The 72,089-nt window shown below is 34.2% G+C and overlaps 1 long non-coding RNA gene and 1 pseudogene across 2 annotated transcripts; one reads left to right on the top strand and one right to left on the bottom strand.

The window, feature by feature from the left end:
• Positions 1–2,721: 2,721 nt before the first annotated feature.
• Positions 2,722–3,172, bottom strand: LOC145801568 (uncharacterized). The gene is made up of 2 exons (XR_014343181.1): positions 3,035–3,172; positions 2,722–2,925 (listed from the first exon to the last, which is right to left on the bottom strand). It is a non-coding gene; the product is annotated as an uncharacterized LOC145801568 (long non-coding RNA).
• Positions 3,173–37,707: 34,535 nt separating this feature from the next.
• LOC114306215 (prohibitin-3, mitochondrial-like) lies at positions 37,708–46,683 on the top strand (annotated as a pseudogene). Its single transcript, XR_014341728.1, has 4 exons — positions 37,708–38,556; positions 39,335–39,431; positions 42,997–43,078; positions 44,687–46,683. The product of XR_014341728.1 is annotated as a prohibitin-3, mitochondrial-like (transcript).
• Positions 46,684–72,089: the final 25,406 nt, after the last annotated feature.

Raw genomic sequence — 72,089 nt, 5'->3', positions numbered from 1 at the left:
AGAACAACTTTGCTCCACCTTACCAACACTCTGTTAAGTTTTGCATCAGTGGCCAGCCGGCCAAAGATGAAGGTTACCGGCCATGGAGGTGGTCTGCCGGCCATGGAAAGTGGCCTGCCAGCCACTGATGCACAGATTCATCTTGTTGCAACAGAGAACAAATAGAGTACATACAGGGTATTTTCAAGGATTATCTGTACAACTCACCCCTCCTTTTCATGAACAAACCCAATGAGTGGTGAACCTAAGCCACAAACCACCAATCCAAGTAATTTCATGGCATGATGGCTTGTGAACAATGAATGCAATAAAAAAAAAGACACAAACCTCCTCTATTTCATGAGAGATCAAGGGAAGTGGTTGACCTTAGAGACTTGGATCATTTCATTACTAGCAAATATGAAATGGTTCGAGTTCTATGTGTTCAATTAATGTCCGATTGAACACAACAATACACAATCAAATTCTTATCTTTGCACAATTTTAGTTTCATTTTTTAGTTACTCCATTTAATTACCCTTCCATTGTTTAACTAATTACGTCCATTGGTGAGTTAAGTCCTCTAAAAGAGAAGGAAGTGCCAAACAAGGGGTAGTTTAAGGCAAGAGAGAGATGTCATGCTGTTGATAATGAACCCCCAAAAGAGGACTAAACCATTAAGCATGGACCTTAATCTCAAACTTAAACAATCCTAAGGTTGAAACAACCCTCAAAGCAAACAAAGAGTGAAGAAATGAGAGAGGTTGCAGAGATTATGCTTGCTGAAATTAAGTGAGAAAAACGCTAGAATAATGCAATCAACTCAAACAAGTGGTGTCTAAAGGCCTAAAACACCAAGCTTGTGAGGACACTTACAAGAGAAGCATGCAAAACAAGACTCAAATGACTTAACCAACCCAAAACTGAGTTAAAACAGTCCAAATCAGAGGTCAAAATATGCTGGAATTAAGCTATAAATGGCTAGAAAATTAAGCTAACGCATAGCATAAACTAGGCTAGTAAACAAGACACAGCCTCCCCTCCAAATTTGGAGTTCAAAACATGATTTTGGCCACTGAAAAAGTTCTAAAAATCAATGTTTAAAAGCTTGGAAAAAGATAGTTTGAAAGTGGGAAACAAAGGTGGAAAAGGCCTTACAAACAAGGAATAAAGAAGGTTGAGCTACCCTCTAACCTTAAATGGCCTAAAATCACCAATTTCAGCCCACAAAAACAGAGTTTTTTATAGCCCAAAATCAATGAGAAAAGATAGAAAAACAAGTATGCAAAGCAAGGTAAAAGAGCAAGTGTTATACCTCTTGAAGAGAAGAGTAATTCCGAGCAACAAAACCAAGTATGTACACCCTCTAAAGCTCAAACCAAGCTCAAGAACTCCTTAGCTCAAAGATGAGAAGATTTGGTTAAGAGTGTATAGGCAAAGGTTAAGGAATTTGAGGCTAAAGTGTAAAGAAATGCTAGAAATAGAAAGAATTATAGAGAGAGAAAAATTTTTGAGTTCAAAATTTTCTAACCCTAAAACATGAGAGAGGGGCCTCCTATATATAGAAAACATGAAATCTTTACAAGGGGATCTAGCCCTCCACGTGTGGACAGATGCATGCATCTGTGCAAACAGCTGGCACAACTGCCATAAAATATATGCAGAAAACACTAGTGGCCGGCCGGCCATCACTGGTGACCGGCAAGCCACATCAGTGGTCAGTAGCCCAAAAGTGATAGCCGGCAGCCTCAAAGGGTGGCCGGCAGGCCACCAAAAGCTGCAGGCTTGAAGGTCCAAAGCTTGGTCCAGAACAAGGAAACAAAGGTGCAGGGTTTGAAAAGCTCAAAGTTTTGGCATTCCGCTGAGGACTTCGAGCACTTGGCGAGCAAACAGACTCATCATCGGGTGTGCATGCAAGGACGTCCAATTCGTAAGGGCCGTCAAAAATAGAGTGTCTACCCTAGGCACCATAGTTTTCATAGCCCCCTGCATTCTCGTTTTAGCCTAACTTTCCATATGATCATTCCTATTGTTTGTGCAATGGTAAATGCCCAAACAATTATGCATAAGAACATAGACTCAAGTCCAAAAACAACTACTTTCCGCGGATAAGCCAAAGGTTATATTCATGCCTAGCTTGTCTCTCTCAAAATTCTCATTAAAAGTGACCAAAACTCCACAATTGCTTTTTTTTTTTTCATCATATCAAGCAATATCAATATATCTTACTTTTGAGACTTATTATCCATTACATTATATTAATAAATTTATCAAATTTATTAAGAAAACAAGAGAACTGATAAATTTATCAATAAGGCTTAATGAATAATAAATCCCAAAAATAGGACTTGCTAGTAATTTACCCTCTAAAGAACACCGAAATTTGTGGCAAGCAAGGAAGTAGACTGTCAACAACCTAATTACTAAACCTGAGTAACTAATAGCAAATTAAACTTGCTTATTTTTTCGTCCCACTCGATTTATACCTCCAAGCACGTTACATGGCTCTGAATGCACGGAATCCACTCCCATATTGACGAAGTTTTCACTCCAACTTCCATCATGCAACTTGCCTGCATAACATATATATATATATATATACGCGCGCGCGCACACACAAAATTATTTTCCATAAACCTATATATAATGATTAAAATATTATTTTTTCATTAATTTTATTTAATGAAGATAGACAAATGGCTTAAAATCTAAATTAAAAACAAAACAAAACAAAATATTAAGGAATAAATTGATGAAATTAAAAACTCCAAAATTGGGGGGTTTTTTTTTTTAATGTAATTTCCATTTAAATAAATACATATTAATGCTAAACTAACTCGTTTAACCAAGAACGAACGAACGTGTAATTTTAGCTTTCAGCTTTTGAAGATTTGTTTCCTCGGCTTCTTCTTTGTTTATCATACTCATCTTCTAGCTATCAGTTTTCTGCATTTCAGATTTTCAAATCAATAGTCATATACAAAACATGACAACTTCAAATTAAATAACAACAAATGTAATTTCACCAAAAATGATAAGATGTTCTGTTCTATACCGGCGTCGGAAGAAGGCAGGGAATCGGCAACACATTCGAGCTCCCTGAAGCCCAAGACAAAGTTAACGGTGAGATTTCACCCAAAGCTCTGCGGAATGATCTGTCTTCCCCCTTTTTATTCTTTTTTTGTCCTTTCTTTCGGTTTTATTTTTTTTATTTTGATTATTCTATTGCATACAAGCGGAAGGTTTCATCAGTAAGATTCTGAAAGCCTTTCTAATGTATATCTTTACAAAGAGTTCATCTTAAATTTATGACTAAAAAAGGTATGACTGAAAAAGAAAATATTACACCACAATCTTTTCTAATGTCTAATTTTTATTTACATCCCAATCTTTTCTAATACCTAGTTCCTAATATACACAATTTCTATTTACACTTCAATCTTTCTTAACACCTAATTCCTAACATACACAATCATGCCATATATATACCATGAATATTTGGGAAGTTACTATTTTAATAAGCTATTTTAATTTTTGAGTATTTTAATAGGTTAAAATTTTTATATTTGAAAAGATGATTAGATTTTCTTATAATTAGATGTAATGTTTGTGAGAGAAAAAATGAAATGATTATGACTTTGATGTAATATTTTACGTTATTGACTATTTTAACCTATTTTATATTTTAATACTATTTTAACCAAAAAAAACTAAAAACAATTTCTTCCCAAACAACCCCACAATCATGCCATATATACAATAGAAAAATGATGCAAACCACTAATTAGTGGTTGCACTAGGGATGTGGCAGTGGGTCACCCACTGTCACATGTGTTTTGTGTCTTAGTTTTTTGTTTTTATTTTTTTTTTTGGCTTGCCACATCATTAGTGGTGATGTTAGTGGTGATGTTTTAGTGGTCTGTATCATTATTGTATGCAATAAATTCCCACTGCTCGATCCAACGGCTACGTAGAGCAATGGGCGTGCTTTTGGTTTTCTATGCGCAAGTCATGTATGTATTTGAGATAGGTAGAGCCATGCAGCATGGTTTTATGTTGACTGCATCGACCACATAATTAAGTTGAGATTTGGAGTTGTTAAATGAAATTTTGAAGAACTATTAAATTTCAATAATTCAAATCATAGAGTTTGTTGAGTATTTTATTTTTGTAAGACATCATGTTGATCGGACATTGATTGCTACTTGATCGGATTTGATTTCTATCAACAATTTATTTTAAAATCATATTTATTGTTAACAAAAATATGATTTGATTAAGTAGCTATCGATATCTGATTAGCATGATTTTTTTTGCAGGAATGAAGTATTCAGCAAATTCTGCATATTGAACTGTTCGAATTATCGAAACAAGATCCGTGATGGACTCCACAGATCTAGCAGCACACTTCAAACCAATCTCAAAATGGGGAGAAGCTTGACCCTAAATTTAAAAGTTCTGACCAAAAACTTCCAAACTCAAAAAAAGAAGGGAAAAAAATCAAAAATATTTTTTGTCTGAAAATCAAGTTGTGCACCGCTGTGACTAATGGTGCTCATGCCCAACTTTTACAATCAGTACAATTGCTCCATTTTTTGGTAATTTTTTTTCTTATTTTATTTGTATTTTTATATACGATTTTATTAAAAGTATATTTCTATTCATCAGTTTTCTAATTATTGTAACCTCTCAAAATCCTACTTGAGTTAGCTAGATATAGAGAGTTTTTAACTCATTATAATTTTCTTTGCGGGTTAATTTCACTTTTATTCCCTAAAGTTTCACAATATTATTTATTTTCATTCTTCAACTTTTAATTTATTCTATTCAATCCCTAAGCTATTGAATTTGGATCTACTCATCAAAATTGCAACTGATCTATTTATTCACAAAAGCAGATAAACAAGTGAGTAGCAGAAGCATTCAACACATCAACTTTCATAGGCAAAGTAGTCATTTAAGATTAGTTGTTGAAAAAAAAAAAGAAAAGAAAAGAAAAGAAAGAAAATGCAAGAAAGAGGAAAGAAGGAAGTGGTGGGAACTAGGGGTGGGCGCGGGTCGGTTGCGGTCACGGAACCTCTAATCCGCCATCCGTTCCCCAAATTGGTAGATTCGAGAAAATCAATCCGCATCCGTCCGCTAATCCGGTGGATGTGGATTGAGTGTAACACCCTCAAAATAAACCGCAAGTTGTAACGCCCTAAAAATAAACTCATAATTCATACATTCATGAGTTTCACTTCAATTTCACATTTTTCCAAATTAATTATTCAAATTAATTATTCAACATGATTAGGGCATTAATCCCTCTATTTTCAAATGTTGCCCCCAAGGCCAAACTTCACTCATACTTCATAAACAACCCCAATTTCAAGTCTCTAATACATATTTGCCTCAAAACATTGAAAACCCCTCTTTCATAAATTACACAACAAACCCTAACTTTTTCCAAAATTACCCAACAATACCAACTAATCAAAATGACTAAAATTTATGTTAAAACTGATAGAATAAAGTAGGTATCCCTACCTTAATTTTCGAAGCTCAAAGGAGAAGAGAGGCGAAACTCAAAGTGCTCCAAACCCACAACTTTTTAGATTAAAGCGAAGCCCTCGCGAAGCTCTACCTTTCTTCTAAAGGGACTAGGATAGAAGACCACTAGAACTAGATAAAACCCTAGAGAGAATATATATAGAGAGAGAAAGAGCAGCTAGTCTAGGGTTTGTATAAAAGAAGATGATGAAAAAGTGAAGTGTGACCCGCTGCTGCCAACTAATATATTCGAGGCTCGCTTGAGCGAAGGAGTGGTCGCTCAAGCGACCAGACACAAAGAAATCTCGCTCGAGCGTAGAAAGCCTCGCTCGAGCCAACAAATCGAAGCTTCAGGTGTGCAACCCAGAAGCATGCTTGAGCGAAGAAAAGCTCGCTCAAGCGAAGAAACCCAAAAACATAGACCTTGCTTGCTCGAGCGAAGGAAAGCTCGCTCGAGCGAAGAATTGCAACCTTCAGGTCCAGAACCAGACGCAGATGGAAGCTCGAGCGCAAGACTTCTTGCTCAAGCCACCAGACACATCACCCAACTCTCGCTCGAGCGAAGGAACCCTAGCTTGAGCGAAGGATTTAAAACACAGAGCTCGCTCAAGCGACAAAAGTCTCGCTCGAGCGAAGACACCAAAATCTGAGCAGCAACCATTTGTTTCAAAACACTCCCAACCTGATACAAACCTGCCCAACACATCCTAAAATTCAAATATAAGGAATTAAAGGACGGAAATGAAACAAATGCAACAATACTCAACCGCGGAACCTAAGTCCAGAATACTGTACATAAAAAGGAAAACCCGAGATCGCTATATTGAGTGGATTGGCAGTTTGGCGGATGGATGCGAATTGGTTTAGCGGTTTAAAATTTTATAAATTTTCAACATAATTCAACTTGTGCACTTCTCAAAAAAAAAATATTACAGTCAATGACTTAAAAAAATATTAAAATCACTGCATGCCTCATCCAAAGTAAGAAAATTTGAAACTTTAGAATATCACAATCACTGCATGCCTCATCCACATACTACAATCACAGCATGTCTCATCCATATAAAGTATTACAATCTGTGGTTCTTAAAATATAAAAACAATTCAAACCACCAAAACCATGAACAGAGCAGTAGTAGAGATTGTATATCTCTGTATTGTTACATCTATATCTGTTTTTGAAAACAAAAACCAACCAGCATATATCATATTTTCTATTTATTATTTTTAGAGATAGATTTAAAAACCAAAAAATGTAGATAAATAATACGTTTATTTTTTTCAATTCAAAAAAGATATTCAAGTTAAAAACTTTTTTTCAACAGAATATTTAAACTCTTTTTTAATTGAAAACACAATCAAAATATTTAAACAAATTGAAAACACAAAGTCTTATAAATTACTAGGGGTGCTCGCGGTTTGGCGGTTCGGTTGCGGCCAAACGAATCTCAAATCCGCCATCCGTCCGCCAGATTGGCGGATTGGAGAAAATCAATCCGCAACAGTCCGCTCGTCATCACGCATCCGTCCAAAATGCGGTGGATCGGTTTGGTTTGGTCGGTTTTGACAGATCGGTATATTCGATGCTCACCCCTAATGGGAACATTAATTATCCTATGCTTAAGTTAAATTAAATCGATGTATGCTTAAGTTGTCATTTGGTAACAATTTTTTTTGCTTAAATAAGCACCAAAAAAAAAAACAAAATAGCATAAATAAGTTAATAAAATAAATGTCACATCCAAATCATATTCATTTCATTTTTTTTCTTCATAATCATCACATCCAAATAAAAAAAAAAATCAAAAATTATACTAAAAAGTCAGGCTTAATTAGCTCTTTCTAAATGAAACCTAAATTTTGTTAGGGAGTGCCTTTAAGCACAGCTTATCCCTAGCATATGCATATACCTGACTAACACTCAACACAATTATTCTCTCTCTCTCCAGTGTGCACCCAATATTTGACCTCTCTGCCATGTCTCATGGTGATTACATATATATGGCCACACATTCTCTCCCGTCATTAATTAGACTGAACAATATTATTGAGCTGTGGTAGGGCTCAAGTCTATCTTGATTATTCAAATCATTTAATGTGTAAAGCTCGTCGCACATTATTTTTATAAAAAATCATATTAATCAAAAATTAGCTATTTGATCAGATTACATTTGTTTGAATGATAATTATAATTTAAAAAATAAATCGTAGATACAAATGCAAGTTGATTAAGTGACTTTCGATATCTGATTAATATGATTTTTTTACAAAAATAATAAATTTAATAAGTTCTACATATTAAACAATTTAAATTATCAAAATGAGCCTAAAATCAAACCCACAATAGTCTGACAGTATCGTCCAATTCGTTTCTAAACGAGAAAAGTGCAGAACCCAATACGGCTTCGTTTGGGAAGCCAAAAACCAGGCTTTTTTTTGGCTATTTTAACCACAAAGCACAAAATAAGCTTTTTAGACCAATAAGGCAAAATATCACATCCAACCCATAATCATTATATTTTTTCTCTCATAAAAAAGTTAAAAAAGCCAAAAATCCTTCCCAAACTAGACTTTTTAACCCCAGACTAAAATAGTCAAAAACTAAAAAATCAACCCTCTACCCAAACCAACCCTACATATTTTACATGGAGAGAGAGAAGAGAAAGATAAGATGGACAAATTGTTGGCGCTACCTGTTTATTGAATCAGACTGCTAGTGTACTCAAACAGCTCTCCTCCAGCAGCCTCTTTTATCTTTGTCTTTTATGATTCTAATTTCTATCTATTATATTATTGTATTTATTAATTGCTATAAATAAGGATAAATTATAAATATATCCCTTGAAGTTTGTTAAAAATACGAATAATTCTTGTGGTTTGAAAAATTATAAATACTTCACTGTCAAAATTTTTTATTTAACAAAATTAACTGAAAAAATAAAATTTCTAATTGTTCTCTTATACAATAATAAAATTATCTAAATTATTAATTGAAATAAAATTTTAATTTAATTAAAAACTGTTAATTAACTTGATGATTTATTAATAAAATGACTTATTTGTTATGAAATTATAAACTTTAAGGGTCATATTATAATTTTCAAAACTACAAGAGGTGATTCGTAATTTAAATAAACCTCATGAGGTGTGTTTGTAATTTACCCTATAAATAATTAATCTCAATTACCAAAACAACAATTTTATGAACCCTAATTATTTTGAAAGAAATGATAACTAGAAATAAGGAAAAGAATAATTTTAATTTTGTAATACTACTAGTTATTAACATTAGGTAGCATTTGGTTTTGTTTTAAAATTGTGATTTGGATAATAATTCATAACCAAACACATGACTAAAAAATAAATTCAAATACTCTTTTCAAAATTTATAACTAAACTTTTTTCAAAACTCTATTTAAAAAAAAATTAATTTTTTATTTTAAAAATTATTTTATTATTTTTTTAAGTATTGACAAAATAATTTGTTATTATTTAAATATATATGAGTGATCCAAATTTTTTAAAATTTAAAAAAAAATTAAAAAATATTTAAAATATTAAATAAAATAAAATAAAATATATAAAATAAAAAATAAAATTATTTAAAGTAAAATTATATATTGAAAATATAAAATATTTTTTAAAAATTTTAAATATTTAAAAAAAAATACAACTCACAATTGTAGTAAATACAACACACATTAAAAATAAATAAATATTTATCCTAAAAAATAAAATTAAGAAAATATTTAAATATTTAAACAAAAATAAACTCAAAAAATTTTAAAACGCAACTGAAAACTTAAAATATAATTCAAATTTTTTTTTTAAATTCATAACCAAACAAATTTACTCTTTTTAAAACTCATTTTAAAAATTCAAAACTCAAAATATAACTTAACACTGAAATCATGATTTTAAAATTAAATCAAAGGAAGCCTTAAAATATTGATGCAACTTTTTTCTCTAATTTGAGTGCCAGGAGTCGTTTGGAAAGTTAACTATTTTAGTAGGTTAAAATATTTGTATTTAGAAAAATGATTAAATTTTTTTTAATAATTAGATATAATATTTGTAAGAGAAAAATTAAAACGAATTTGATATAATATTTTATCTATTAATTATTTTAATTTTTTTTTTCCGTTTAAAATTTAGTCCAAAAGACAAGAAACACTTTTCCAAACAAGGCCAATGATATACTGACGTGCCGCTTCTCCCTCTAGTGCGTTGATTCTCACGTCTACAGTGCAGACAAATCTCTCTCTCTCTCTCTCCAATACAAGGAATAAAAATGTTAAAAAATTTATTAAAAATTTTACCAAATGTCTCATATAGTGGAACTCACATGATATTCACATTGTGTGAGTCTCATGCTTATATAAGATATTTGGTAAAAATTTTAATACTCCATTCGTCCCAAAATATTAGTCCCTTATTTCATTTTTCATTGTCACAAAATATTAATCCCTTTTCAAAAATAAAGTACAAAAATTGTTCAATATTTATTTTGATGATTTATTTAATTATGTTTTACTTTATTTGGTAGAGAAAAATAGAATCAAAATTTATTTTGATAATTTATTTGAAAGAGAAAAATAGAATCAAAATTTATTTTGATAATTTATTTGAAAGAAAAAAATATAATCAACATTTATTTTGATGATTTTATGTTTTAATAAAATCAAAATTTATTTTGTCTCATTATTTCCCACCTAAACCTTTATCCTAAATGTTGTTAGAATGTATTTAATATTTGATTAAATCAAGAGTTCAAACAGCTCAAAAACAAAGGTTCAAGCAGCCCAGCACAGCAGCAGTTCAAAATGTTCAAAAGGTTCAAGTGAAAGATATTCAAATTTGTAATAATGGAGTGAAAGATATTCAAATTAGTAATGATGGAGTACAACGACTATAAACAGCTATAAATTCAAATGATTACAACGGTTATATACGGCTATACATTCAAATTAATACAACGGCTTTAATTTTTATTATATATACAACGGCTATAATTTTCATTATATATACCAAAGCCTCTAATGTAAATAAGTTACAAAAACCTAAAAATATTCTTTGACCTATAATCACTCACATCTATTCTCAGAAATTATACGCTGAGCCTTATAGCTTTAAGCCCATTTTTCCTGTGTGAGGTTTACAAAAAAATCAGAGTTTCATTTTTATATCTATCTTTGAGATATAATTCTTATAGCTTTCTGTGAAAGCAAAAACACATTCTTTTCAAACCTTGTAAGAGTGTAGTACACTCAGTGTTCTTGTCTTAGAAAGTTAGTGTAAAATCTGTGGAGGATTGCTCCATCTATGAAAAGGTTGCTAGCACCCTGTGAACCTAAAGTATAGTGGAAAATATCAAGTGAATCTTGAGGAGTGGATGTAAGCCGAGTTGAAACCGAACTACTGTAAATTTGTTTACCTCTCTCTCCCTTATCTCTTTATTTTATTTTAAATTTCCATAACTATATTTCACATTTTTACTGTGCTAAAATCATTAACTAACATAGTTGTTAAGACACTTGTTTTAATTATTTTTATTTCATTAATTATATTTATCTATTGTGCTTGTCATAATTTTTATTAGGGTATTATTAATTTTAATTATAAAAACTTGATTCACCTCCCCTCTTAGGTTATCTTTTGGATAACAATTGGTATTAGAGCCTAGACTCTTGCTTTAGATTTAACCATCTAAGAGTTTCGATCCATGGCAACCTTAGCTAGCACTAGCACTAGCACTACTGAAGGACAAGCCACCAATAGGCCAGCATTATTTGACGGAAACAACTATAGTCATTGGAAAGATAAGATGACTCTATACCTACAAGCCACTGATTATGTTATGTGGATTATTGTCACCAAAGGTTCAAAAATTCCTATTAAATTAGTAGACAATATTAGTGTACCTAAAACTAAAGATGAATGTGATGAGAGGGATCACAAATTATTGCAAGCCAATGCTAAAGTCAAACTTACCCTTGTTTGTGGATTAGATTCTAAGGAATATAATAGAATTTCAAGTTGTGATTCGGCAAAAGAAATTTGAGACAAACTTGAAGTAACTTATGAAGGTACAAACCAAGTAAATGAATCTCGTATTGATACGCTTGTTCATAGTTATGAATTGTTTAAAATGAACTCTGATGAATCTATTTCAAGTATGTTTACTAGATTTACTGAAATTATAAATTCTTTGAAATCTCTTGGCAAAACTTATACTAACAGTGAGTTGGTAAGAAAAATTCTGAGGTGTTTACCAAAGAATTGGGAAGCAAAAGTCACCGCCATTATAGAAGCCAAAGATCTCTCCACACTTAGATTGGATGAGCTTATGGGTTCCTTTATGACTCATGAGATCACCATAAAACGACATGAGGATGTTGAAAACAAAAAGAAAAGTGGAATTGCATTCAAAGCCTCATCAAATGAAGAAAAACATGAAAATTCCAGTGAGGATGAAAGGTATGCCATGTTTAGTAGAAATCTCAAAAACACTTCAAGAAAAACAATTATGAAGGAAGAAGACCTTTCAAGAAAAAGTACAACAAAGATAACAAAAAAGAGCCTATTATTTGCTATGAGTGCAAAAATCCTGGACATATGAAGATGGATTGTCCAAAATTGAAGAATCATAGAAAAGACTACAAAAGAAACAAAAAGGCCATGGTAGCAGCTTGGGAAGAAAGTGAAAATAAAAGTTCAAGTGATGAAATTAAAAATGAAGTAGCCAACTTATGTCTCATGGCTCTTGAAGATGAAGACTCTACTCAAGATGAGGTAACTACTCTTTATGAAGAACTTGAAAGTGCATTCCATGAACTATCAAATGAATTTAGAAAAGTTTGTGCCAAAAATAATGTGTTGAAGAAATCTGTTGCATCTTTATCTATTAATGTAGAAGAATTAAAGAAAGAAAAAATTGTTTTGAAAAATGATTTTGACAACATCTCTAATGAGAAAACTGCTTTACAAAACAATGTTGATGATTTAACAAATACACTTGAAAATTTTGTAAAAGGTAGAGATAATCTCTACATGTTTCTTGGAAATCAAAAATGTGTTTTTTTATAAAGCGGATATTGGATATGACCCTATTAAGAAATAAAAGAATCTCAATACAATTTTTGAAAAGGCACCTCTCATGACACACCCTCATATTACTTGTCATTATTGTAGAAAGAAAGATTTGCCATTATATATCTTATTGTCTATTCAAAAAGAATATGAACATGGGAATTAAAAAGATTTGGATTATTAAGGGATCTAACAAAACTAACCAAGAAGGACCCAAGAAACTATGGATACCAAAAACCAACACTTGATTGTCATCTTGTAGGTTTGTTTTAAGTCCAAAGCTAAAGAAGGTAAGTGGTATCTTGATAATGGATGTTCCAGACACATGACCGGAGATAAATCATTCTTTACTAAACTATCATCGAAAGATGGAGGATTTGTTACTTTTGGAGACAGCAAGAAAGGAAAAATCATCGGTACTGGTAGCATCGGTATTTCTCCTAACCCTTCTATTGAAAATATTTTACTTATTGATGGACTTAAGCATAACCTACTTAGTATTAGTCAATTATGTGATAAAGGTAATCGAGTTGTTTTTGATAAATCACATTGCACAATTGAAAGCACAAATGATCATAAAATTTTATTTGTTGGTAATCGCCATGATAATGTTTATGTTTTTCATCTTAATGATCTCTATGCCAGTAATGTTAAATGTTTATATGTTAATAATGAAAATAGTTGATTATGGCATAGAAGACTTGGTCATGCTCATATGGATTTAATTGTTCAACTTTTGAGAAAGGATTTAGTCATTGGACTTCCAAAAATTAAATTTGAAAAAGATCATCTTTGTAGTGCTTGTCAACAAGGAAAACAAACTAAAACATCATTTAAATCAAAATCTCATATTTCCACAACTAGACCTTTACAACTATTGTATATGGATTTATTTGGTCCATCAAGGACATCTAGTCTAGGTGGTAAACATTATTGTCTTGTTATTGTTGATGATTTTTCAAGATTTACATGGGTTATGTTTTTAGCACACAAAGATGAAACATTTTCTTCTTTCACAAATCTCTATCGTAGAATTCAAAGTGAAAAAGGCTTTCTTATTTCTAATATTCAAACCGACCATGGTAGAGAACTTGAAAATGAGAAATTTGAATTGTTTTGTGATGAGCACGGTATTGGACATAATTTTTCAGCACCTAGAACCCCTCAACAAAATGGTGTAGTAGAAAGGAAGAATAGAACTTTAGAAGAGATGAGTAGAACAATACTTTGCGAAAATAATCTTCCTAAATATTTTTGGGCCGAAGTCGTTCACACTGCATGCTATATTTTAAATCGTGCATTAATTAGACCTATTCTCAAAAATACTCCTTATGAACTTTGGCATGATAGAAAGCCCAACATTAGTCACTTGCATGTTTTTGGTTGTAAATATTTTGTGCATAATAATGGTAAGGATAACTTAGGTAAATTTGATTCAAAATCTGATAAAGCAATTTTTCTTGGCTATTCCTTAACTAGGAAAGCTTAACGTGTTTTTAATAAAAGAACTCTTGTTGTGGAAGAATCAATACATGTGGCATTTGATGAAACTAACATCTCTGCTCAAAAGTAAATTGTTAGTGATAATCTATACTATATATATATAAACAAATGTAGTGGAGTATGAGAATTCTCCAAACTCTTAATACTAAATTCTTATGGATTCTCTCTCCTACGTGTCACTTCTCAAGTCTCCCCTCCCACTTTTCCTAATTTTTAATCATTTGTCAATTATCTAAACCTCAAAAGCCAAAGGGATTATATATATTTAAATAAAATGATAAATATTTAAATATGAACAACAAAAAAATAGAGATAAAAATACAAAATAAATAAAATAAAAAGATAACTATTCAAATTTCAACTACAAAATAATATAAAGAGTCAAATAAAAGATAAAAAAAATAACTAAATAAAAAATATTACGAGTCGATTAATTATAAAAATAAAAAGTTAACTATTTATATATGAACAATTACAAAAAAAAAAATTTAAATAAAAAAATATTACGAGTCAAATGATTTTTAAAATAAAAAGGTAATTATGTATATATGAATAACAAATAAATATAGATGAAAAAATATACAAAAATAAAAATATAACTATTTAATGAAAATTCAAATAAAAGATAAAAAAATATTTAAATAAAAAAAAGAATAAGATTGGGATATAATCTCCCAAAAAGATGATAATTTTTTTAACGATCTATATTTATCTTTTGTTAGTTTGTTATAGAATTTCTATATATTTCAACTTAATCTTTTTAAAATTTATCTTTAAGTGGAGCTTAATATTTTATCTTTTAAAATCATCAATTATTTATCCATACAAATTTTAAACATGATAGAATTCCATATATATCTGTTGTTTAAGCATAATTTTTTTAATATAAAAACAAGTTCCTGCAAAAGAAACCATGAATAGAAAATTGAGGGGAAAACAATCAACATTGAGCCATTTCTGATCCCTTTTCGGTGCCTAAAAATCTTAAATATTTGCTTTAATTTGAAATGTGTACTTGCATGAGTTTTTACATTTGTAAGAAAGTGAGTTAATATAAATGAATATTATTATTATTTTTAATTTTTTTTTGGTTACAATCTGTATTTTTTCTTATTTCTTTCTTTTTGTTAATAATGTGTCATTTAATTGAGATTTTATTCATTTTTTTTATTTATAAAAGCACTGCAATTATCAATTTGTAACTCTCTCACTTATTGATTATTTGTGTTTAATTTTTTTTTTTTTGTGTAGATGTTAGATTGAAAATGAAGAACACATCAAAATTTATTGGATATGGGTTATACTTTAAATGTATTCATCAGTTGATTTTTTATTGTTGATTATCCTATTGAAATAATTCATGATTAAATTTATTTTTAGCAACTCATTTCTTTTGAGAACTAAACCACAAATTTCTTCTTTGTTAAAATTTTTTATTTATTTATTTAGATTCAGAGTTTGAGCAAATGGAAGATATCTCATATTTAAAATGTTAATTTTTTTTTTGAATAATTTAAATATTTATATTCTTTATGTTTGTCAATTCAAGTATAATGCATTTTCAAACATTTTTTTTAAAATTTTTTTTATAATCATTCCAAACCTATTTGTGTTTACTGAATCAATATAACGAAAAAACAAATAGCATGTAAAAATTTTTAACTACTAATTAAATATAGTCGGAATTAAAATTAATTTTATTTTAATTTATTATATTATATGAGATGATTAATGTAATATCTACTACTGATTAAGCAAAATTAGTGTTACTTAAATTTAATATATTAGTTATTTTGATTAATTATAATATGCCTTTATTACTCTATTTTTGGTTGTCTGAAGTAATTCTTAGATAAATTAACTATTACATATGTGATGATTTACTAATGTATGATAGTTTTTTAAAATTTTCAATAATGTGAAATATTAAATATTTTTAATGATGTGAAATAAAATTTATATACACAAACCAAATAAAAATGTTAAGAAATATAAAAAAATAACAAATTTTTTTTTAGTAATTATTGACTTTCTAAAAACCTGTGCATCGCACGGGTGACCACTGGTATAGATTTGGAACGAAATGTGGAAGATTCAAGTATCTACAAAGAAGAGAACCAACCATGTAGGTTAAACAAAGAGATTGAACAACATATTCTCCCACTTCAAGAAGAAGGAGGAAACAATGATGATTTGCCAAGAGAATGGAAGTTTGTTCATAATCACCCTAAGGATTTAATCCTAGGTAACCCTACAAAAAGTATTGAAACTCGCTCTTCATTTAGAAATATTTGTAGTAACTTGGGTTTTCTTTCACAGATTGAGCCTAAAAACTTTCAAGAAGCTGAATTCGATGAACATTGGATGATAGCTATGCATGAAGAGCTTAACCAATTTGAGAGAAACAAAGTGTGGGAATTTGTGCCAAAACCTAAAGATCATACCATTATCGGTACCAAATGGATCTTTCGAAACAAGCTTGATGAATCTGGCACAATTATAAGAAACAAGGCTAGACTTGTTGCACAAGGATACAATCAAGAAGAAGGTATTGATTTCGATGTAACCTTTGCTCCGGTTGCTAAATTAGAAGCCATTCGCATGTTACTTGCATTTGCATGTTTTAGAGATTTTAAATTTTATCAAATAGATGCAAAAAGCGCCTTTCTTAATGGTTTTATAAATGAGAAAGTTTATGTTAAACAACCCCCAGGTTTTGAAGATCATGCTTTTTCAAATCATGTTTTTGAACTATCAAAAGCTTTATATGGTTTGAAATAAGCACCTCGTGCATAGTATGAACGATTAAGTAAATTTTTGATTAAAAATAACTTTTCTAGAGGAATGATTGACACAACACTTTTTGTTAAAACTAAAAATGATGATTTACTTATTGTGCAAATATATGTGGATGACATTATATTTGGTGCTACTAATGAAACCTTGTGTAAAGAATTTGTTAAGTGTATGCAAGGTGAGTTTGCGATGAGCATGATGGGGGAGCTAAATTATTTCATTGGGCTTCAAATCAAACAATGTAAGGAGGGAATTTTTATCAACCAAGCTGTACACAAAAGAATTACTCAAAAAGTTTGGTATGTATGACTTAAAAATAGCTGGAACACCTATGAGCACATCCATTAAGTTAGACAATGATGAAAAAGGTAAATCCATTGATCAAACAAAATATCGAGGTATGATCGGCTCACTTCTTTATTTAACTGCAAGTAGACCCGATATTATGTTTAGTGTTTGTATGTGTACTAGATATCAATCAAATCCTAAGGAATTACATCTCAGTGTTGCTAAAAGAATTTTTAGATATCTTGTTGGCACTCAAAATTTGGGACTGTTTTATCCTAGTGATGTTACATTTGATTTAATTAGTTACTCGGATGCCGACTTTTCCGGATGCAAACTTGATAGAAAAAGTACCAGTGGTACTTATCACTTTCTTGGTAACTCATTAGTATCTTGGTTTAGCAAAAAGTAAAATTCTGTTGCTTTATCAACGGCCGAAGCTGAATATATAGTTTCTGAAAGTTGTTCTATCCAAATATTTTGGATGAAACAACAATTGGAGGACTTTGATTTGCATTATGATCATATCCCTATTAAATGTGATGATACTAGTGCCATCAATTTAAGCAAAAATTTGGTTCAACACTCACGAACAAAATATATTGAAATTCGACATCATTTTTTAAGAGATCATGTTCAAAAATGGGATATTGTACTTAAATTTGTAAACACCGACAAGTAATTGGCGGATATTTTCACAAAACCCCTAAGCGAGGATCGCTTCAATTTTATTTGTGGCAAGCTTGGAATGTCGATTTCTACTTAAATAGTTTTGTTCTGACTGCGAAAGTTGAAATTTTGTTAAAATGATATATGTATATTGCTACATTGATATGGAAACATTTATATCAGTTGAATGTTCTCAAGTCTTTCATACATTTATCTTTAACAGTTTGCTATTCTCAACTCTGTAATTTTTTTTTTTTTTAGTTCTGCATCTTGAGGTAAAGTTAACTTTGCATACATTAATTTTTTTTTTAAACCCTCATGGTATTTTTTTTGCATTACCATTCCAACAACACCAACATTTCATTAAGTTTAATTTCTGCTGGTATTATTTTATTTTAATTTAATTTTTTATTTTTTATTTTGCTATTAGGCTTAATTTCCTTTATTTTTATTTTTTTTCTCATTCTGTTTTTTAATTTCATTTTTCAATACTTAAACATAAAAACAAAAACAAATCAAAATACAAATATTTATATACAAAAAAAAAACACCCTTCATTTTTTTTTACGGCTACACGCCGATCAAAATAAACAAACAAAAAAAAACCCTTCATTTTTTTGGGCCATACGCCAATCTTACTTACTCACCTCTTCCATCGTTTTCTTCTTCTTTTTATCACCTTGGGCGACTCTTGAAGCCCCTGCTGCCGTGCTTTCGTCGAGAATGACGACTCTCTACTGACTATCAAAAGCGAAGAACGACGTTGCTCCAAATCGGGCCATGGAGGTGGTCTTCCGTTTAAGCTCTTTATTTTCGGCCTTTAGTGCGCCTATTTCTGCTCGCGCATCCTTGTACATGCGCTGAAGTAGAGAGAGTTGGGCGTTGACCTAATGGAGCTCACTCGTCCTGTTCTGGAATCGGTGAGCTAATTTTATGACTGCCATCATCGTCTCCATACAAGACGTCAATGCAAAATGATTGGCTTCTATGTCAGATTGAGCTGCCATGATTTGCTCAATCGACATCATAGGAAAGTTAGGAAGATGAATGACAGGAAGAGTAGGAGTAGAGGCACTTGGTCCAGCAGAGCTTATGAGATTGTTCAGGTCCGGAAATAAAGTGAGGGGACGGGATGAGGAAGCCATGGTTTAGAGGTGAGAGGTGTCAAAGAAATGAGTTACAGAGAAATAGAAGAGAACAGACTGAGGTTTGGCCTCCTCCGTTCAGTTTTTTTTTTTTTGTCGCTTGATGAGGAAGAAGAACAAAAGAGAGTGGTGAAGAAGAGATAAAAGAAAGTGAGGTGAAGAAGACGAAGCAGACAAGGGTGATTAAGAAGCAGGCTGAAGAGAAGAGGCTGAAGAGAAGAAGACAAAGAGGGAGAGATAACCGAGGCGAGCGGCAATCGAGGAGAGTTGCTTTTGTCGGTCAGCTGACGCAAAAGCGAGGCCGCGTGTTCGACGCGATTTTCAACGAAAAAGAGAGGCGCGGGCGATTCATATATATATATATATATATATATATATATATATATGTATATATATGTTTTGATTATCTATTTTTTTGATGCCATTTATCACTATCATTTTCCTCCTCCTCCTCCTGATTCTGACCCGTGATTTCCTTTTGATAAAGTCACATGGGGAGAAATTATATGATGTTATGTATTATGGTATTATTTTGTTATGATGTTATGTATTATGGTATTATTTGAAAACTAATCTGATGATTATGTATTTATAGTTTGATAACTTAGTCTCATATCATGTCTCTAATTAAAACTTATTTATTATACATGTACTAACCTATATATTTATAAATGAATTCAGGGAGCATGACTTGAGGGGGAGCCTTTCTTACTCCTAAATCAAATCAAAATATCATTGTGTGCCATCATCAAGAAAGGGGAGATTGTTCAACATTTATTTTGATGATTTATTTAATTATGTTTTAATTTATTTGAAAGAGAAAAATAAAATCAAAATTTATTTTGATGATTTATTTGAAAGAGACAAATATAATCAAAATTTATTTTGATGATTTATTTGAAAGAGAAAAATATAATCAATATTTATTTTGATGATTTTATGTTTTAATAAAATCAAAATTTATTTTGTCCCATTATTTCTCACCTAAACCTTTATCCTAAATGTTGTTAGAATGTATTTAATATTTGGTTAAATCAGGAGTTCTAATAGCCCAAAAACAGAGATTCAAACAGCCCAGCACAACAGCAGTTCAAAAGGTTCAAAAGGTTTAAGTGAAAGATATTCAAATTTGTAATAATGGAGTGGAAGATATTTAAATTAGTAATGATAGAGTACAACGGCGATAAATTCAAATGATTACAACGGTTGTAAACGGATATAAATTCAAATGAATACAACGGCTATAAACGGCTATAATTTTCATTATATATATCAAAGCCTCTAACGTAAATAAGTTACAAAAACCTGAAAATATTCTTTGATCTATAATCACTCACATTTATTCTCAGAAATTATACACTGAGCCTTATAGCTTTAAGCCCATCTTTCCTGTGTGAGGTTTATAGAAAAACCAGAACTCCATTTTTATATCTATCTTTGAGAGATAATTCTTGTAGCTTTCTGTGAAAGCAAAAACACATTCTTTTCAAACTTGGTAAGAGTGTTGTATACTCAGTGTTCTTGACTTAGAAAGTCAGTGTAAAATCTGTGGAGGATTGCCCTATCTATGGAAAGGTTGTTAGCACCCTGTGAAGTTAGAGTATAGTGGAAAATCTCAAGTGAAGCTTGAGGAGTGGACTTAGGCCGAGTTGTAACCGAACCACTATAAATTTGTTTGTCTCTCTCTCCCTATCTCTTTATTTTATTTTAAATTGCCATAACTATATTTGTGACAACCCTCACCACTGTTTACTGATAATACCACTGATTAGTGCTAATCTATGATTAAGCATATTAACTGACTGATTGACTAACTGAAATTCTGAAATGATTGATTGAATATATTAGTTTAAATGCAAATCTATCTGTTTGACTGTTAAATGATCTGTTCATGTTTTATATTTTAAACTGCAAATTGAAGGCCTTATCGGCGGCCGAATCTGAAATTGATTAGTGTTTTGTACTAATTAGAATTTATGTGATTTTATGGCATGTTTAATTGAAATGTGATTTGGTATGATTAAATTGGTTTAAATAATGTTAAATTGCATAAGTTGGACTTATCTACAAGTTTGCCATCTAGTGGAATAATCTAGGCCAACCTCTCTTCACTTCATACACTTGACCATACAACTTTTCCTCAGCCATTTTGCTTTACAGAACCGACTAGAGAGAGAGTGTGAGAGGAAAAACTTGATTGCAACAAATTAACTTGGAGACTTGGAGAAATTGAAGGTTGATTGCATAATTGAGCTCTCATTCTTGTAATTGAGGAACCTAGGTATGGAATTTATCCTTTTAATTGTTAAATTAAGTCATATATTGCATGGTTCATAGAAACTTAGTGATTGAAGTCAAGTTTTGGTTTAGATTGTTGACTTGAAGCTTAATTCATACATGCATGTGCATATCTTGTAGTTTGAAGTTGTTTTCATGGAATTCTTGCATGCATGTTCACATTTTGGTTGAAGTCCATGAATTCATCTTGTTTTTGAAAGAATTGGCTCTTAGGAGCATGAATTAGAAGCTTTGAAGTTGGTTAAATTCTTGCATGTTGCATGTACATCATGTTCTTGAAATTATTGTTGAAATTGTGCTTAATTGTCTTACCTTTGGGCTTGATTTTACGAAATTGATCTTTGAAACATGTCATACTATAAGTTTACAAGTGTTTTCCAGAAAATTAGCCCAAAAGGATCGAATTTAATGCATTGGAATTGAGTTTTGAGCTTGAGGTTCAAATCTGAAATTTCCAGATTTTGGACTCACGCTCGAGCGGGGATTTCTACGCTCGAGCATACCTACTGAATTCATGCATTCTGCTCGAGCGGGGAAAGTAACGCTTGAGCGTGAAATGCGTGTATCCAGTACTTTGCATGTGTTTACAGTCCGCTCGAGCGGGGGAATGCACGCTCGAGCGAGGACTTGTGTCTCACGCTCGAGCGGAGGTCGAGTGCCCATCGAATGTGAATTTCGTGCATCCAGTACTTTTACCATGTTTTACAGTCCGCTCGAGCGGGTAAATTTACGCTTGAGCGTGAACCCTGTTTTCTGAAAACTCTGAGAAGTGTTTTAAAGTGCATCTTTGCATCCTCATTCCATCCTAGGCATTCCTAGGCCTAGTTTAAGGCATCTTAATGAGGATATTGATGTAGAACCACACCGAGGCAAATTAGGGATTAAGTTATTATTTCCCAACTGTGTAGCTCAGTGTGTGTTCGATCTGTAACTGTGTAGGGTTGGCATCCGAGGACGCTCTAGTTTATCTGTAGCCCAGAACTCTGTGAGTAACAATGTTGTAAAGATATGTTCAATCATGAATATTTCACCGAATGAACAACTGTACTACTTTCTAAAATGATATTTCTTACTGAATGAATGCTTGTCCTATTTGTGAACTGTACTCGTGGCATCCATAGCAATTTACTGTTACCGTACTGTACTACTACCGTCACAGAGATATCTGTCGGTTCCCATGTTTGGAACCACTACTGTTTACTGATATGATGGCCATCAATTGACTATTCGGTCTGATGAGACCAACTGTACTGTTTGCTATTAGATGTACCACTTATGACTGTTATGATCATATAACTGATATACTGTTCAAATGACTGTTTTAAATACTAAAAGGACATTCATTCTTAACCTCTTTACGCATATGTTATTCACTGGACTTTAGCTCACTGCTCATATATATATGTAGGTGTACAGGCACCAGACCGTTGCTAGGAGCGTCAGGCTAAGCTCCTGTTTTGTCAAGCCAACTACCGTGCCTCACTGCGAGGTTCCAAGTCCTTCAAGCTAGGGCTTTTGGGGTGTTTTAGATTTCCTCCTTTTGTATCTGGTTCTGTAACACTGTATAGACTGACTGTAATCGTACTGTACTGTTCTAATAGGGATTAGGTCCTTGTCCTGGATGATTGTAATGTATGTATATACTGTTTTGTTCTGAATGTGAATATGTTTGAAAAGTCTGTTTGCATACAGACTGTCACAGCTCATTGGACATCTTTTATTTACTGTTTTGGCTTCCGCCAGCCCCTGTACTCTGTATTACTGTTATTACTGTTAAGCAGGCCTTCGGTAATCACGGATTACTGGCCGGTTACGGTGCTAAACCCATAAGGGCGGGTTTGGGTCATGACAATATTTCACATTTTTACTGTGCTAAAATCATTAACTAACATAGTTGTTAAGACACTTGTTTTAATTATTTTTATTTAATTAATTATATTTATCTATTGTGCTAGTCATAATTTTTATTAGGGTATTATTAATTTTAATTATAAAAACCTAATTCACCTCCCCTCTTAGGTTGTCTTTTGGGTAACAATAATAATACAAGTTTCCTATTTGGCCCTTCTTTTAAATTTATTAACAACATAAAAAATACAATTAGGACATTAATATTTCCCAAAAAATATATCATCAAAGGATAATTTTAGAAAATTAATTTTTTTAAAGTGTAAACTATTAAAAAAAGTTGAATTTCTCAAAAGGAACCATTATTGTAAGATGAAAAGAGTAGAATTTTTAGAATCTATAACATTACTCTACAAGGAAAGTAAAGGGAACAAATAGCAGGCAAACGGACCTTTCTCCCTCTACAGAGCGAGTTCGGATCTTCTGCCATGGTTTCCTGCCATTGTTCCTGCAGTGCCCCAAAACGATGTCATTTTTGGGAGAGAGAAGAAAAAAAAAATAAAGAAAGAAAGAAGGAAGAACCAGAGAGAACCACCTTTGCTTCCATCACAAACCCTTCTTCTTCCTCTGGCGCCACCAACCCTCTTCTCTCTCTCTCTCTCTCTCACTCGCACGCTCGCGCACGCGATCTTGATTTTGCCACCAACACCCAACCACCATCATCGGTCACATTTCATCACCGCCCAGCTACTGCCACCACAAGACTCTTCTCTCTTAATTCCTCTTCGCCGCTGCACACACACACAAAAAAAAAAACCTCATTGTTAAAGTAATGCACCTTTGTGTTAACGAAGCCAATCCCTATCGCAAAGTGAAGTCGTCGTCCCTCTCGACACTGGCGACTTTGAATGTAGCTCCGGCACCGCTGGTTTCTCATCTTTTCGTCATCAATGCAATACACCGACAACACATACAGAGATTTACAAGAATACAGAGGCATAAAGTGTTAGCAAGAAGCCCACAACTTAAAGTTAATTGTTTATATATGAAGAAGCTTCCCAGATTAAACAACATCTCCAAATTCGATTTGTATAGGGTTTTTATTATTATAAAAGTCTAGAATTTTAAAACAAATGGGTTCATTGAAATTAAATAGGAACAATACAAGTAGCAGAACTATAGATTTTTTTAGGGTATTCTACAGAACCCCTAAATTGTTTTACAAATTTCAAACAAATTCAAATTCAAATTTTTAGAGCATTACACCATACACAATTAAAACCTAATCTAAGTAAAAACAAAACAATGGAAGCTAATATTATGACCCAATTTTTGCAACAAACACTAGATCTGGGTTGTGTTTCATGGCTCAATATTATGACCTAATTTTTGTTCGTGACAGTAAGTTGAAGCTGTAGGCAATGAAGCTTACCATGGCTTTGTGTTATGTTTCTTTGTCTAGCTCTCTTTGAAAATCCTAGATCTGGGTTTGCATGCTCCTCCTCCCTCGCCTTGCCCCGTCGTCACAGTTTCGCCTCACCTCGCTGTTGACTCACCGCCGTTTTGCCTCATCGACTCTACTCCTTCAGCTTTGTCTCTCTCATTTCCTCTGTTTTGGTTCTCTCATTTCCTCTGGTTTGATTCTGTCTGTTGGGTTTATGTTCAAATGGATGTGTGTGTGAGAGAGAGAGGAAAGGGAAAAAAAAAAAACTTAACAAAACGACGTTGTTTCGTATACCACTGCAAGAATCATTGCAGGCTACTACAGCAGAGGATTTGGACTCCTACAGAGCAGTATAGAGAGAGAAAATGTTGAGAGAGGAAAGGGAACAAATTGCTGGTAATCTACCCAGGAAAGTAAAGTAGAGTATTGAGTGGTTACTATCTTATTTTACCATTCTACCCTTTCATTTATTATGGTTGTCTTCTTGTTTATGTAGTTGTGGTTTGACCCAAACAATATATATATATATATATATATATTTACTAAATAATTTGTTTGGGTTAATTTTTTTTTTAAATTTTTTTAAAATTTATAATAAAAATAAAATAATTATAATTTAAATGTGATATTTTATTTTATTAAATTTTTAATTTATTTTGCGGTGTTTGAAAAGATAAAAATTAGTGTTTTTTTTTTTACTAAAATTCATAAAAGATAAAATATGTTAAAATAGTCTACAAAATAAAATATCACATCAAATCTATAATTATTTTATTTTTTTCTCACAAATATCACATCTAACTATAAAAAAAAATTCAATCCTATTTTCAAACACAAATATTTCAAACCTATTAAAATAGTCAAAAATTAAAATAACTTACTAAAATAATGAACTTTTCAAATAAAACCTTAATTTTTTAATAACCAATTTAATCCAAATTCAATCCAACCCAATCCAACCCGACCCAACTCACTCCCTAGCCAAACGAAGCGGTATAGGGCATTGATCAGCGAAGGCAATTCAGCTGGTTGTCTAATCATCTTATCAAAGTTACATGACTATACTTGGTTTTGTTGACTACAAGTTTATTTTTTAGATTTGACTTGTTAAAGTTGGGATAGAAGTCTTTCTTAAAAATTAATTGATTAAACTTTTACATCAATTTAACCATAACTTAATTATTAAAATTATCTTAATTTATACCTAATTTATGAATTACTTAATCTATTTATTTATTAAATTGATAAATAGTAAGTATTTTTATAATTAAAATAAAAAATATGCATATGTTTATACATATTTATTAAAAAATTTAAACTTGGACAAATTTTTTTAGGTGAACGGCCAATAAATCTTAAAATATGATCTTGTAAACTGTTTAATTCTCTATTTTTTCTTATGAACTTAAAAGTCTCATTAAAGTGAAAATTATACAAAAAGGTAGTCACTTACACTTTTAGGTTTAATTTTTTGAGAAATAAAAGTGAATTTCTCCAAATGTAAAATTACATATTTGGGTAATCCACACTATAGAAGTTTTGGATTTTCCCCTCTTTTGGAACAAATCTCATATTACGAACAAGAACGTAACACTCCAATGTAATATTTCAATAATGTAACACTCCAATGTAACACACTAAAAGATTTCTTAGTGTGCTTTTTTCAAACGTAACAATGTATCCACGTAATACTCTAAAAAAATTTATTAGTGTACTTTTTCCAAACGTAACATTCCAATGTAAAACACAAAAAAATTTCTTAATATACTTTTTTCAAACATAACACTCCAATCAATGTAATCCCAAATGTAACACTCCAATATAACACACAAAAATATTAAAAAATTCCTTATTGTACTTTTTCAAACGTAATACTCACGGTTTCAAATTATACATTACCTAAAACTTACTAAAGAATTTTTGCACTTCTTTTGGAACAGTTTGAAGAATCCCACATCGTTTTGAAATGGTGTGAATAATCCCACATTTTTTTAGAGTGTTACATTTAGGAAAAATACACTAAAGAGTTTTTTTGTGTGTTACATTGGAGTGTCACACACTAAGGAGTTTTTTCGGAGTGTTACATTTGAAAAAAACATTGTTTGAGTATTATATTGGAGTGTTACGTTTGAATGTTACATTGGAGTGTTACAGTTTGAAATTACCCATTTACCCAAATCTTACTATAGAGTTTTTGTATTTATTTTGAAATGTTTGAATAATCTTATATTTCGAGTCATTTTTATACTCGCTTTGAAATGTTTGAAGAATCTCACATTTTCAATCATTCCAAATAAAAAAGATTCTCATATAAAAATTTATTCCAAATTTGATTCCCATAGGTGTTATATCTTACCTTTTTAACACAAAAGGAAAAGAAAAAGATAAAGAAAAAAAACATAATTGAAATAAAGGTATAACCATAAATCTAATTTCTAAATAATATATTAAATCTATATTGTCAAAATCAACGAGACTAATTGGCCTATAAAAAATCTTTGGAACTAAACAGATTACCATTACTCAAGATGAGATTTATAGGTAAATTTTTAATTTTTTTAATATATTTATGTTTTTATTTGGATCGAGTCATCCAAAATTATGAGCCATATTCTAGCCTTAGGCTTAGGCTTACATCTAATTTAAAATTTTGGTTGGTTCATTAGTATAAATATTTGATAATAATAAATTTAAATTTCATGTCCAAATTATATTATTGTTTCTTAGATTGTGATGGATATAAATTAGTGTATATATAAATATATAACTTTGGGTGTAGTTATGTTAATTAATCTATTTAGACTAGATTCTATTAATATTTTAATAATGCTTGATAATCTGGATTTTTATGACTTAAAGGATTTGAATATCTCAAAACGACGTCGTTTTGATATATTTGAATTATTCAAACTAAATATTTTGTGAATATTTTTTTATAAAATTATTAATAATATTAAAATAAATCAATCCTATATAAAGCCAGAATGTCTCGGCCTTGATGAAATTACAAAATTAACCCTCTTTTCTAGATATTTTGTTTCACTTTTTATGTGTACCCAAGGATTTAATGGTATTTTTCTCTCTCCTCTTCTCCCTCCCTCTTTTCCTACGTCTGCCACACCACACCTATGCCTATTTTGCAAAGTTGCTTTTTTAGCACCAAAAAAATAAAATAAAAACTATAAAAAGCAACTTTATTGAGTAGTTTTTGAGATAAAAAGTATGAAAACTTGTTTGATTTGTGTTTGTAGAGTAGTTTTTAAGATAAAAAGTACGAAAACTTGTTTAGTTTGCCTTTTTTTAGAAATGGTTTTAGAAAATTATTTTGGAGAGAGAGTTTTAAAAAAAGTGATTGATTTGATATATATGAGAGAGTGAGTGATTTTAGAAAGTAGGTAACTAAACAAAATTTTGAGATTTTTTTTGAAAAAATTTGTATAGTTTGATTATTCTTGTAAATTTGTTTGCAGAGAATTTTTCTCAAAATTTTTTCTGAAAAACAAACCAAACAAGGCTTATAAAAAGCAACTTTTGTTTTATTTTTTTAAACATATTTTTATAAAAAGACAAAAATATTTTTAAAAAAAGGCAATTCTCAAAAGCAACTAGGAAGTGAGGCTAATCACAAGTAGCCACATCACCAAATAGAGTCCTTATTTGCGCTCCAAGTAAACATGACCATGCATGGCTGTGCAAGACTGAGTCTGTCACCTTCACTAGGTTCCCTAGAAGCATCTCCAATAGGAATGGCAACAGGGCGGGGCGGGGATCACACTCTCCGTTCCCGATCCCTGATGGTGAAAATTTTTCTGACCTCGGCCCTGATTCCCGACAGAGAATCTATCACCGTCCCCACCCCCGCGTCCTAACGGGGATCGGGTTTCCCCGACCCCGAATATTCCCTGACCAAAAAAACAAAAACAAAAAAAACAAAACAGCAGCTGCTGTAGCTCATCATCATCAACATCAACAACAACAATTAGAGTATCATCATCATCAACATTAACAACAGCAAAATGTATATATATATATATGTATTTATATATTATCTCGGATCAAAAGATGTGAGAGGCCAGTGTATATATATACATAGTGAAGATCTAGATATGTATATCAATGATGTTGATATAGGTGAGAACCAGTGTCTACATATAGTTGAGAACCAGTGGTGCGAAGAAATGTTCATCGCGGCTCGGATTTAGAAGGAACTCTCCGTCGCCGATTTGTCTCTAGGCTTTTTCTCCGTTGCGGCTTAGATCTGGTGGAAGGTGCTTCTTCTCCGTTGTGACTTAGATCTGGTGGTAGAAGAAACTCTCCGTCGCCGATCTGTCTCTAGGCTTCTTATCCGTCGCGACTTAGATCTAGTGAAAGGTGTTCATTTATCTCTCTTACAGAGAGTAGAGGGAGAAGAACGAGAGAGAGAGAGAGAGAGAGAGAGAGAGAGAGTTGAGAAGAACCAGAGAGAGAGAATGAGATCTCAGAGATAGATATTAGATAATAATATAATAAAGCCTATATATAATAAAGCCTTAACATATATATATATATATATATAGGGGACTAATTGGGGGCTATTCGGGGCCGGGGCTGAGGTATCTATCACCGTCCCCGGCCCGAAAATTATCGGGGATTTAATTTTTAATACCATCCCCAGCCCTATAGGGATAATTTTCGGGAAAAACCCGTTCTAATCGGGGTCGGAGGGTTGGGTCCCCGTCGGACCGGGTTCAAATTGCCATCTCTAATCTCCAATGCTATAAGTTTATGGGTCTGTACTATCTTCAGTTTAGATTTGCCACAATTCGAGATAGTGCGGTTAATTGGGACTATTTTTTTATTATTTATTTTTGATAATTTGAATAGTTTATATTTTATTGTTAAAAAAAAAATTTACATTTTAAAATTTATTGAGTATATTATTCTTATAAAAAATCACGTCGATTGGATAACAGATACTATATATTCGGATCATTTTTTTATGAACTGTTAATTTTCTAATCGTCCATTTTTTTCAGACAAAAGTGATCCGAATATATAATATTCGTTATTTAATCGGCGTGATTTTTTACAAGGATGATGTACTCAATAAACCCTAAAATGTGAACAATTTGGATTATCGCAAAGGGGTCCAAAAGTAGGCCCAATGGGCCAAACTGTCCCAGATCTGGACTGGAGGCAGTCCAGACCCTTAACCTATCTAAACATTAATAAAGTATACATTTTACTTTACCTATCAACTGTTTCATATTTCTACTCCAACCACGCTCTTTATTTTAACTATTCCTCCAAATACTATTAATTTTATAGAATGCCACATCCACAATAAAGATAGAAGGAAATAATCCTAATAATTAAATACATTTTGCCTAACGTTTGAAGAAGCTACAACGGTTTTTACACTTTTTTAGTGAGAAAATAAAATAATAAAATTTTGGGTTTGATTACTTGTGTATATAAGATGTATATCTATTGAATATGATCTAACTATTTGAATTATATTAGCATCATTCAATGATTAATAATTAAGTATTGCTGTTCAGATCTAAAAATTAAACTCACTTTTTAAGCTTAGTACTGTGTCAAGAAGATAATTGGTTGATAATTTAATATTACTAATTATCAACCAATCATCTTCTTGACACATCATTGGATCTAAAAAGTGGATTTATATATCATTTTCCTTAAAAATTTATATTTATATTTATTATATATATATATATATATATTTATATTTACAATTCGGATTTCAAATTATTTGGTGTCTTTATCCAAATTTACTCAAATTTAATTCGAATTTTTAAATTTTTATCTAAACTCGCATAAAATTTGAAAATATATTGCTCAAAACCTAAAACAATTTGGGCTGGACTCGGGTTGAGCCAGCTCAATTTGCACCCCTACCTTTAAAGACTTGTTAATTATAATATTCATAAAAAAATCAATATAATGAGATATCTATAGTTGTATTTTGTATTACAAAATATATATATATTATTAAAATTATATTTATCATCTATTTTTTTAAAAATAAATATAATTCAAACATAATTATCAGTATCAAATTATATTGAATTTTTATATACATATTTTATTAAATGAAACTAGTCCTAAAATGCCAACTGTTCAAGTCAATAAGGTTGACTCTAAAATGACTCTACCAAAACCCAAACGCTCACAAATTCTCGAAAATAAAATTCGGAAAAATTGAGACTCGCACTGATATCATATGAAAAATGCTTGGGAGCACTAATTAGTGCTCCCACTAATTAGGTGGTAGTGGATCTCGTTATTAATGATGTGATGTTTTGGTCTTGAAGTTGTATTTTTTTTTTTTTACTTTTTTAATGAATTAGTGCTATTAGTGGTGATGTTTTTAGTGAGATGAATCATTGTTGGATATCATATAGGATAGAGATTGAGGCCTCAAATTTGAAGCCTTGAATGTGGCTCGAATCGGTTTTTTTTTTTTTTTTTAAACTGTGTTCGTTTTGTTGTTGTTTTTTTTTTTTTATTATTTTTTTATTTGTTAGGTTGTGTTAGTTTGATTGTTTTTATTTATTTATTTATTTATTTATTGGGCAGTTGTAATTTTATTTATTTATTTATTTTTAAAGGATGGTTATGTGTAGGGGTGGATTTAGAGTTTAGGATTTAAGGTTTAAATTTTTATTTCTTCTGAGTCTTTTTATTTGAAATAAAAATATAGTAAGGATTCGTACAAAATTATATGAAATTAATAAATTTTAACCAGCAGTCTAACTGATCAGTCAATTTTATCACCCAATCAATCTAACCCAATTATTTTTTTTTCTATTTGTTGGGTTATGTTGGCATTTTTTTTTTTATTTGTTAGGCTGTGCTGATTTATTCATTTATTTTATTAGGGTTTAGGTTTTAAGATACACATAAAATCCTTTCCAAAAAAAAAAAAAAAAAACCAAAAACCAAACCAAACCAACCTAGAAAGAAAAAGAAAAAAAAAAAGCAAAAAAACAAACAGACAAAACAACTTTACGAGGCAAATTCGCGCCTCAAATTTTGAGGCCTTTAGCACGGTTCTATCATATATCATGTATAATAGTAGAGCTTTATATTAGAACAGTAGTGCTAGAGGCCTCGAATTTGCCTCGAAAGTGCTTTTTTTTTTTTTCTTCTTTTTTTTTAGGATGGTTTGTGTGTTACTTTTTTTTTTTTGGTTTATTTTGTTTTTTTTAGGGTGGTTATGTGTAGGGATGTACCAAAAAAATTAGATATTTCGTACAAGCTCATCGTATACAATTATATGAAATTAACAAATTGATCAGTTAATTTTATCACTCAACCAATCTAACCTAATTGATTGATCAGTTAGACTCCTGATTAAAATTTATTAATTTCATATAATTTTATACGATGAGTTGGTGCAGGATATCTAGTTTTTTGGCACACCCCTACATATTCTTTAAAAAAAAAAAAAAAAAAAAAAAACTAACACAGCCCAACAAATAAAATAAAATAAAATTAAAAAAATTAATCAATTAATTTTATTATCCAATCAGTCCAACTCAACTCACTTATAAAATATCTAATTTTTTAATACATCCCTATACATAAACTACCCTTGTAAAAAGAAAAGAGAAAAAAAAAAAAAAAAGAAAGATTCGAGGCCTCAGATTCCAGGCCTCAGGCATTTTCCATATTAGAATACTTTAAAAAAATCTCCATGTGTCAATCTAAATGGTTGCCATGTGTCATTGTTAATTGAGGGACTTTTATATCTTTAAGACGCTTCTTTTTCTCTCTTAAATCTTTTCATTTTTCCTTTGTTAAAAAAATACTCCCCCCATATTTTTCTTTGAATGTCAAACTTTTATATTTGTGGTATTTTTGTTAAAAAAAAGTTACAATTATTTTGTCAATAATAAAAAAAAAAATTCTATTAAGTTACTTAGGGTTCGTTTGGCATGAAGGTTTAGATTGGGTTGGGACAATTTTAACCACAAAAAAATAAAATAGACTTTTTAGTCTAATAAGACAAAATGTTACATTCAAATCATAATCATTTTATTTTTTACAAAAGTCAAAAAAGCTAAAAAGTCCATCCCAAATAAGATTTTTTAGCCTCTAATTAAAATAACTAAAAAGCCAATCCACATTCCCAACGCAGGCTTAGTTTTTTCTTTTTTTCATTTTGCATTTACTATTTACTTTTTTCTCCCAAAAGTTTGTATTTTCATCATTTTGTCAACTTTCCTATTATTATTGTCTCCTTATGTTTGAGATTGTATTTGTGGCATATTTTTTAAATAAGAAACTATATATTTCAAATTTATCAAATTCTTTAATAATTGATTAGCAATTGATGCTATAAATTTAAAACTTTGATAATTTTTTAAACTTTCAAAGTATATAAAGTACAATTGCTTTTGTATTAAGTTACAGCAAAATTTAGGCTCTGTTTAGTTTAAGTCTAGAATTGTAGTTCTACTCTTATATTCCAATCTCTGTTTGGTTTAAGTTTTTAAAAATTGATTTCAATGATACATTTGAATACACATTTCAGAACATGTTTGGTAGACCAGAGTTTTTAAATTTTGAAAAGAGCAAATTGGTTTTACTCGGACGTCAACCGTGTAATTTTTTTTTTCAATTACAACTTGTTATTTGAAAAAAAATATTTATATTTGTTTTTGATATTTTTTTAAATAAAAAAAATATTTTCAGATTTTTTAAAATTTTTTAAATAAAAAAATTATTTTTTTCAATAATTATTTTTTTGAATTGAATTTTAAGAAAAAGTTTGGTTATGAGTTTTGAATAGAATTTTTAATAGAGTTTTAAATTGTGTGTTTGGTTATGAGTTATAAGTTTTTGAATTAAGTTTTGAAAACTCATTTCAAAACTCATAACTAAATAACTTTTCTCATTTTAAAACTCAATTCAAAACTCTTTTAAAAACTCATAATCAAACATTTAAAAAAAAAAAATCATAATTCAAAAACTCACAAACTCAAAATACAACTTCATACTCAAATCATAATTCTAAAAACTAAACTCAACACAACCTTAATTATTGTTCAATAACCTTATAAGTTTGTTATAATTTATCACAGAAGATTCGAAGTAATGCAATACACATGCATTACTCCTAACCATGTGAATTACTAAGGCCAAGTTTGGGAAGACTAAATAAGTGTACTTTTTGACTTTTTATGAAATATGGGTTGGATTTTGGTTGGGTTTGAAGTGATGTGTTAGAGAGGTGATGTGACTTAAATAAGATGATGTGACTTAAATAGGATAGTGACTTTTTGACTTTTTAAATTTTTTGGAGGATGTCAAACTTAGCCTAAATGTTACGAGGAGACATTTCTCTCAAACTTACAGCGATTAATTTGATTTATATGGATAGACCATAATACTAGTGGTATGCTATGAATTTATATATTTATTTATTTATTTATTTATATTTTTTTTGGGGGGGGGAGTCAACACAAAAAATTGACTTTCGAATTTTAAGAAGGACAATTTGACTGGAGAATTTATATTTTAGTACTATAGAATGATTCATAAGAAGATGCATCTATTAATAAAGAGTTCACAAGTCAAAAAAATTAACATTTAATCTAGGCCTTGTTTGGGTACCTTATATTTTAGTCAAAAAATTAAAAAGTTATTAAAAAAATTAAAAAACCTATAACATATACCAAAAAGTCAAAGATTCTATTTTTTTCTTACTTTTTGCATATCTTTTCGTAAAAAATAAAAAAGTTATTCTAAATATATTAATTTTTTTATCTAATATTTTAGTCAAAAAATTATTAAAATAGTCTATTCTCAAACGAGGCATAAACATCTTTTATAATCTTTATCATGTATAATGAGCAAAATAAAGGGCATAAAAATTGATAAATCGTATACAACTTTATATAAAATCTGAAATAATTTTTTTATTTAAAAAATATATTATAATGATTGCAAATATAATAAAAGATTAAATTTATTTTAATCACTCCGAATTACATAAAAGTGTCAAAAAAATATATTAAATTAAATTTATTCACAAATTACAATGTTATGGTTAATAGAAAATTAAGATTGATTTACTTACTAATATATCATTTTTATAATTTAAAGGGCAAATTACAAACACCCTCCTCGAGATTTGATAAAAATACAAATTTTCCCCTGAGATTTGAGAAATTACAAATTGTCCCCTGAGGGTCAAATTTTCATAACAAATTAGGAAAAATTAGGGGAGAATCTGTATGAAAATAAAAACCTCAGGGGGTAATTTGTTATGAAAATATAAATCTTAGGGGGCGGGATGTAATTTCTCAAACCTCAAGGGGAATCTGTATTTTCACCAAATCTCGAAGGGGTGTTTGTAATTTTCCCTAATTTAAATCTAATTTCAACTAATTTACCAAAAAATAATATGTCAAAATTAAAATTTATATAAAATAAAGATTCGAACACCATTCATACATAGCACGGTAGAAAATTCGTTACGCTTGTATTTGACTCTACTTGCTCTTCCACTCTCGACTTGTTGCCACCTAAGTGTAACCCCTCCTCAATTTCATTCTTTCATTTTAATTTTACAATTTCCATATTTAATATTAAATTTTAATAATATAGTTTAAAAGTCAAGATGGCAAATAACTTATAACGATGTTTTTGACCTTAAAAGTTCTATCCAATTTTTCATAAATTTTAAGTTTATAAAATGATAAATTCTAAAGAACCACAATTTAAGTCTCACAATGACATGGCAAGGGTGTCTAGGATTACATAGTTAAGTTTATGACAAATAAAAAATTCACATATTACCTGCCATGTCATTATGCATGCAATTGTGGGACTTAAATTGTAGAACTCAATATTTTTCCTTATGAAACACAAAAACGCACATGTCAAGTTATCATTGGTTCTTTCTAGTGTTATTAACAGTGATAGGCGCATCGAGACGTCGAGGTCTTCTGGAGCCTAGGCGCAAGGTGCACATAGACTGAAAAATTTGAAAAGGCATTTCACAATTTGCCCTCACATAGACCAAAAAAGACCCTTCAAAGAAAACTTATAAATGGTCTATTATAATAGAGGTCATCCAAATTTCACACCATAAGACCATACCAAATTTTAATAAACATAATAAAAGATGTTTCATGACCCATTATACAATATATACATCACCAAAATCCATATTCACCTAATCAAAACATCAACCATCTTTCAAAACATAAATCCCCAAGACCCCAGCTAGGCCTAGCAATCCCAATCATCCAATAGCATAGTTACAAAGCATGATGCCAATTAGCAATCTATAACCATCCAATTACACAAACACTAGCAGCCCAACAGCGTAGCAATAAGCAAACATCCAAATAGAAGTAGGAAGCAGGAATGACAAACAAAATATCTATCCAAACACGAAACCTCTAAAAGACTAAAACACCCAAGCAGCAGCAGTTGAGCCCACAAGTTATTACTTGTGCAATAACTTTTTGTTTCGCACGCATATAATTTAATACAATAATTGCAAGGTGCCCTCACTCCATCACTGCCCTCCATTTTTATTTTTATTTTTTTATGTTAACGCAGATGGTAAAAATCAGAATTTGCAAACCTATTAATCTTCCTAGGGATATAAGGTGTTTTACCCGAATTTGCCGCAGCCTGTCGTGTTGACCGAATTGGACCTTGGTTATCTGTAGCCACACCTGCAACTTGGCTTGCCTCAGAGTCCATCTAAAAACACATGAATGAAAGAAACTGATAAGGAAACAAATAATAAAAGACTCAAGAATTGTATTTTTCTGCTAAGTATGATATGATAAAGAAGGAAACCTATGTAGCCCAAGAAAATTCAATACAAACAAATCAGTGGGTAGGATTGTAAACATGGCCCGCGGCTCGTGGGAGGCCCAAATCCCGCCCACGGCCCTAGGTGGGCTCGGCCTGTTTAGGCTGTCCCTGGGCCTGGGCCGACTAATCAGCCCGCTTAAGGCCCACTCAAGGTCCGGCCCAAGGCCTAGTGTCTTTTTTAGTGGAAAACAATAAAATTTTGATAAAAAAAATAAAAATAAAAAAATTTTGTCAGGCCCAACCTAGGCTCGCCGAGCTGGCCCTAGGCCAAGCCCACTGGCCCGTCCAAGGCTTGAATACCCCTGGGTTTGGGCCTAGGCCTAATTTTTTGGCCCGTAAGCTGGCCAGGCCAGGCCAAAATTTTGGCTGGAGCTCGCGAGGCCCGACATGGGCCGGGCTGGGCCAGATTTACACCCTTATCAGTGGCGCTACAAACAATATGAGCAAGAAGTTCCAACTACCCAAAAACAAAAAAACCAATTGCGACTAGCTAGAAGGACCCTAATTTTACTCCCAAACAAAATGCCTAATTTTTAAAACCAAACCCTAGAATGTAGATGTGAGAGGGAGGCTACATAGCACACGATACACCTTCGCAGATCAGTAAACCGAAGAGAGCGTGAAGTGACGACAGTTTGGGATTCAAAGAAGCAAGGGAACAATATAGCAACTCCAGTTTTGACCCGACATTTTATTATGTTCCGGACTCGGGTTTCATGGTTCAATGTTGTCATTACAACAAAACTGACTTTTTACGGCACCACATCAACGACACACAATAAATATACGCCGTAATTTCTCACTTTTATGACTTGTTTTTTTTGCATGTCGTAAATACTTTTCCAACCACGACATGTCTATTGCGTAGGCCGTGAATGGTAAGAACGATAATTTTTTTACGGGCTTGTAATGCGCCTCGTAAATAATAAAACTTTTTACGACGTGCATACGATATGCTGTTAATATATCAATTATACACGACGCACATACGTTAGCCGTGAAAAGTAAATACTTTTCACGGCATACACAACACCCCCCGTTAAAAATATTACACTTTTTACGACGCACATATCGCCTGCCGTTAAAAGTATTATCTTTTTACGACGCACAATACATGTTGTAAATTGTATGACAAAAATATATATATAAAAAAAAATGTCAAAATAAAATTTGAGGTGTCAATCACCGAAAAAAAAAAAAAAAAATAGAATTTTTTTTACTCCCAAAATAACTATTTTGCCTTCATGAAACATCACAAGGTTTCAATCTGTCTCTCTCTCATATTCTCGCCTCTTCCACACAATTGAGATGGTCACGACTCTTTAAAGCACCCACCAAGATTGAATTTGCTAAACACTTTTCTCTTCTCCAATTAATTTGCTTTGCCTTTTCTTTTTGAAACAAAGCCCTAGCTAATTCGTTCCTAAACAAAGCTCTCTCTCTCTCTCTCACTCACAAACCCTCATCCCATGGCTCCAAAAGCCTTCATCTTCGACATCCGAACTCACCCCCACACCTTCTCCTCCATCTTCGGCACCAAGGACCTCCAAATGGTTAACCTAACCCTCCGTGTGCTCTCTCGCCCCGAGGTCTCTCAATTCTCCCTGAATCTTCCAAACCCTAGGCCTCGAATACGACAAGAAATTCCTTCCTTCGATCAGCAACGAAGTCCTCAAGGCCGTCGTCGCTCAATTCAACGCCGATCAGCTCTTCACCGAGCGTCCCAGCGTCTCTGCATTGGTGTGCGAGAGCTTGGTTCATCGTGCTAAGGATTTCAACATCGTTCTCGATGATGTTACGATCATGCACTTGTCGTATGGGACTGAGATCTCCAAGGCCGTGGAGCAGAAGTAGGTGGCGCAGCAGGAGACGGAGAGGTCGAAATTCGTGGTGGCCAAAGCAGAGCAGGAAATTGGGTTTGATCGAGCGGCGATAATTAGGGCGGAAGGTGAGAGTGAGGCTGCGAAATTGATTTCGGATGCGACTGCGGCTGCTGGATTGGGTTTGATTGAGCTCGGGAAGATTGAGGCTTTGAGGGAGATAGCGGCGACGCTGGCAAAGACTCCGAATGTGGCCCACCTGCCTAATGCAAACATGTTGTTGGGGCTCAACCCTTCCATGGTTGGCCACTGATTTGGTGATTTCAGTGACGTTACACTATTTTCTGTTTCAATTCATGAATTCTTGAAATTGGGCTTTAGGAGCTTACTATATTGATTATAGTTGTTCTAATGAGCTGAATAACAGTTGAGTTCGAATAGATTTGTTTCTGTTTGACTTCAATCTTCATGGAAGTGTCATTTAGTGAATTGGGTTTTTGATTTTGAGATTTATGTTGGTGTTAAATATGATAATTGGTCATTGCTCTTTTTTATTATGAGACTATTGGGCATGCATGTTCTTCTTGTGGTGATCTCTTAATACTAAAATAAATCTAATTTAATGAGTAAAAACAAATGCATGAAAGATTTGTCATGCCTTACTCTTGGAGGTTGCTAAATCCATGGTATTTTTTATGGGTTCACAACCCTCCCTCTTGTACGAATGGATTCAACTATGATGAGAGAGGGGTCTTTGTGGATCAGTTAAAGAATAGTGTGGTTTAACAATTTCCTTTTTTCAATTTTGCCTATTTGTTGCAATTGAATTTTTGGGTCCTCTTATCATTTTTAGTAGAGAAATAAGTGCATTATGGTTGCTTCAAGCATTATTATCAATCATTTGTATATATCATGTCTTGAATTTTTGGTTGATGTTTGACATGTTTATATGGTGGTCGTCATATGAGTATGATTTATTTAATTTGATTTGTTTTTAACTTTTTGTAGTTAATCTATAATTCTAGGGTTCAATGAGAATTTGATTTGCTTAATCTTCATTTTTTATTTTATTTTTGAAGGTTTCAAGGCATCACTAATGAATTAATGTCCTTAAAGCATGCTGCTTGGGGCACTTCCATTCGCATCCACCTTCTCGGCTATTGAAGATTTTTAAAGGTATATTTGTATATTTATGTTTGTATTTGTATTTGTAGGTTTATATGTTTGTATATAGATTTGTACAGGGGTATGCTTCTTGTCTCCTGAACCAAAAAAAAAAAAAAAAATTTGATTCCTTTTACAGTTTATAATTTCTACAACAGAGAAAAAAGGTTGCTGAAATCATTGTTGTTGCAGTTTATGAGATCTAATACCTAATTTTTAAAGAAAAATTCATGAAATGTCATTTTCTGATTTCCTGCATTTCTTCTTCTACAAAACTAAATGTGTTGTTAAAATTTGGTGCAAATTTAGCTATATATGTTGGTGGATTCTCTATTCTCCTCAAAACCAAATAGATTAAACCTTTTCAATCTCCCCACCATCTCCTCCTTGAGGTTGATTTTTTGTACATCCTACTTGTATCAATATTGACATGGGTTTTGCATTTTTAGGCCAAGTTTGGGTAGTTTAAAAAAAGTCAAAAAGCCAAAAAGTTACTCAAAAAGTTAAAAAGTCATCACTATTCACCAAAAGTCAACAATTACGGCTGCACAATTCCCAATTCTAATTTTCCCCTACAAACTAATTTTTACAATTTTTTATTACACATTTTTTCATAAAAAGTCAAAAAGTTAACCCAAACATTCATATTTTCAACCTCAACTTTTTAGTCTAAAAAGACAAAAAGTGCACTTATTTAGTCTTTCCAAACTTGGCCTTAATCTTTGTTTGAATCATAGATTGAATATATTTGCATCTGACGTAAAGCTGCGATGAATAATAATGAACCATCATGCCTTACAAACAACATCATTTTTCTTCTAATTTTGTTTCAATTTCTCTAAAGAAACATGTAGATTTTGAAACTACCAATTTTAATGAAATTTCAATTGTTTTAGTCCATTATTTATAAAATTATTTTTATTTTTATTTTTTTTTATTTTGGGTTTAGTCAGACTCAAGACATGTAGAATATTTTAACTAAAATTTTAAATTAAACTTTAAGCTATTTTTTTTTGTTTTTTTTTTAAATTTCAATTGTTAATTGATCCATAGTTTGCCTATTTAAAGATATGTGGTTCTATGTATGTGTGCTAACTAAGTAGTTTTAATTGGTGTTGATTGTCATTTTGATCCATGTAAAATCTGTCAATTTGAACATGTATATATTGACTAAAATAAAATTGGCAATATTACTATGAGCTTTTACCGATGAGTCTTGTGTTTGCAAAAACCGTTTGTCATTAGAATTCTTTTGTTTTTAAATTTTCGTAGAAAGGTGGAGTAGAGATGTTTATTCATTTAGTGTGATTGTGAATATGTTTGTGCACACTCCAAAATTGTAATTACTTTGCCTATTTGATAAAAAAAAAAAGAAAAAAGACAGCATATTATCAATGATGTTGAAATAACTTCATTTCTTACACCAAGATTACCTGGTTTTATGAATGGACTTTGCCCAGGCTATATGAGTGAGGTTTACTTTTGGTAAATTTATTTTGTATTGTAGATTGAACAAATATACTACTGAAATCTTATCCATTCCTTAGGTAGTTTATTTCTGTCTGTTTCCATTTTTTTTCCCCTCCTTCTCAATTACAACAATATAACATTTTCCGAATACTATTTAACTACAAATATACTATATAACATTTTCCCAATTAGTGCTCTTTATGCAGCAAAGCTATCACATGTGGTAGCTCATGTTAGTTTTTTGATGAATTGTTGTTTGTCTCCTTTAATTTTTCCCTATCCAATTTGTTTGTCTTTAATTCCATCCAAAGTGTCTCGCACTACTACAAAAACAATTAAAGATGTATATATTGGTGCATTTCTTGTTTTTCTACTTTTTCCTCTTTGTTTCCATGTATTTTACTATAATCCTAAATCATCTTTCTAAAATTACACCAAAAAAAAAAAAGCCCCACAGTTGTTCTGAGGCGTGCCCAAATGCTGAACACTTGTAGTCTCATGTGACCCTAAAGCTTGTAGATTTTCAAGTAACTGGTTATTGGTCTTTCTTTTTTTGCTGAATTTTTTTTTTATAATATATTAAGTTTTGTAATGAAAAAATATCTATAATACATGTTTTAGTGTGTACAGTTTTTATTGGTTGGATTGCTGGTTCATGAGGCTATCTAATAGATTGTTAATATTTTGGAAGGTTACTCCTTAGATTGATATGGCAAGGATCAGAAAGCTATTAATTGAGAATGAATGAGTCAAAGATTGAGGTAGAGATGGTGGTTTACTGCTTAGTAGCAGGAATCGTCTCAGATGGCGACGACTCCGAGGAAAAAGCGCGATTTTGCGCTTCTGAAGAAAAATCGCAGCAGAATCGCGAATCTGAGGAGAGGGAAACGTGAATTTGATGCGAGAAGAGAGCACTATTGAGAGGGCAAGGAGATTACCTACGCTGTTCGATGACTTCGATCTCGCCGTTTGACTTCCCCGTTGAAGCCCTACTCTTCGTCCCTCTCTTCGAAGCCCTAGGTCTTCGTCTCTCTCTCTCTCTCTTCTCTCACCCTCGATCTCCTCTTCGTCTCTGCTTCTCTCTTTCTTCGGCTCTGTTGCATCTCTTGCTTCTCCCTCTGTCGATCTATGATGTTCTCTCTCTCTCTTTCCCTCTCCGTTTTCATTGTTTTATATAATATAATTTATCATATATAATATATACATATAATATAATTTATAAATTATAAATTATAATATAATTCATCATAAACAAAATAATTTATATTTGTAAAATAAATAATATATACATATAATATAATTTATAAATTATAAATTATAATATAATTCATCTTAAACAAAATAATTTTTATTTGTAAAATAAAAAATTATTTATTTTATCATATATAATATAATTTTTATTTATTATTTATTTTTTTAACAATTATTTCTTAACTTTTTAACCTATAATAAATCATCTAATTGTTTAAAAGAAATTTATTTAAATCATATATAATAAAAAAAATCTTAAAAAATTTATAAAATAAAACATCTAATTTTTATTTATTATTTATTTTAACATAATTTATTATTCATTATAATAAATAAAATATAATTAATAAAAATAATACATAAGCGCTCATAATTTACGACTCCTCTAAGTGGCCACGTTTCCCTGCTTCCGCTCCCGCTTCCACTCCCGCCCCTGCTCCCGCTTCGTGCAACTTTTTATTGATGTAGGCAAACATTTATTCTCTTGATTGCTTTCTTTAATTTTCTCTAATATTTATGCTTTGTAACTATCAGGCCTTCGACATCTCTACTCTAAAAATATTTCCCCCACATGCATTGGGCTGTCTGCTTTGTGGCTGTAGAGAGTTGTGGGATGTAATTATTTAATTGACTAATTTTTTTAATGCTTTGGGTGTTCTTGGTGCAGATATATGCGGTTTCTATTACTATTCTTCTTATTGTGGCAAGTGTTTTAATTTAGGATGATAACTAAAACTCTTTTAAAAAATTGATTTGCACTTTTTCTAGCATATTTACATATTTTTTGATAGGATCCTCTTGTCCTGGCTTGTGATCTTCCTTGTACCTACTTCTCTTTTATCTCTGTTTTTGACAGCTTGGTTTTATGTTGCTCGCCCTCATATGGAGGTTTGATTTCCCACCCTTCATGGTGCTGATCATTGCCATCCTCAATGATGGTTTGTATTTTGTCACACTTCACTTACCTTTTCTTACATGTAGATTCATGCATATTTCTTCTCATTTTCTTGTCATTAGCCTCGTTTTGTGTGTGTGTGTGTGTGTGTATGTATGTGGTTCTAAACACATACGAACTATATGGCATGCCAGGTACCATTATGACAATATCAAAGGATAGGATGAAACCATCTCCTCAGCTTGATAGCTGGAAGCTGGCAAAATTTTTTGTAACTGGAGTCATTCTTGGTGGTTACTTGGCCATGATGACAAACATTGTCACAGGTTTTATTAGTTATTAAAAAAAAATTGCAAAAAAAAAAAAAAGCTAATGGATAATGTTAACTTTAACAGAAAAGGCATCACAGGGGCTTAAGGCGCCCTTGGGTGTCAAGTCATTTGTTCACCCTAGCTCTGGAGGCATTTACCAGATGATAATCTCATTTTTGTTGGTTCAGAATGAGAGAAGATTTTTTATTTTGATTCCCTAATTCAGATTGTATCACTAGTGGTGTTTGGCTTATCATTGTTCTCTAGGCTTCCCAAGAGACATTTATTGGAGTTTTTAGGAAGAATACTAGCAGATAGTGGCATGTAATGCCGTCTCTAAAATTGGTAGTTCAATTTATAAGTGTTATAAGTGCCGTGGGGGGTGCTAGGTGGCAAAAATTTGACGAAATCATTTATTCAGAAGTAGAATCTGCTGGCCTTTCTGTGCAACAGTTTACCAGTAGCAGAAGAGAGGGTTACTGTGCATACACAAGTCTTCCAGTTCCTACGGAAGCTCTTTCTTACCAATCAGGCAGTACAACAAGAGCTGTATCTTATCTTATAGCCTAGTCCGGTGGGTTGCCTTTTGAATTCAATATATTGAAGAAACTATTAGATAGATAAGGAGTAGGTGAGTCCTCACCGACCTGAGCAATTTGGATTACCTAGCAGGACTTTTATTTGGTAGGTAACATTGCCAAAAAATCATTCACTTTTTCTTTATGATTTTTTTTATAAAAAAAAATTCATTACATACTAAGTAACAGAATGAAAAAGATGGGAGATATATATACATGTATGCATGTTACGGTATTTGGAAAATTTAGCAGTCTCTGCCTATATATTTTGATTATTAGACAGCCAACAGTTATATAACTTAAAACTCAACAAGAAGCCAATTATATTAGATTGAAAATACCTCTGCATGTTCTAGAAGGTATATAATGAATCCCATCTCATGTAGTCAGTATCCATCTAATCTGGTTTTGTTTTTACTTGTGATTATATTTGGTTGACAATCCTCCGAAGTTACCTGAAGGAGCTGAATTCTTATGTTCGTGCAATGTCATGCAATACTTTATAGTCTGTGACAAGACTTTGTACCCATGAATTGTCATTTATACAATTCAGCTGGATTTTTAGTTTTGTATACTTGTTTTAGTCATTTGCATATTTTCAGTTTTTCGAGTTCTCTTGTTTATTTTTTTCTTTTGACATGCATGACTAGTATCATCACTTGTCTAGCATGAAGTTTGGCATCTTTGTTACATCGTAAATGCAAGGTTGCAGTTACTTAAAAGTACCAATATCATTTACATTGTAATCTCTTTTCATAACAGGCATACTTTTATTCTCTCTACTGTGGAGAAAAAACAAATATGGAGTACTGTCGAGAAGCACCTCACGGACAACCAAGTGGAGGCAATTTTGGCTTGACTTTTTAAGTAGAATGGTTAATATAATTTATTCTTGGCTAACTTATGCACACGCCTTTTGAATGCTTTTTCTTGTTGTTTATTTTTTATTTTTTCAGGTAAGAACACTTGCATGATAGTTTCTTTGCTTGGGTTTCGGTTGTCTAGGAGTTCAGACATCATCTTCACCTCCTTCCCTACATGCCAATAAAAAGGAAAAAATTATGAAACCAAACAATTGATTTTGTATAAAATGTCTTTTCTTTCACTGAAGGATTGAATTTTTTCTCTAAAATGAGCGTGGTATTTTACTTTTGTCTTGCTACTTATGCTAGAATTCTAAGGATTCTGTAGCAAAAAACAGTTGATGAATTTAATGTGATTACAAAAAAGGCTAGTGTTCAAGGTTTTCTCTAACAATTATCAACACATGGGTATTTAAGGTTTTCTTTGACAACTATAATCACATGGGATGATTAACTTGAAACTAAAATGAACGAGACACTAAAATTTGATTTGAGCTCAATTCCATATTTTATAAAAGTGCCCCCATTCTTTAGTAATAGCTTGTGATTGAATTAGATACTAGTGAAAAATTAGAGAAGAAAAAACTTAGCTTAGGGATTATTCCTATAGGGCATGTTTCATTGGGTGGATTAGAGCATGAGATTGGAATTATTAATCTGTGGGCCCAATTATTCTATGTTTGTTTTAACATTTTGGTTTAGGATTATTAATCCAACGGATAATTAATCCTACAAATGTGTAGGATTATTAGTAATGGGGTAGGGGTGAGATTATTAATCCAATGGATATTAATCCAATTGGATAGTGAATATTACACTAATTTAATAGAATTATTAATACTTCACTATTAGTCTTGTGAATTAAATATGACAATAGTTCCTTAGCTTATGTATTTGATACTAAGTACTCAGGTAGAATTACATCACATTGTCCCAAAAAGTGCCTAAAGCTACTAAAACTTACCTAAATTTCTTCTATAATGGATTGAAAGTTTTTTTTAAACTTGTAAATAATATAGACTCTAATTTAACTTGGACTCTTTATTTTGGAACTTACAACAGTAATGGATAAAACCTATACAAACCTAAACCTCATACATAGAGATCATTTAACATAATCATGCAAGTCCCAAGGAGGTGTTGCATTGAAGTAGATTAATTCTACCTCTTCCTCTTTTTAAATTTAATTTCTCTCTTGAGCTTCTTATAGCTTGGATTTAGTAGCAAATTATATTTTTTTGTACAAACTTAATGGTTTGTTTGAAGATTCCTACCCATTTCCCTCTAGAAACATTGCAACAAAAGAGGTAACTTCATTAGAGGTATGAAAAAAAAAGTTTTGCTTTATGTGGATTTTATTTACATATACATTGAGACTATTGAGATCTTGAATTTTTGCTAATTTGTCATTATGACATTGCTTTTATGGGGCCATTAAATTATCTTATTAATTTTGGAAATATTTTGTTGATATTTTTAAATTTCTTGATCATTTCGTAATACTTCAAGAAATATTTTTGTCTCTGAGTCGTTGGTTTTTGTACTTATGTGAAGTTTCTTTTGTCATGTAAACAAGAAATACAACAGGGTTAGTTGCTTCAACTATTGCCATGGGTTTAGGTGACACATACATTGGGCAACCTCGTCCCTGTGATAGGAGCAGGTGGATTTGTTACAGCTGCAGCTGCAACTGCTATAGGAACTGTTGTCGGTAGTTTTAGATAATTTCTTAATAGTTGTTGATATGTTTAGAAAGTTAGATATGCAAAGTTTTGGATGGTTTAAACTTTTCGTACAGTTTAGAACTGAAGGATATAGTTTTTGAATGTTTGGAATGTATAGACAATTGTTGAATGCTTATAATTTATGGATATAGTTTCTTTTTGATATTTCAAACAATATTTTAGTGGTTGATTGATATTTTGTGAGGCTTGTTTGTAATATTTGTTAGATTGTACAAAATTGGTTAAATAAAACTTGCTAAATTTATAAATAAAAAAAAAAAATTTGCATATTCTACGGCAGGCATAATAAGTCGTTATATTACATATTTTACGACACGCAATCAGCGTCGTTATCTGCCTCACCAATTAACGGCGTGCAAATGTAGTCGTAGAAAAAGTAACAACGATGCACAAAATCTGTCGTTAAATAGTTTTTAACGGCATACTACAGCATGTCGTAGAAAAAGTAACAACAATACACAAAATCTGCAGTTAAATGATTTTTAACGGCGTACAAAGCATGTTGTTGAAAGTGAATGACTTTCTATGACTGGTCATAATATGACATGCGTCTGCACGTCGTAGAAGGGTTTTTACGGCGTGCATTGCGCTCCGTAAAAATCTTTTTTTGTTATAGTGTGTTGTCCATCTCTTATTACCCTTGTTGTTCCTTGGATTAGTCATTTGGATTGTAGTTGTATATTTGGAACAGGTTGGTTGCTTAATTTTTTAAACTTATGTTGCCTAGATTTTTACTCCTTCGCTTGAGCGGGCTTTGCAATTTTTCTTCTCCGCTCGAGCGGTATTTGCAAACTGTATTGCTTTCCACGCTCCTTTCGAAAGGCGAATAGCCCTACCGTTCAGACTCCACTTGTGATTCTGAATCTGTTTTCACAAGTGCAATGTGAAATAGTGAAAATACAAAAATAGTCCAAATCTGACAATTCTTTTTGGAAAATCGATGTTTGAATCAAATGCCAAAAAATGGACTGCTTTGCCACATTTCAGAGTCGTCACCTAAATATTTTTCGAAAATTTAGGAAATCCAAGACTCGTGCCAAAGGCCATTAGTCTGTCATCACCAAAGTGTCTCAGCTCGGGAACTTAGGTACGAGAGGGGAAGGTCATGAATTGAGCACCCTACTCCCTTGATCAAGGATCGGCCTCTACTAATCATGCTGTGATTCTTATTTACATTATATGCTCTTGTTTCGGTTTTATTAGCTATTTTTACTATGTGATGCACACAAGTATAGACTAATTTGCAAGAGTTGGAATATTTGATCTCATGTTTTGTTTTGAAAATTGTTTTGTGAATTTGCCACTTAAAAAAGTGGGCTTTAAAATGGACATTAATCAAGCCATCCAAATTCAAGTAACAAGCCTTCATTCACAGGCATTCAAACAATTATATCAGTTAAGCAATTAGCCTCATGGTATTCATGCTTTGACATAGCAACACAAACATTCGATGCAATATGTTAAAGCTCAAAATTGTTCACCTAATACTCTGAGCCAAAACAAAGAAAAATAATTAAAAAAATATGCATGTTCCTAACTTATGCAATATGACTAATACAACGCACACATTATGTATTTTATAGGCTCGGCTATAAGCATAGCATATGATTTCATTCAAGACATGCGATAAAGCACATATTCGATCAATGAGTTTAAACATTTGATATTGGGTTAGTATGATGAGCCGAGCCTTGGATACATGCAAGACAAATGGATGCGAAACATATAGTATGCTAATGAAACATGATGTCCTATACTAACCATCATAAGCAAGTAAGTAAAAGGGAGAAAGACGTGGGATTGGAAGACATACACATTATTACATCATTGCCTTCGTGCAAGAGGGTGCGACCAAAAGTCCAAATTAAACTAATTATTACAAAACCAAATGAATAAATAAGCAGGGCTAATTAACTAACTAACTATGTTATTACAACAAGGATAACCACGATAAACAAACTCGCTATTTAAACTAATTAACTACAACAATTACAAAGGGACAATAATAACATTAATAATTAATGAGACTAATTACAATAAACAATATTGAATAAATTAATTACAATGATGATTATGATGTAAGCGAGGATGCGCAAGGGTTGCATGCATGCACATGCACAATGTTCAAGAACAGCTTTGTCAGCCCTAGGCTTGCTCTGTTTCTGTAACGCCCCAACTTTTTGATTACTTGGAAACATTACCAAGAGCCTGTAATTAAGGTCCAATTTTTTTTTTTTGTATGTCTATTACCCTTGAGTAATAGAACAAAATAACACATATTCTCTCTCTCAATGAATACGACAATAACAATGATATATGACAAGAGCTACAAATAAATAAATACAATTATCAATATACAAAAATTACTTCCTTCACATCCACAACGAAATTACACAAACAGACTTATGGACTTCTTAACTCTTCAACTACGAATCCAAATTCTTTTCCTAAAAAAGAAATAAAACAAGGGATGAGCACGGTTTGCCCAGTAGGGATCTCATAGTTCTACAACAATAACTAACACACAGATAAAAATAATCATGCATGCATGGTGATACCATATAGTAGGTGACGTTTTGTAATTTCAAAATATCATACGCAGAGTATATTTTTCTCAAAATTTATTTGAACATTTAAGGAAAAACCTTCAACCATCAAAAACTATTCATTTTCATCAGAAAACCATAAGTCCTATTTAAAAACATTTATGTTTAGGGAACCACATCATTTTATATTTATTAACTCATTCCAAAATATTCCCCCATTGATTTCCATCTTAACACCCCTCTTTTATTTCCATTGTCCCTTTTTACTAATTACATTTATTATAACGTTATAACCTCAAGTTCACGTTCCCTTAATACTCCAAAACATCCCAAGAATAATAAATCATTTTAATTCGATTTCTTCAAATAATTTCTATATGCATTCCCTTTCCATGCCAAATTACATATCAATTGTAGTTTCACATGTTCATCTCAATTCACACATATTATCTTCAATTCAACACGCTTCTCAACACATTCCACCTTTTGCCGGCTTAATACGGCAGGACAGCGGGCACCTAATCCATAACACTTTCCACCATTTGCCGGCTATTATATGGCGGGAAGTGAACTCGCAAAAAACCATTATCTCAAAAGCCATTTTCTTCCAAAAATCACATTTCTCGAAAAAACCATTTTTCAACTTTTTAAACCATCCCTCACATTTGCCGGCTATTATATGGTAGGACGTGGGCACCCAAAACATTTTCGAAAACCATCCATTTTTTCACTTTTGCCGGCTATTATACGGCAGGACTGTGTGGACATCCAAAAAATCATTTTTCCCACATTCATCCAGCGATAAGCCCAGACAGGGCAATTGGGCACCTTTAATTCAAAACCACCCCCACATTTGCCAGCTATCATACGGCGGGATGTGGGCCCCCCAAAAAATTTTTCCACTCCCCGCGTGGGTACCAACACAACACCACCCAACACAACTCAACCCAAACTCAACACAACCCAATACAACTCAACCTAAACTCCACACAACTCAACATGATTCAACACAATTCAACATAATTCAACACAATTCACATGTCTCGATACAATATAATTCACCACCACTCAATGCAATTCAACATAATTGAAGGTAAATTCTTAAATCCCATCTCAACATTCTATAACCAAGTTTATGTCATCCATATCATTAACAAATCTTTTTCCCCCCCAAATTTCATTCCATATTATAGCATGATTTACAATATCCATAATAAAGGTTCAATCGCTAATTTTTACATAATTTTCAAACACTTCCAACATTCAATTAAACTTGTATATGTACAATTCAATACCTTAATTTCATGATTCTACTTCCATCTTAGGCAAAACCATCAATCATCTCCATGTACCAAGCTATGTACCAAGCTAGGGTTTTTTCAAAAAAAAAGCTTTTTACCCAAACACTTCTTATTTCAACTCTTCTACTAATTATACACCCAATTTCATATGCCCATAATCATAATCCAAAAATTAAACCCCAACATTTCAAACCCTAAACCCCCAAGCTCATGATTTATCATAATATGCTCAAAAATATAAATTTTGTATTTATATATGAGAATACCACAAATCTGTCTATAAATAAGAGTATTGAAGGAAAACTAGAACCCCTACCTCAAGGATCAAGCAAGAAAGCAAGGCTCCAAGAAGAATCCTTCACAAATCCAAAATCTAATCGGTTGAAAATGTTGAGCTTCATGTATTCTTCACTTTTTGGTAAGAGATCTTGCCCAAATCTTTGAAGAATGGAAGGTATTTGGGTAAAAAATCTAGGGTTTTTGGGACCTAGGATGAGGGGGAGGAAGAGGGAAAAGGAAAGTGTAAAGAATGATTTAGAAACCCGCTTTTTAAGTTGTTGAATTCGCGCAGTCCGCTCGAGCGTACCTACTTCCAGCACGGATACTAAAACTTCAAACGGGCATAACTTTTCCTTCGAAGTCCGTTTTAGGTCGTTCTTGTATCTAAATCGAAGCTCCAGAAACAAGATTTCTAATGGTTCTAGCCTCACACCCAAATTCAAAGTGTGGAAAAAGAAAAGGGCAAAAGAGTGACGGCTGTTCGTAGGGAAATTATCCGAATTAAATTTTTTGGTCCAACCTTACATTACCATCATGTTACCACTTCCATCAATGTCCCAAAATAAAACAAGGAGGCCCCAAACACAATAAGTAAAGGTCAAAATCAATCCCACTAGCCCTAGAAATTTAAATTCAACTAGGTAGACTGCTCGAGCGACCAATCCTGCACTCGAGCGAAAATTCACAACTCTCAGAATCTCAGACAAACTGCCAAAGTACTGGGAGCCTCATAAGTCTGCTTGAGCGTCAACTCTTCCGCTCGAGTAGGGAGAAAAATTTTGGAGTGTTACAGTTTTACCTCAGCCACTGCCCTTTATTTTTTGCAAGAATACACTGCTGACCAAACATTGAGGACCAGTCTGTCCTCAATGAAGCCCTGTCGGGCATAAAGAAGGTTGGTCGTGCCTCACTTTTGTGCAAAACTCTATTTTGTGCTCTGAAGTGAAAACAGTGCATACAGAGTTGTTCAAGCTCTGTTTGTCCCTTCCTTCCTTCTCTGTCATGGGGAAGCCTTGAGAGAAGGTTAGAATTGTTTCAAAAATCATCAATGAGCAAGTTGATTGCTTGATGATTTCGGATACAATTTTGGACAAAAATCGATGAATACAATGAATATGACCACTTCTACAACAAAAGAACTAATCAAATCTTGAATCAATTAAATAAATTAAGACAACCCTAAAAAAGTTTCTAATAAGCCAAAACAGTGGCTGAAAATGCTAGAAAAGAACTCAAAAAGCTAAACAAAAAGTAAAGACAATAAAGCTATGTAAGCAAAAACAAGGAGGGGTCAACCCCTCCAATTTCAAGACTTCAAACCATGTTTTTTGGCCTTAGTTCAACTCTGAAAATCAGTTCAAAAATCAAAGGAAAAGAGTGTAAAGGAACCAAGGGTTGAGCTATGAAGATAGGTGCAAGTAAGGGTGTTAACCTTATCATTTTTGGTAGCTTATCCAAACCCAAGTTTCAACACTTAAAATGGATGCAAAACAGCCCAAGAATACAAGAAATAGATAGAAATGAAGTAAGCAAAAACAAGAACAAGAGTTGCAAGCTTATATCTCTTAAAATGGAGTAAGCTTTGGTTGATGATCAAACTCACTCTTGGCACACTCTCAAACTTGTATTATGTTTCTCAAGGGTCAACCAAGGCTCTAAGATGATGAGTCAAGGTTGTATATGGTGTATATAGATGATACAAGGAAGGTAGGTTAGCTCAAAGATAGCTTACAATGGAAGAAGGAGGAAGAGGGAGCTCTCTCTATGTATATAGGTTTTTTCTCAATTGTTCAACCCTCAAAACAGAGATATATGGTGGTATTTATAGAATTTAAGCAAGAAATATCATAAATATCTTCAAAAATGGACAGCTAGCGGCCTCCAGCCCAGAACAGTGTTTCTAGCTACCAAGGCCCGGTCGGCCCTTAATAGCCATGACTGGGTCTCAATGTATTTCCCTGTTTTTCTGTTTCAGCCTCAGCAAAGGGTGGCACAAGGTGTAAAAGTGAAATTCTTGGGTATGATCGGTGGCCATATGGAAGGTTTGGGGTTGCTTCTAAGCTTAAACAAGGCTCCTTCATTGAGACCTAGAATCATGCACAATACCACTTTCATCAGCGGGTATACCAGACAAAGCGCTCGAGCTTTGCAGGCGGTCAAAAATGGGGTGTCCACAGTTGCCCCTCTTGATAGAGCTTGAAGTCATAAAGTGACGTGAGTGAATGTCAAAGCCTAGAGACGACACATTTGACAAGGTTGCAAGGCTCGGGCAAGAAATCAAGACTAAAATGCAAAAATTGAACTCAGGGCAAAATGCAAAAACGAAATGCAACAAATAACTTATGACCATGCAATGAAGCAAGGCAATAAAACATATGTAAACGCAACACTCTAAACAAGGATGCAACGCAATACAAAGCAAAGCAAAATAAATCTCGCCGTGTGTAGACACCTCATTTTGATCGGCCCTAAGACTTGGATGCTTTCTTTTGAACACCCGATGATGAAAAATGAAATATGTTATTTTATGAATTTCTCAGTAGAAAAATCAAATTAAAACTTTAATCCCAAACCTCACCCATTTTGGCCAAATTATTTTATATCACTAAAATATTTATTATTTTATTCATTTCTAGTATTTTATAATTTTATATAATTTTATGTATTTGTACATATTTTTTTTAGATGTTTTTATCTAAATTTGTATAAATAATATATTTTTGATATTTTACAAATAGAAAAAATAAAAACAAAAAAAAAAGGAAAAAAAATAGTATGGTCAAAACGATGGGGGTATTTTTGGGTGGAAGATAAAGAAAAGACAAATATGTAATGATTATGTTTGGAGGGTGGTCAAGGAGGATGATTATGTTTTGATGGGGGAGAATATTTTTTTAAAAAAAGATAGAATGAGAGAGAGAGAGACGTGGCGGTGTGTATGATGTGTGGGAAGACGAGTTTTAAAAAAATATCTCTCTCTCTAAAGAATGGACAGTCTGGCTCATTGGAGTGGCGGGGTGAAAAGCACTGAGCGGAGTTTGAAGAACAGAGTTTGAAGAGGCCAAGGATCTGAACCAAGTTTTCTCTTAACTCCTGTTTGGGAAGCTTCTGCAACAAAAGAAACTTCATTATCCAATCTTCTAAGTAGCAAGATAATGAAGCGCAAGCATAGTGGTAGGAAACGCAAACCAAAAATGACCCCAATGGTGGGTGCAAAGGAGGGAATACAGTCACTCTAAATACTCACGATGTCTCTTTTCTGGATGATTATGACAATGCTGAATTGTACTCAAGAATAGAGACTGAAACACCACCAATGGCATCACTCCTGAGAAGGGTCAGAGTCTTCTTCAACAGAATTTCTGGTTTTACCATTAATTCTTCGGAAACGAACCAATCTCCTCGCAGCAAACAGTAGCAGCTTGGAGTAACATATAGTGAAGCAGAAAGCAGTAGCACCGAAGCAAGTCCGGCACGGCGTGAGTGCGGCGGCAGATGGAGTGGTGGTGGTGAAGCCCAAGCCAAACAAAGGACTCACTTCCACAGTGATCGACTGGTTAGAGAAGCTGATTGTGAAGCTGCTAATGTACGATACTTCACAGCCTCACCACTACCTCGCTGGTAATTTCGGTCCTGTTCTCGACGAGACTCCTCCTTGCAAGGACCTCACCTTTCAAGGTTACCTTCCGGAGTGCCTGAATGGTGAGTTTGTCAGGGTTGGTCCTAATCCAAAGTTCACTCCTATGGCTGTATAGATCCGGACAGCAGGAATGTTGTTATCCTTTGCCCAGATAATAGCAGCGAGACACGCAGTTGCTTCAGCTATCAGCGGGGAGGGAGGGTACAATTGAAAAGCTTGCTGGTAGATCTTCTCCTGTTTTCCATTATAGCAAATCCAAGCATAACCAGCTCTGCAATCCTAAAAAAACCATGAGCCATCCACAAAAAAAAAGACCACACCTGCACATCACAGTCCAGCTACTAGCAGTTTGCATAAGAATACAACAGTTTGTTACACTATGATCTTCCAATTGAAAATTATCATCTTGAGCAGCCCCATCCAGAGAAGTCTCAAGCTAGATCCTGTGCGAAGGCAAGGGCCTGACTGGTAGGGAGTGAAGTGTTTTAAAAAACTGCAATATTGCGTTGTTTCCAAATTGCCCAAAGCAAAGCTAGAGAAAGAATAATTCTCTCCTCCTCCAAGGCCATTGATTAAGCCAAGCAGCAAAAGTCAGTGGCTGTCCACATGTAAAATCTAATGCCAAGGATGAACCTCTCCATATCTGTTGCGATTCGGGGCATTCAAAGAAAAAATGCTCCATACTTTCACTTGCCGCCAAACAACGAGGGCAAATTGGATCAATGTCCACGCCACGCTTCCTCAAATTCCATCAAACAGGAAGGATATTATGAAGACACTTCCAAATGAAAGTTGTCCACTTGGAGGGGATATTTAAACGCCACAACCACTGCCACCAAGATGGCTCAACCTGCTGGTGAAACAAAGAAATATTATACCTCAGGTGAAGGACTTCAAAATACCCTGACCTGACTTGACCGGTATATCCTCCATGCTTAGTTTTCTCCCATATAGGTTTGTCAATAAAACCACTCTGAGAAAGATGTATACCAAGGATGAATTGTATGCATTCTGAGGGGAAGAAAAGCCTCAAAAATCCTCATGCCAATAGTGCGTGGATTTATCAATAAAATGAGTCAAAGCAAGAGAAGAGAAAATGGTCGTCATATATAATATTCTTGAGGAATAACTCAGGAACTTTAAAGACAGAAGATATAAACTAGAATAGAATGCAGCACATGTTTCATTAGCACACATCTACCCACAAAATTTAGAAATTGACATTTCCATCCCTGAACCTTATTGTTAATTCGACCTAGGATATTTTCAAACACAGTGGATTTCCTCCTCCCTCCCTGCAAAATCCATTCTTGCCCCTAGATAAATATCCGATCTGTTAGGTTTTTATTCTTGACAATCCCGTTTGACAAAACTCTTTTCAGTTGTACTTGTTTTTGCACTTTTTATTTCAGTGATGCTATGAGTTTTTAGATGTGAATCCAACCTGAATTGTGCCTTGTAGAGAAGTTTCAGAAGATAATTCTTTCATGTTTGATCCAGGGGGCAGCACCCCTTGGTGGGTCTGGGGTAGCGCCACAGCGAAGTTGAGGGGCAACGCCCCTGAAGCAAAATGCAAAAATGCTTTGAAGTTGTTTGTTCGCTCAAGCGTCCATTTCCCCGCTCTAGTTGACCTTGCGATTTTAGCCTCTATAAAACCTTATGTTGCTCCAAATCTAGGGTTACACTTCCAGATCTTCTTCTTGGATGTTAGGGTTTATATCTGGAGCTATTTTGCTAGTTTTCTTTGATGTTTGATTGAGTATTCAACTCATGGTTTAAGAAGTATACATCAAAGGATTGTTTGTTTATTCAATACAAAAGAGAGAGTTATTTTTCGGTGGATTCTGGAGAATTCGAGCCTGAAACTTTGTTGGATTCCGGAGTGGCTCATCGTCGTGATTCGACATCAACATTGTGGACTTAACGTTGGGCAAGACAATTCCGAGGTGAAGATGGGGTTGGAACAGACACGTTGGGGTCGGTTCAATTCAAGCGTGGATTCGCTAGGTAATTAAGAGAACACTTGCGTATTTCCTTTATATCTTCTTAGTGGATTGTTTTATGGCTTTTGCCCGTGGTTTTTTTAATCACAATTGGAGGCGCTCCAATTGTGGTTTTTTCACGTAAAATCGTTGTGTCGATTTGTCTTGATTGTTTGATTGGGATTGATATTTACTGCGTAAAATTGATACATAATTAGAAATCAATATCTATGGGAATTCTAGATTTTTCACGATCTATCGACATCTTTAACCTGAAATACTTCTAGGCTATGTTTGGTTGGGGATTTGGGAAGGATTTAGAAAGTGAAAGGAAAAAAGTGTGTGAAATTAGGTGAAATGTAGATATATTTTATTTACATTTCACCTACTTTTTTCATTTTTCTTTCCAAATCTCTTCTCAAATCCCCTAACCAAACACAAGGGAAGTGTTGATTTTCCGAAGAGGTATTTGAGCTCCAAAAAATTTCAAATTTCCGAAGATTAATGACCAACCCCGAATGTTGACAAAATGCATCTAAAAACCATTTAAGATACCAAATCTCCTCAATCATCTGCAAAAAGAAGATGTGAGATAGGAGGAGAAAGACAACGGATAGCTATACTCCTATAAATACCCACTAAGCTTAAATGTTCAAAGCCATCAGACAAGGCTTGCACAACAAACAAGAAAAGATAAAGAGACAAAGGGTCGCACTGTCGAAGACCCACACGCGGCTAAAAAAACTCAGATTTCTGACCAATGGCGATTCTAACTCTGGTTTTGGTTTTGGTTCTGGTTCTGGTTCGTCCAAGATTTTTGAAACCCTTTTCAGATGTCCCAGAACAGAACACCTTCATCTTCTTCGAATCTTCATTTCTTTTGTCTCTCAATCTCTGTTCATCTCTCTCTCTCTTGATGTGTTTGTCTCTTCTTCTTTCTTTGTTCGATTCTCCTCTTGCTTCTTTGTTCGACTCTCTCTTTCTCTCATTTTCTTTGTGTTTTGACTGTCTGCCTCTCTCATATCCACCCAAACAAAGACTGTCGTCCTGTTTGGTAGAACTTAAAAGCTGTTTATTTCAGCTATTGATTTAATTTAAGCTATAATGTTGTGTTTGATACAACTTAAATTATCAGATTATAGCTTATTTAAAACTATTTTCAGCTTAAATTTCAAAGTTGCTCGGGGGATGCGGTTTTCAAAGCTGCTCGGGAGATGCTTAATTCAAACAGCATAAGCGCGCAGCTGATTGGGGGGGATGAAATGACTTAAATGCCCCTCCAAAACTTCAACAATTACGGAATTGTCACTATATAAACCTTCTTCTAATGTTGCCCTAGCCCGCTCCTCTCCTCTCACACACTCCTGTCATCTTCTCATTTCTTCTCTGGCGATTGACAACGATCCTCCACATCTCCAAGATCAGCCGATCGAACTCCTCCACATCTCCAAGATCAGCCAATCGAACTCCTTTCCTCCTTGTTTTCCGTTGATCTGCACCAAAAATGTTAGATTTCATGCCCTTTGTTTGTTATATATATATATATACACATCGAGTTAGGGTTTACATAGATAGAGATCAGATCACACTCTCTGTTCCTCTCTCTGCTTTCTTCTTCTTCTCCGATTTTCATTGTGAGAACCCGAATATACAAATCAAGTAAATAATTAAATAATAATAATATAACAATCTCAATTATTTTGGTGGTGAATCTTTAAGTGCAAATTAAATATTTGGAAGATCTTTTAATTAATTTTAAACTTAAAATAAATTTGTGGTGAAAGCATTTAATTTAGAGGCAAGATTTATTATATAAAAAATATACATATAAAGAGAGAGAAGGGTGTGACTTGGCCTCTAGACCACAAGATTAATGCATAAGACTCTTACCATTTGAGTTGCATATAACTTATACATATATTTTGTATATTTATCTATTTATTTGACCTACACATGCTTTAGGTGTACCCAACCACTAGTATAAAATAAAAACAAAACAAAACCCTAGCTCTTCTAACAATTTCCCTAGCAGCAGCAGCAGCCGTGAGAGAGAAGAGAAACAAAAGGTTACAACTAATTAAGGATGGAATTGGGTGTGTTGTGCTATGTGTGATCATCAAAAGATAACCCTCCTAGGTTTTCTTCTCTTCTTTCTTTGTTCTTCATCTTTATTCTATAATTATTTTATTCATTCATGGAGAGGTTGTAGGTTTACGTATTTTGTGTATATATATATACTGTTAAGAAATCTGAGGAGTTAAATTCATGTATAATGAATGGTGTAATTCTTAGTCCAAAAATTCTGCACAGAGTCACAAACTTTAAAAATCAAGAAACCATATCAAACGAATGAATTTTGAATTGAAATTTTTACAGTAGATTAATTACATATTGAATTGCATATCTGAATTCTTTCATAATTTTTGGAAGTCAAAATCCATATAAACTGATGCATTTAAATCTGTCCAGAAAGCTGGTTTTAAACAATAAATTCGGGAGTGTTGTTCTCTTTGGGTATAAATCTGAAAATTATCAAATCAGCGTCATTAGAACCGGTTACGAGTCTAGTTTCGTACGTTTTTGGCCTTGCGTTGATTGCTCATGTATACTAAGAGAACCATTGATTTCTTTAAAATGCTGCAGAAAACAACCTGTTTAGATATAATTAATTGTAGATAATTATTTTGATAAGCAAATCAAGTGAAACCATTTGGATTTGAAACTTAGGATATATTAGTTGATATCTGGAGGGTTTTAGAATTTTTCGAACAACATGGAGTGAGTTTTTAATTTTCAAAGTTATGTTTTATCTTAAACTTACTTTTAGTTAACATTCGATCGGAACCCATGTCTTGGATAATTTTAGACCTTGAAGAACATTAACTTAGGTATTATTTAAGAGTAACGGTGAGTGGGGTTGAGTTGTGTTAGAGCACTTTAGTGCGGGGTACTTAGTTTATTATTCTCTTTAGTATTTTTAAATTAGTAGTGACGTGTAGTCTCCATACTTGGTTCAGGGCACTAATTGGACTTTCATACTCTATTCGAGGATTATATTATTTTGTTTTCAGGTGAGTAGTTTCATGCTACATATTTTTATAAATGTTCCCCTACCCTGAACTGTTGAAAAATTAAATTATTGTTTCAGGACTAAACTGTTTTGACAAATTATTATATTATCAATGGAATCAAATTATTTCTAAAACATATGTGAACTTGACATACTGTAAACTATTTGTTTTGGTCTCATGTTTATAATGATGAACTATCATGTTTTGCGAAACTGATGTGTATTGATTATTGGGACCATATGTGTATTTAGTCCAGGGAAATTATTCCACTGTGTGTGGTGACTCTGGCCACTAGGGAACAGATCCGGGTTGGGCCGTGATGACTCTAGCGCTCAACGATTGTAGGGAAAATACCTAGGTTAAGCTAGGTGACCTTCAATCGGATCGCCTCTGAGAAAAGGCCCAGGTTGCCACCCTGAGGATGACTCTTAGTTCGGTATTGGATCCAACGGGGCTTTTAGCCTTGAGAACTATGTGGCATATTATTTGTTTTTTTTGGTACCCAAAAAATTATTGGTGTTCATGTTGTAATCTGTTTTAAGTGAAAAATTTCATTTATCATGTTCTCGAGAGACATGAGTATTTTAACTATTGGACTATGAAACCTTCTTTTTGAAACAGATTGTCTTTACCAAACTATATGCCAATCTAGTTTTTGTGATATATATCTTATTTTGGAATTGATCCTCAAAGCTGTTTATACTATTCATGTTGTTACTCATTGAGCTATCAGCTGACTTAGTTGTTTACCATTTCCAGGTGTTAGAAGGACTTAGAGTGGACTCATGGCATAGCGAGGACTCGATTGCATAGACCTCTAGGACATTCATTTATTTTAGAGTGTTACGTCAAGTTTGTGCATATTTTTTATTTTTTATTTTTATTGGGGTTCATTTAGGATTATTTTGATATGTGGGCTATGTATATTGCATAAGTTTGGATGGTTTTGATTACGATTGATTTTGCTGTTTATAATTGTGACTTGCCACTAGATTGAGTTTTGGTTATTTATTATTGGACTATTATTTAGTTATTCAATGCGTATGGATTCATATTTAGGCTTACGTGTGCCTTGAGCTAAGGTCCTGTGGGCCACGGCCGATCATACCTGTAACGCCCTCAAAATAAACCCATAAATCATCCAACAATAGCATGCCTAGACATAAGAAAATAAAGCATAAATATATTCCATCAGAGTAATCATTATAAAACATATTACATGTCGACAACAAAAGTAAATGCCCTATGGGCTTACAACTTTCCAGGTCAACACTTGGTACAAAAAGAGAGTACTAACTCTAAACAAAGAAAGCCCTTGGCTTGATATACATGTAATACATCAAAAGAAAACAAAATAACAGAAACAGTCTGTCTGTCTCTAGCCTCCCAAGCTATGTCCTTGGAGGTGGCCTGCTACCTATACCTGAAAATGATATCCCATAAAGGGTAAGCCACAGCCCAGTAGAAAGATACTAAACCAACTATAAACAATGACTAAAGTAATAGCATTTAATAGATGGTCCATACTTGTATTTCAGCGTATGTCGTATTATAGTTTCACAACAGTCATGTCCATGGCACACTTCAGTTTCCATTTCTTATTCAACTTTGAGTTTGAAAACAAGGCTTAGAACCTAGCCAAATGACTTAATGAGATTAAGACTCATCTTTAAAACACTTTCGAAATTCATGATGGATACACATTTTGGTGCTGTATCAATAACACATAGAAACACTTCTATACTTCACAATTGATAACGATATACATTTTAGTGCTATATCAAATCAATTCAAACACTTCCATAATCCACACTTGATACACATTGTAGTGCTGTATCAATGTCACACAAAATCCGGTTTAGAGGTCCATCTCCTATCTTCTCCTAAACCGTGGAGTAGATCCCCTATCTTTTCCCACATACAATGTATATAAACAGAGATCATATACATAATCAATCAATACATAAAGTTAATGTATTATTCCAACCGCTATACTCGATAGCATACTCAATCGATTAGTTTTAGTTTACCTAATCATCATGCATTGTCTACAACAATCAAGACTATCCTCCATCGATAGCCCAAAGCAGTCATTTCTAAACAGAAAATAAATGCACCAAATGGATAAAATATCAACATTTCAACTAGGTGAGTGATAAATGATCCAACTACACCCTTTAATCCCATACGATCCCAATTTCAACATTTTCAATTCAACTTCTCATTTCTCAAAATTAATTTCACAAATTAATTCATCAATGTAATTAGGGCATTTCCCATAATTAACAAAACAACCCTAAGGTTCCATTTCTATCAATAACCCAACATTTATCTCATTTCTCCATGCTAAACATGCATATAGGCTTATATATATAAAATCTCATCTTTTGTAAAATTACACAAAGACCCAAACTTTCTCAAAATTACCCGACAATCCCCAACATATCAAAATGTTAAAATTTAAAGACAAAGCTCATAAGGAGGAGTAGGATATCCCTACCTCGAAGTGAGAGCTCAAATAGAGAAGGAGACTGAACTCAAAGTGCTCCAAATTTCAAACTTTTAGGATTAAAACGAAGTCCTCGACGATCAACACACCTTTTGCAAAGACAACAAGGTAGTGGGACACTCTAGCTAGATCAAACCCTAGAGATAAGGGAGATTCTAGAGAGAGGAGCTCTCAAAATCGATTTTGGGAAAGTAAGAGAGAGAGAGAGAAAGTGTAAAAAGTGATTCAAAAATGCCCAGCTGCCCACCGATATACGACATTCTCGCTCGAGCGGAGAATAGAAAACTCGAGCGTCAAGCACAAAAATCTGGACACGCTCGAGCATAACAAGGCCCGCTCGAGCTCCAAGACACAAGAATAAAATACATCCACTCGAGCGCGAAAACCAGTCCGCTCGAGCGTAGATTTCCCCCTCCTAGAACTTTCACAGACAAAGCACTACCCGCTCGAGCGTAGAAAACCCGCTCGAGCGTGAAAAACACACCTGCAAAAGTTTTGCAGGGATACGAGATACTGCGAGTGTGTAAATCCCGCTCGAGCGCAAGAAGGCCCGCTCGACTGGAAAACCAAAAACCAAACTCCGCTTGAGTGCAGAATGATCCGCTCGAGCGTAACACCAAAAACTTGGGCAACTACACTTGAGACCAAAACTCAACCTACCTGTTCAGAACACGCCCAACACATCCTATAACTCAAATACAAGGTACGAAAGGATGTAAACAAGATATAAACAACTGCTAACATCCACGGAACCAAGTCCGGATCACTGTACAACAAGGGGTAAAACCCGGAATCGCTATAACCTTCCCCCTTAAAGAATTTCGTCCCCAAAATTAAATACAAGTTTTTTAAAAACAAGATTTTCTCAATTCTCAACATTATTATAATGTGAAATTTAACAACTCGACCTCTTTACAGGTCATTTCATCTCTTTTCAAGAGGCAATTTACAGCATTTTCCACAACATGCGTTATAGATATGCATTCCCTAAAATTTCACAAATTTCGATACCACACTCCACAATTCTATATCATATTCAATATTCATGATACATTCCGATTTCTACAATACATTCAACATATGCAATGTTTATATTAAACTTCCATTTTAAGGCAAGTTCCAAAACATAATTCCATAAACCAAAACATATACCATGTTTTACAACTTAAGCCATATATAATGCTCTTAAAGTTCAACAATATTACAAAATTTCAATACATGATTATACATCAACAAACAAGCCCGGATAATTCTCACGGACATTCGCCTCACGTTCCCAAGTGGCTTCCTCCACTTCGTGATGCTTCCACAAAACCTTTACCAAGGGAATGGTCTTGCCTCGCAAGACTTGATCCCACCTATCCAAGACCCGAACCGGTCTCTCCTTATACGAGGCATCCTCGTCAACCTCTAAGTCGGTCCAATCCAATACATGCAATGGATCCGGCTCATACTTCCGAAGCATACTCACATGAAACACGTCATGAACTCCGGACAACTGCGGCGGCAAAGCTAAACGATAGGCAACTTCGCCAATCCTCTCAAGGACCTCAAAAGGACCGCTAAACCGAGGGGATAACTTCCCACTCTTCCCAAACCTCATCAAACCTCGCCTAGGTGATATTTTCAAAAAAACATGATCACCCGTCTCAAAAGCTAAAGGCCTCCTCCTACGGTCGACATAACTCTTTTGATGGCTCTGGGCTGTAACAAGCCTACTACAGATAAGCTCGACTTTCTCTGTCATTTCTCTCACCAACTCCGGGCCCAACAAAGATGCATCACCCACCTCGGCCCAACATACTGGAGACCTACAAGGTTGGCCATACAAGGCCTCAAACGGTGCCATACCGATACTGGACTGAAAGCTGTTGTTGTAGGCAAACTCCTCTAAGGGCAAGTGCCTCTCCCACGACCCACTAAAGTCAAGAACACAACCTCGAAGCATATCCTCAAGGATCTGAATAGTACGCTCGGACTGCCCATCAGTCTGAGGATGATAAGCCGTGCTAAAGGTCAACTTAGTGCCCATGGCACTCTGCAAACTCTGCCACAACCTAGTAGTAAAACGAGGATCTCTATCTGAGACGATCGTCACTGGGACCCCGTGCAACTTCACTATGTCCTGAATATACAAGTCGGCAAGATGATCTACCGAATCTCTCCCGCGCATAGGAATGAAGTGCGCCGACTTAGTCAACCGGTCTACAATCACCCAAATAGCATCACTACCCCGCTGAGTCCTTGGAAGGCCAACAACGAAGTCCATAGTGACATGCTCCCACTTTTACTCGGCAATAGGCAAGGGTTGCAACAAACCCGTTGGCCTCTGATGCTCGGCCTTCACTTGCTGACAAGAAAGGCACTTAGACACGAAAACCGCCACATCCTTCTTTATACCCCACCACCAAAACTGGCGACCCAAATCCCGATACATCTTAGTGCCTTCCGGATGCACCGCAAGGCGTAAATGGTGAAACTCTCGGAGTACTTCCTCTCGGCAAGACTCCGGTACAAACAAACGGTCTCGGTATCTCACACTCAGGTCGGGATATACCGTCAAACCCTTCTCAACCTTCCCACTGGAGATCTTTTCTTGGAGGGATTCTACCTCAAGGTCACCTCTCTGTGCCTCTAACACCCGAGTCATAAGTGTAGGCTGCGCAACAACAGAAAACAAGGCCGCAGCCTCAACGGATTCGCCCAGAAGTAAATCAAACTTGCCAAGTGCACCCAACATCTCCCACTCCCGGATGGCTATACAAGCTACATCACTAATGGATTTCCTGCTAAGGGCATCGGCCACTACATTGGCCTTTCCCAGATGATAGTGCAACTCGAAGTCGTAATCCTCAATAAACTCCATCCACCTCCTCTGCCTCAAGTTCAAGTCTCTCTGTGTAAACAAATACTTCAAACTCTTATGATCCGAGAACACCTCGAACCTCTCCCCATAAAGGTAGTGCCTCCAGATTTTTAAGGCAAAGATCACAGCTGCTAGTTCTAAGTCATGTGTAGGGTAATTCTTCTCGTGTATTTTCAACTGACGTGAGCCATACGCCACCACTTTTCCCTCTTGCATTAACACACAACCCAAACCCTCTTGTGAGGCATCACAATAAACCGCATAACCCAAACCTCTCTCCAGAATAATCAAAACTGGAGCGGTGGTCAATCTAACTTTCAGCTCTTGGAATGACTTTTCACAAGTCTCACTCCATACAAACTTGACCCCTTTCCACGTCAATTTAGTCAACGGTGAAGCTAGCCTGGAGAAATCCTTCACAAACCGATGATAATACCCAGCTAATCCCAGAAAACTGCGGATCTCAAACACACTTTTAGGCTGTGCCCAATCTTGCACTGCCTCAATCTTGGATGTATCAACAGACACCCCTTCTCCGGAAACCACATGGCCTAAGAACTTGACTTCCCCCAGCCAGAACACACACTTCCCAAACTTGGCATACAGTCTATGGGTTCTAAGTAACTCGAGCACCACTCTCAAGTGTTCCTCGTGCTCCTCCTCTGAAGGTGAATAGATGAGAATGTCGTCCACGAAAACGACCACAAAACGATCTAAGAATTCCCGGAAGATCCGGTTCATCAAGTCCATAAAGACTGCCGGTGCATTGGTGAGCCCAAAGGGCATCACCAGAAACTCATAATGGCCATACCGCGTACGGAATGCCGTCTTCGGAATATCCTCCTTCCTGACCCTCAACTGGTGGTAACCCAATCTCAAGTCTATCTTAGAGAAACAACGGGACCCCTTCAACTGGTCAAACAGATCATCTATACGGGGCATAGGGTACTTATTCTTAACCGTAGCCCGATTCAACTTTCGGTAATCTATACAAAGTCTCAAGGCACCATCTTTCTTTTTAGCAAAGAGGGCCGGTGCTCTCCACGGCGAAACACTAGGGCGAATGAAGCCCTTATCTAGCAATTCCTGGAGCTGAATCTTCAACTCACTCAACTTGGTTGGGGCAAAACGATAAGGTGCCATAGAAATCGGCACCGTGTCGGGCACTAAATCAATAGAGAACTCGATCTCCCGATGAGGTGGCAAACTAACGAGATCCTCCGGAAAGACGTCCGAGTACTCACAAACCACTCTCGGCAACACAGTCTGGGTCTCACCGCACTTACTACTCAAAAAGCTAGCAAGTAGACCACTAAGCTCACTCCGCCCTCACGGATCATACACCGGTGGCAACACACTACCGACCCGATTCCCCAAGAAATGGAAACACTCCCCGCTCAAGGTACAAACTGTGACCCTCTGGCGGTAGCAATCAATAACAGCCCGGTATGACGATAGCCAGTTCATACCCAAAATAACCTCAAAACCCGTCATGGGCATAACTACAAAAGGAAACGGAAGCCGGCGATTGGCGACTTCTATATCACAACCCCTACATCCTTGTTTCAAAATCAACTCACCCCCAATAGGTGACACTACACAAATAGGAAATGCTAATTGTGCCAACTCTAATCCCAAAACAGATGCAAATGCAGCAGATACAAAAGAATGAGATGCACCCGTATCAATCAATACACTAGCAACCAAGTTGCAAAACAAGAAGGTACCTCTCACAATTGATGGAGCAGGTACAAGATCCTGCGCGGTAACAGCATATACGCGCCCAGTAGGCCCCTGATCCACCTGCTCACCCCTCGGAGCATACGACTGCTGCACAGACTGGGACAATGAGGCTCCCGGATTAGCCCTCCAGGCCTGCACAGACTGAGCTGGCTGAAAATCCTACGTCTGCCTAGAACCAGACGCGCCCGAAGTGGCACTCAACTGTGGGCAAAACCTCTTCAGGTGCCCAGGCTGACCACACTGATAACAAGACAAGGGCTGGCCCCTGCCCTGACTCTGGCTCTGCGGTCTAGCTGAAGATGAAGCAACTCTCTGACCTCCTCCCCTCTGTGGACAAACCGAAGCCTTGTGGCCCAGCTGACCACACTTGTAACAGGTGAAATCTCCTTGATTGCCTCTCCCCGAGCCTACACTCGGCACTGGAAAGGTCGATCTAGCAACACCCCCCTGAGACTGCTGAGAGTTAGCACCCCTCTGTCTCCTGCCATCACCCTAACCATCCTGGCTCCTCTTGGAGCCTCTCTGTCCCTCCTCCTCCTGCATCATGATCTCCATATGGGTTGCAGCATCAACCAAGTGCCCATAGTCTCGGATCATGGAACCCCCAACTCTCATTTTGAGGCCGCGCCTCAACCTCTTCTCAAACTCGATGCAGCGGCGTTCCTTGGACGCCACAAGTTTAGGTGCGAACCTGGACAAGCTAGTAAAAGCAGCCTCATACTTGGCCACTGAAGAACTCAACTGTAAAAGCTGGCAGAACTGGTCTCTCAGCTTCTCCCTGACGGCTGGAGATAAGTACTTCTCCTGAAAAGCCTCCACAAATGCCTCCCACGTGCTAGCAATACGGCCCCTCATGTATTTCCACCACTGACCCGCACCCCCTTTAAGCTGGAAGGATGCCAAGGTCACTTTCAATGCCCCGTCCTCGATGCCAAGCATCTCGAACGTCTTACTCATCTGCTTCAACCATTCGTCAGCCTTAAGTGGATCCTTTGGATCCCCAATAAGCTCGTCCGAGTTAGACCGGAAGAACTCCCTTTTCAAGAAGGAAGGCCCTGCCTCAACAACCTAGGCTTGCACTGGAGCCTGAAACTGGATTCTCAGCTCTGAGAATACCCATAGACTCCCTCAAAGCATCAGCTATCCCTCGGGCTAAGTCGTCCATAGCCTGTTGACCTGCTGGCTCGGCCACATTGGCCTAGCCAACCCCCTCCTGTTGTGTCGGAATATCATCTGGTAAAGGCATCTCCTGCCTACCACGTTTGCCACGTCTACCACCTCTTCCTCGTCCTGACATCCTAATAAAGGTAACGACGAACATTAGCACATTCATAAGTGTGTCAAAACTAAACACTCGCGTCCTAATACATGGACAACAGTAATTCACTCCACGTAAGCACATAAACACATAAGCACTTACGAATTTCATTTCCGGATAATGATAGTCCCAAGGCGTTACCAGAGTTCCGGTTAGAAACAGCATTGATCAAGTGCTTTTCCAACAAGACTCACAGAAACCCAAGGATCCAATCAACATCCTAGAAACTAAATCCCATACCCAAGTAGTCACATAAACATGTTATCAAATAAGCACATAATGTCACACATAAGTCTCTAACAAGCGAGACAAACCCATTGTGATACTAATCAGTTCCCACATACCCAAAGTATTCGAACACGGTACACTTTGATACCAAGTTGTAACGCCCTCAAAATAAACCTATAAATCATCCAACAATAGCATGCTTAAACATAAGAAAATAAAGCATAAATATATTCGATCAGAGTAATTATTACAAAACGTATTACATGTTGACAACAAAAGTAAATGCCCTATGGGCTTACAACTTTCCAGGTCAACACTTGGTACAAAAAGAGAGTACTAACTCTAAACAAAGAAAGCCCTTGGCTTGATATACATGTAATACATCAAAAGAAAACAAAACAACAGAAACAGTCTGTCTGCCTCTAGCCTCCCAAGTTATGTCCTTGGAGGTGGCATGCTACCTATACCTGAAAATGATGTCCCATAAAGGGTGAGCCACAGCCCAGTAGAAATATACTAAACCAACTATAAACAATGACTAAAGTAATAGCATTTAATAGATGGTCCATACTTGTATTTCAGCGTATGTCGTATTATAGTTTCACGACAGTCATGCCCATGGCACACTTCAGTTTCCATTTCTTATTCAACTTTGAGTTTGAAAACAAGGCTTAGAACCTAGCCAAATGACTTAATGAGATTAAGACTCATCTTTAAAACACTTTCGAAATTCATGATGGATACACATTTTGGTGCTGTATCAATAACACATAGAAACACTTCTATACTTCACAATTGATAACGATATACATTTTAGTGCTATATCAAATCAATTCAAACACTTCCATAATCCACACTTGATACACATTGTAGTGCTGTATCAATGTCACACAAAATCCGGTTTAGAGGTCCATCTCCTATCTTCTCCTAAACCGTGGAGTAGATCCCCTATTTCTTCTCATATACAATGTATATAAACAGAGATCATATACATAATCAATCAATACATAAAGTTAATGTATTATTCCAACCGCTATACTCGATAGCATACTCAATCGATTAGTTTTAGTTTACCTAATCATCATGCATTGTCTACAACAATCAAGACTATCCTCCATCGATAGCCCAAAGCAGTCATTTCTAAACAGAAAATAAATGCACCAAATAGATAAAATATCAACATTTCAACTAGGTGAGTGATAAATGATCCAACTACACCCTTTAATCCCATACGATCCCAATTTCAACATTTTCAATTCAACTTCTCATTTCTCAAAATTAGTTTCACAAATTAATTCATCAATGTAATTAGGGCATTTCCCATAATTAACAAAACAACCCTAAGGTTCCATTTCTATCAATAACGCAACATTTATCTCATTTCTCCATGCTAAACATGCATATAGGCTTATATAAACAAAACCCCATCTTTTGTAAAATTACACAAAGACCCAAACTTTCTCAAAATTACCCGACAATCCCCAACATATCAAAATACTAAAATTTAAAGACAAAGCTCATAAGGAGGAGTGGGATATCCCTACCTCGAAGTTAGAGCTCAAGTAGAGAAGGAGACCGAACTCAAAGTGCTCCAAATTCCAAACTTTTCGGATTAAAACGAAGTCCTCGACGATCAACACACCTTTTGCAAAGACAACAAGGTAGTGGGACACTCTAGCTAGATCAAACCCTAGAGAGAAGGGAGATTCTAGAGAGAGAAGCTCTCAAAATCGATTTTGGGAAAGTAAGAGAGAGAGAGAGAAAGTGTAAAAAGTGATTCAAAAATGCCCAGCTGCCCACTAATATACGACACTCCCGCTCGAGCAGAGAATAGAAAGCTCGAGCATCAAGCACAAAAATCTGGACACGCTCGAGCGCAACAAGGCCCGCTCGAGCTCCAAGACACAAGAATAAAATACATCCGCTCGAGCATGAAAACCAGTCCGCTCGAGCGTAGATTTTTCCCTTCCAGAACTTTCACAGACAAAGCATTACCCGCTCGAGCGCCAACAAACCCGCTCGAGCACGACCCGTTCGAACGTAGGAAACCCCCTCGAGCGTGAAAAACACACCTACAGAAGTTTTGCAGGGACACGAGATACTGAGAGTGTGTAAATCCCGCTCGAGCGCAAGAAGGCTCGCTTGAGCAGAAAACCAAAAACCAAACTCCGCTCGAGCGCAGAATGATCCGCTTGAGCGTAACACCAAAAACCTGGGCAACTACACTTGAGACCAAAACTCAACCTACTTATTCAGAACACGCCCATCACATCCTATAACTCAAATACAAGGTACGAAAGGATGTAAACAAGATATAAACAACTGCTAACATCAACGGAACCAAGTCCGAATCACTATACAACAAGGGGTAAAACTCGGAATCGCTATAACCCGGCTTTGGGGTGTGACATTCATCATCTTTTTTGTTTAATTTTTTTTCGCATGCACCATTCGCAGCCGTTCTACGTGTCCGACACCTAAGTATTCAAGTAAGATTCTTCATCATTTCCTCTTCTTTTGATGAATTCCAACACCTGGCATTTAGATGAATTGTATTTTTTTTATATGATTAAGATTATAGTTGGGATTATTATTATTTTTAGTTTTGAATTGTCATGTCTTTTGTTTGATAAGATTGGAGGCTATTTAAAGAATCCCCAAACTACCAGATTGGAGACTTAGAAATAAATTAATAAAGATCTTTTGGATTTCTATTATGTTTGGTGCCTGAGGTAGACCCCTTAGGTGCCGAAGCCTAAGGTTTCTTCTTTTTTTGCATTGTTCCATATCAGTCTAAGGAGATAACTATAATTTTGTTGTCTCTCATTAGTTGTACACTGTATCTCTTCTTCCTCTTCTCTTTACTATACATTTAACTGTCTTTCTTTTGTGCGCCTTTAGTCATATTTTTTTTGAGGTTGATAGGAAGATCCGTTTTTTAGATTCACAAGTTGTAGTCTATGCCATTTCCTATCTGCTTACACTTTTGGGACATATCACGGCCTTGGTGTCTTTCTAATTAAAGAATTGCCATTGTAATTTTTCATTTAGTAAAATATCAAAAGAAAATAATCTTTTTTCGTAGGACTTCAGACCCAGGTGTTGTAGGTATTTCTTTGTCTATAAATCTGGGACATCTGCCCTATAATATCTTTCTCATATTAGGATGCAAAAACTCTGAAATTCCGAAATTGCTTTTCTTCCTACTGTCAAATATCATCAATCTTTTTTGGGTTTTTGTTTCAAAGACTAGTCTTTCTTCCTGATATTATTAGAGCCATTTTCAATTCAATGTAGATGCAAAGGGGTTTACTCGCAAGGTTGCACATCTGGATCAAAATTTTAAAATATTGAACTCTGGCTGCCAGTTAAATTCATGAGATTTGATATTATTGTAGTTAACATTGACAGCGTGTTGCAAGTTGGAATACAAGGCTGAAAGCTAGTACGTACTGTTATGTATACCTTTGTTGCTTTCTTTTGAATGCTTAGGATGCAGGGAGAATAAGCAGTGCATTGCTTCTACTTCTTCAGTGTACTCCAGGTTGTTGATTGATACTATGAATTTTTTATCTTCTGGTAGGTTCAGAATGGCAAGCACTCCTGGCCAAGGGTTTAATTCAAACAGAATCTATAGGCGTTGGTTAGCTGAAACATTCGATGGTCATGAAACAGTGGAAGATGACCCATCAGATAACCTGAATGGAAATTATGATACCATGAAACCATCTGTTGAAAATTTGCCTCTAAGTTTGGAACCTCTAGAACCAATTACTGGCATGGAATTTGAATCAGCTGAGGATGCTATAGGGAATTCTATGAGATGCATGGACGCTGTGTGGGCTTTACCATACGGAATAATCGCACACGTCGGTCACTTAAAAGACAACTCAGTAATTGGCCGGGAGTTTGTTTGTTGAAAAGAAGGTTTCCGTGGAGATAATGCAAAGAGAGAAAACAGAATTCTTCCGTTGCGGCCAGCTACCAGGGAGGGATGCAATGCAATGTTGAGGATAGCGGCAAAGAATAAAGGTAAGTGGGTTGTATATGGTTTTGTCAAAGAGCATAATCATG

Source organism: Camellia sinensis, chromosome 10, assembly GCF_055761805.1.
Source record: "Camellia sinensis isolate YWXY chromosome 10, ASM5576180v1, whole genome shotgun sequence".
Taxonomy (NCBI): Eukaryota; Viridiplantae; Streptophyta; class Magnoliopsida; order Ericales; family Theaceae; genus Camellia; species Camellia sinensis.
This window is presented reverse-complemented; position numbering and strand designations above follow the sequence as displayed.